Source organism: Pholcus phalangioides, unplaced genomic scaffold, assembly GCF_987345545.1.
Source record: "Pholcus phalangioides strain wild (caught in Gottingen) unplaced genomic scaffold, Ppha-v1.0 ptg000009l_1, whole genome shotgun sequence".
Taxonomy (NCBI): Eukaryota; Metazoa; Arthropoda; class Arachnida; order Araneae; family Pholcidae; genus Pholcus; species Pholcus phalangioides.
Window position 1 is genome coordinate 31,170,083 of NW_028301602.1, and position 72,089 is coordinate 31,242,171.

The 72,089-nt window shown below is 34.8% G+C and overlaps 2 protein-coding genes across 2 annotated transcripts in view; both read left to right on the forward strand.

Annotated features, from left to right (window-relative positions):
- The first annotated feature begins 25,919 nt into the window (after positions 1–25,919).
- Positions 25,920–52,063, forward strand: LOC149082804 (uncharacterized). The gene is made up of 3 exons (XM_089235966.1): positions 25,920–26,152; positions 31,764–32,296; positions 50,256–52,063. The coding sequence occupies exons 2-3, from the start codon at positions 31,773–31,775 to the stop codon at positions 51,112–51,114; spliced, it is 1,383 nt and encodes a 460-aa protein (XP_089092092.1). The 5' UTR covers positions 25,920–26,152; positions 31,764–31,772; the 3' UTR covers positions 51,115–52,063.
- Positions 52,064–72,003: 19,940 nt separating this feature from the next.
- LOC149082805 (uncharacterized) overlaps positions 72,004–72,089 on the forward strand; it is a 1,056-nt gene continuing 970 nt past the window's right edge. Inside the window, exon 1 of the mRNA XM_089235967.1 lies at positions 72,004–72,089. This exon is cut by the window's right edge and continues 970 nt beyond it. The gene's annotated coding sequence lies outside the window, so the exon portion shown is untranslated.

A 72,089-nucleotide genomic window follows, 5' to 3' on the forward strand; every position in this document is an offset into this window, starting at 1 on the left:
ACTGGATTTCAGTTGCCATCAGACGACCTCATTATCCGATTCCCAAAATCAAGAAGACTAAGAAAAAATAAATCACTGAGAAGTGATTTTTATCTTTAGTCACAGATTTCATCGAGTCTGAAATATATATTGCCTTTTTTTTGCCTTTTGACATATATTTGACATCGAGGAGCTCTAACTACCCGATGTTGGACAACTCATCGATTCCGTCCGATAACATCAAATTTCTCTCGATTGAGGACTAGGACCTAGAGAAGAACCTCTTCTCGAGTTTTTGCAAAAGGGCAAAAGTTAAAAAACGTACGCACACCGACATCGCTTCCTCTCTCACGTAGACTGGGAATTGACCTAATCAAAGTTCTTTGAGCTTATTCGCACGAAAAATTCAAATCGAAAGATCGGATCAAGAAGAGGCTTCAAAAGACCGAAATCATGAGGCACTATAAAGCATGCATGCTCACCTTATGACCCGCTGTCCAGATATGGCACCCGGAGTCATCTGATGTGGCCCGCGATCTCTGACCTAATTTTGTAAAAATAAACTTAGCACATTTCTTTTCGATTTAAGTCACCTACGGCACAGTTCCAGATCACTTAAGTGACCTGCGGTTGTGATGATCATTTATATAGTCCACAGAACATTTATACAACACGTAAGTGACCCGTGGCATATTTAAAAATCACTCAAGTGACCTTCGGCTCACTCACAGATCACTTAAGGGACCTACGACACAGTTTTAAATCAGTTCACCTCTTCAAATCCGAGCCAAAACTAACCATTAAAAAATTATTTTTCCAAAGATTTACTGGGATCATTTCAATTAGGTACCATTACGAATATCTCAAGTCATCACTTGAAAAATAAAATCATTAAAACCATTTTAAGCCATCAAAAACCTCTAAAAATATCATTCGCCCCCTCTGGCGGCGAAGAGAATATGACTCCCGGTACACAGCTGCACATCACTTAAGGTCCGCAGCTCATCCCTAATCGGACCGCGGCACATGACGAAATCACTTGTCGGATCCGCGTTACATTCCCAGATCACTCAAGTGACCCGCGGCTCTGTTCCAGATCACTTAAGTGGCCCACGACCACTTTTCAAACGAATGAAGTGGCCTGCTATTAGAGATTGAGCAATCTTGCACTAAAGGAAAAAAGTAAGAGGAATATGGGAATCACTAAAAAATCTTCATCATGAACTCCATAAAGATTAATATAAAATCCAGGCTGATATTTTCAAACATTATTCATGATAGGTGTCATTGACGTTATTTATCTGACAGCCATTGAAATGTGACGTTTTACGTTTTTTGAGCTGTGCGGTATTAAACGATTTTACCGCGTAAATATAGGACATCGTCAAGATTTTTTAGGACCTTAAAAAACATTAGAACTATGGCAACGAGCATACAGGGTGTCCAAGTTTGATCTTTGCCTCATCAGCCGTTCGTCGTAGAGGAATGGCTCCAATTTAAAAAGTGCTCAAAATGTGTTAAGATTCTCTCTGAAACAGCTTTGAACGTACAGTGTGTTAAAAAATAAAAAATCTAATTTTTATATGGACATCCTGTTCTGAAGAACCCATTAGAAAAAGTTGTCGTTCTGTCTCTTCTGAGACCAACGAAAAAAATTCCACGTTTCCAAGTGCAATATTCGGTGAGGTATTTGAATTCAAAATTCGGAAAAAAATGTCGGAAAAGAACAGCATAAACTAACGGACAATGCATCTTTCCTTCTTTTTTATGCTGCTCCTTCCCAACTTTTCTCAGATTTCTGAGACGAATATCTCTGCGGATATTGCACTTCGAAGCATAGAATTGTTTTGTTGGCCTCGGGAGAGACGGGACAGCAACTTTTTAATTAGATTTTTTCAGGACAGGGTGTCCATAAAAAAATTAACTTTTTTTTTTTCATTTTGTGACACGCTGTATTTTTACTCTCAAAACTGGTGCAGAGGGATTTCTGAACACATTTTGAGTATTTTCTAAACTGGAACCATTCCTCTACGTCGAAAGGTTTATGAGATAAAGGCTGAATTAGGACTTATAGGACTACTGGTGCTCAACTCTTTTACGAGAGTACGGTGAATTTTATTTGTTCGAAAACGGGAGTCACGTGCTATTTTACAAGCAATCAGCCCCGAGTGATCTGGAACTTAGCCGCGGTGATCTACAAATGTGTAGTGGGTCACGCAAGTGATCTAGAATTGTGCAGAGCCGGGCGTTCATGTGCTCTGGAACTGAGCCGTAAGTCACTCAAGTGAGCTGAAAATGAGCCACGGATCACTTGTGTGCTCCGGAACTGTGCCGTTGTCAATCAAGTGATTTGTAAATATAGATCGCGGGTCACTCAATCGATCTGGAAATGTGCCGCAAGTCGCGTGAGTGTTCTGTAAATGTTCCGCAAACTGCTTGAGGGAGAGCGTGTAAATGTGCCGCGGGATGATTAAGTGCTCTGGAACTGTGCTGCGGGTCACTCAAATAATCCGGGAATGCACTATAAGCCACTTGATTAATCTGTAAATGCCCCATAAGCCACTTGAGTAATCTATAAATGTGCCGTGGGTTGCTCATGTGTCCTGGAACTGTGCCGCGGTGATCTTTAAATTTGTTGCTAGTCACTTTAGGGAACTGGGAATGTACCGCGGGACAATTAAGTGATTCCAAAAAGGTGCCGTTCATTTTTACAAAATTAGGATAGAGATCGGAAGATACGTCGGATGACTCCGAGGACCACATTTGGCCCGCGGGCCATAGGTGGAGCATGTATACTGTATAACAGCCAATGGTTAGGAAGACCTTGAATAAATTTCGTGGAATTCCAGCATCGATACATCATTCAACTTCTAAATTAGGGGAACAACAAACACAATGCCATGGCACTGATATCAAGCCATCTAATGATGACGCCGACAGATACGATTGCTAATTATCGAGATACAATTAAGTCGCAATTGCATGATGATCATCGGTAATAGTTCAAAGTATAAACTGTAAAAGAAACAAGACATTACTTGTAATCTCTTTTGTTTGATGCAAACAATACTTATACCATGATAGACCTAATTAATATTTCCATAGAGTGTCCATGCTCATTTGATGATTGATTAACCGCGCATCAGATATCGGCCTGGATCGACCTTGTATTCTTCGGCAGATTGCTGCTTGAGAGAGTAGCTTGTAAGTTACACTTACCTACTTTTTTCGACATAATAATGGACATTCGGTTCTAAACAATGCAGTTCTTATCAACAAGATGAACAAGATCTCCCGGGGAGCTCGAACGACAAGCATGTGATTATATCAGTACCAATATTCAGGATCTTTTTTTTTTCCTTTACTATTTCTAGATATTGTCAAATGTTTATGGAAATTTCACATTAATAAACTCTGGTTTACACATTCAGATGCATAATTTCAATTCAAAGATATACACGAATTCAAACAAAGTTTTAGACATTTAATCATATATTAATTCAATATCATCGAAATAATAAAAAATAAACACTACTTCAATGAAGAATAGTTTACATAACTTTGATAATAAAACATAGAGAGATAGAGTTGACATAACTTCAATCAAAAAAGTTGATGTATAGTATTCATCTTCAATCAAAAATATTTGCATAACTTCGATCGAAAACAGTTTACACGGCTTCAGTCGAAAACACTTGATATAACTTCAATCAAAAATAATTTTCATTACATGCTTCAATCTAAGTAGTTAACATAACTTTGATAAAAACAGAGATGGGGGAGGGGGCAGTTTACGTAACTTAATCAAAAAAAGTTGACGTATCAATCAAAAATAGTTTATATAACTTCAATCAAAAATAGTTTATATATCTTCAATCAAAAATAGTTTATATAACTTCAATCAAAAATAGTTTATATAACTTACAATATTACTATACAATCAGAATCATTTTCATATAACTTCAATCAGAAACATTCTCATATAACTTCAATCAGAACCATTTTGATATAACTTCAATCAGAACCATTTTGATATAACTTCAATCAGAACCATTTTCATATAACTTCAATCAGAACCATTTTCATATAACTTCAATCAGAACCATTTTCATATAACTTCAATCAGAACCATTTTCATATAACTTCAATCAGAACCATTTTCATATAACTTCAATCAGAACCATTTTCATATAACTTCAATCAGAACCATTTTCATATAACTTCAATTATAAATAAATTCTACCTCAATCAAAAATTGTTTAGATTACTTCATTTTACAAAATTTCAATCAAACATTATGTACAGAGAATTTCACGATCAAAAATAAAGTACATAATAAAAAGAAAAAATTTTACATACGAAAGAGTCTTTAAGTAGGATGATATATATCACTCTCCGCTATCCATACGAAGTTTTCTAACAAAAATTTGTCTGATGCCAAGATGAATTTAGGAAAGAAAGAAAATTCAACTACCCTTTCTGGGGAATTGAACCCACGTCCTTCAAAACTCGATCCACCACACTTTGTCCTCCTCGTTCGATTCCCCGCAGTAGCAGTTGAATTTTCTTTCTTTCCTAAAATTCATCTTCGCATCAGCCAGCTGTTAAAAACCTTCGTATGGATAACGGGGAGTGACATCATCCTTAAAAGGTTTACATAATTTAAATCAAAGATTTACATAATTTAAAGCAAAGATTTACATAATTTAAAGCAAAGATTTACATAATTTAAAGCAAAGATTTACATAATTTAAAGCAAAGATTTTCATAATTTAAATCAATTATTTAAATAATTTCTTCCCAATCAAAGATTATAATGCATAAAATATAAATATTCTTTTGTTGATCGAATCATAAATCCTTGTGACTTAATCGTTACATGTGAGGTTTATAACGATTTCTTTCGTCGGGTCGGTGCAGAGAGCTCAATCGTTTCATAATTAATATGATAAGAATTACGTATAATTAGTCTTAACAAAAATAATACGAGTTCATATTTAATGATATACAAGTTACTTGTGATTTAAATAAGTCCCATCCGTTATATAAAACGGATATCACTCAGAAATGCATACTTGACATTGAAATATATTTGGAAATATTACTTGTTTGTCTATGGTGGCGTTTTTATCATTTCTGAATAGTATCAAATCGGACATGTGACCAAAAGAAAGAAAACAGTCAATCAAATGATACGACAAACACACAAACACCAGCACTTGAGAAGAAAAAAAAAGAACAGATGGCGATGAGTGAAAAAAATAATAATGATGTTCAAAAAAAACAGTTTCTTCTTATTTTTCTTCAAAAACTTTCTTTGACGTGTTTTATGGACTTGTTTAGTTTTTCTTTTATTGAATTTTCTCTTTCTTTTCCCAAAATAATGCCTAAACTTGAACCCGAAACAATCTCTCTTTTTCTTCTTCTGGCCGTTTCCAGTGAAAAACTCATTCACACACACACACACACACATAAAAACAAATTTAAACCTTCAGTTTCATTGGGTTTGGAATCGATTTTCATATTCGTCAGGCCATTTGCGAGTTCTTTTGTCGAATATTATACAGTGAAGAAGTTATACAAGGTGTCCTGAAAGTCCTAATTCGGCCTTTATCTCATCAACTGTTCGTCGTAGAGGTATGGTTCTAGTTTCAAATATGCTCGAAATGTTTTCAAGAATCAGTCTGCACCAGTTTCGAGGAAATACTACTACTACTAAACCACACATGTATCTCGTCCATATTCATTTGCGGAACCTCTAACGAATTGGTACATGCGGGAATGTGTGTGTACGTGTAGTGAAACCTGACGTAAAGTTTGTTTCTGCGTAATGCTTGTTATGTGCAGTGCTGCCATCTGTCACCAGTTTTTCTAACTATGAGTGAAGTGTAATGATTGAATAATTAATCGTTGTAGGGCTGTTGCTCTCTGTGGCGAGACTTTTTAATGGGGAGATCGGCTCGCATTTGCGCCTCGAAGTTGGGAACCGCAGGAAACCAACTTCAGTCGACCACCACCATGGCGACGCCGTGGGGTTCAAACCCGGATTCTCGCGATGCGAGTCCGTCATTATGACCACTCGACCACCACATCGGCTCGAGGAAATACTGCGTATCATAAAACAAAAAAAATCTAAATTTGTATACGTTCCCCCCTCCACCTTGTCCTCTAACTTTTAATTTAAAAAGTTGCTGCTCTGTCTTTCTTTCCTGAGGCCAACAAAAAAAAAATTCCACTTTTCATTCACTTAAATATTTGAATTCAAAAATCTCAGAAAAGTTGGAAAAAAACAGCGCAAATGAGAGAAAGCAGCCTTGTCCGTTAGTTCATTCTGTTTTTTTCCAACTCCCCCCGCCCCCCATTTTTTAATTCAAATATGTCAGCGAATATCACACTTAAAATCAAGGAATTATTTTGTTAGTCTCAGAAGAGACAGAGCAACTACTATCTTATTGGTAATTAGAGCACAGGAAGACCGTAAAAAATTTTAGATTTTTTTTATTTCATGATACACTCTATTTTCACTTTTTAAAATGATACAGAGTGATTCTCGATCACGTTTTGAGCATTTTTTAAATTACAATCATACCTCTACGACGAACGGTTGATGAGTGATAAAGTCCGAATTAAAACTTAGAGGACACCCTGCACATGTACTCACAGTTCTGTAAGTCAAGAAATAATGACTTTTACATAAATATGGAGTTATTAAAAGCCAAAACTAATCTTCTATCTTCATCACGATCGCAATCTGGATTATTAGTATTGAAATTGTCCCCAGTGTCAGCCAGAGGTGCAGTAAGATATCTGAAGATCAAATTATGCGTGAAACATTCTGCAGTAATTGGTTTTTCACATCAATTACCACATAAGTGCTTTCGAGAACCGGTAAGGATCCCTCAGACGAAAATTACCGCAGAAGGTTTGGGAACATAGATTGCCCTGTCCTAGACACAATCGAAAATAAAAGAGATCAGCGTCTGGGACAAGGATACTTATGAACATTCTCATAGACTGAACAGAGATATTTTTATACAATTATCATATAAAACAGGGCAGAAGCGTAGCGAGGAAGTTGGGTATGGGGGGCGGGGGGTGATATGCTCGTGCCTTTCCTCCAGAACATTCACAAATTATTATTTTAAAAAAAAAAAGACGAATATATCAAAAAATGAACTACATTTATGCACTATTTCAATCTATTTCTGTTGATTTAAAATGTTTCTTGCAGGTTAATAATTATTTTTTCTGAAGAGATTGATTGTCCTCTCTCTCCAAATTCGGTGTAGTGGCCAAGAATATATGGTATAACTTTCACAGAATATATGGTGAAGATACATACAATATATGGTAAATGTATCTCATATAAGGTACTAGGTAAAGCAGAGCGATAATTACCAGCTAAAACAATAGAGAAATGGCAAATAATGTAAATAAGGTAACAGCATTTAAAAATTTATTTAAATGGAATTGTACATGTTTAAAAAGAAATACGATAAACATGTTGGGGTAAATCGAGACGCCATCCATACTTAGAACTAGACAGTTATAAGTATTCTTTATGGGCATTGTATAATATTTCATTTTGTATATATACATATTTTTTGTAATTTGGTTGTATTTAAATTGTATTTGGGTTGCTGTATTTTTGTAATGTATGACATCCATACTTGTTATGGGCATCTTTTTCTCAGCCACCTCGTTGGGCATTTTGCCTGTTCCCTTCGGGGAACCCCTTATGGCGAACTACGTTTGCCGGGCCGGGGATTTTTAAGTAATTGATAGCAGTTAAGAGACAAGAAAAAAAATTATTGTTTTCCTCGTTTATGAATTTATCGCCTCGTGAATTTAGTAACGACCTGATTCACACCAATGGATTAAGTAATTAAATAACCTAATACGTTTTCTCTCTGGAATTGAATTAGCTCTTATTACAAGTTCGTGTGCATCACTTTTGATGAATGGAATTGCGGAGGAAATAGATCTCTCTGAATATAAGTGGGTAATTCCTCCCCCCCCGCCCCCCACACCTTCCCTCCTTCGGTTTTTCATTGCTGACCACAGCAGACAGCTTGGCAATCACGTTGCAAACATTGGGATAATTTTTTTTTCTTTTCATTCAGCCGCTTTTTCTGTCTTTTATGCTCCAGGCACCGACTACTTCCCAAACCAAAGAGGTCAAAAAGATGCGGTGGAATTTTTAGCCCACGGACAGTCGTGAGCCCATAGAAGAAGAAAAATTATATATAGAGAGAGAGAGGGGAAAAAAATATATATTACACAGAGTATCACTATGTTGCATACCATAGGAACCGTTTGTATTTTTCCTCATAGACCCATTTTACGGTGTATCAGAATTCCAGTGGCGTACCCCACCTGCAAGACCCTTTAGACGTGCCTCCGAGTCAGTGCTAAATGAACGTGAGTTGGTATTTTATATAAAAGAGAAGCTTTTTTTTTTCTCTCGAGGAAAGCTAGACGAGGGTGTCAAAGGAAAGCACAGAATTAAGATCTGATTTTGCAAGTTCGTGGACAATAATATCCAGTAGGCTTACTGAGTCAATATCAGCATACTAAGATGCAGTCTATGCAAATAAAGTGTTATAACTGTGGTACTTTACCAAAGTAAAAGGGTAAAGAATTATGTTATCATCTCAATCACTGTAGGACATTAGGCATTTTGGGCATTCAGTTATTCGGGTTGCATGGGAGAGTAATGAAAAATTTATGTAAGTGACATTATGTAGAATGATTTAATTTATCGTTGTTGCATTTACAGGATTGTTAGTTCTGATTACAAACCACATGTACGAGCAAACTCGTTATAACGGCGTTGAAGATTCCGCGAAATTTGGTCTTTATAACCAAGGTTGATTGATTTCAAGATATTTTAAAAATTAGAACTATAATCAGATGAATTCAACTATATTTGATGAATAAAAATACTGGAAAATAGGTATCATATACGTACGAGAAACCTTCATGCCGCCAATTCAAAATGTCGCGAGTTGCGGCGGAATCACAAAATATTGCTGTTTAATCATCCTTAACAAAAAATAAAGTGCTACAGCACGCCTGCAGTGATTTAAAATATCGTCACCTTCATGCCAGAAACATGGATGTATGAATTTTCATTTTTTTTTTTTTTTATGTGCATATCAGCTGGTTGGATCCCTTATTTTGCTAATAAGTTTTATAAATTTTGTCAGAAACACGAAAACCCTATTGAAACGCATATTAGAAAGCATTGTACGGAAATGACACTCATAGAGTAAACATACAAACGTCATTTCCGCCGTTTTGGAAATTTGCACATACATGCTTCTGGCATGGGGAAGGGGGGGGGGCGATGTATTTCACGGGAGAAAAATTAACATTTTGAAATATGTGAGATGAATAAAAGCACCTCATAAATTTTTAAATATTTTAAAATTAAAAATATCGAAGGAATTGAGGTGCATTGAATGCGGTTTACACAAAAAATTTATTCTCACAAAAGGGGCATTCTTTGGTAGACAAAAGCAGAAAATCAGTTCAATCTTTTAGTGAAAGGGAACGCGACACGAAAGCAAATCACTGTGAATATGCAAATCAGAGTTCCATAAAATGCAAGGTTTACGATCCGCAGCTCTCATTTCCGAATTTCACTGTCACGGGTGCTCACATAATGTTTTCATTGTAATGTTGACATCGATGTATAAAACACTATTGGTGAAGTTGTTTTACTTCAGCCTTGAGTGGCTATCTGAAGCTATACGAAAGTTTCGGACAAAGAAGAGATTGAAGAAAAAGTGTAGATCCAAGCCCTCCTGCCGAACTCGTTTCCCTAACCCTATATCGACAAAAGTTTGAACTAATTTAAAATTTTTTTTTCTGCAGCAAACGGAAAATTCCCTTTGTGTGAATATCTTTTTAGTGAAATTAAGGGAAAATACGGGAATGTCCCTTATATGGATCATGTCAAAGAGCAGCGTCAGACGGGTTTTTTTTTCAATGTTAGGCATGAATCAAACAACAGACAAATATTGCTTCATTATGAGGAGCTCTGATTCAGGGAATTTCTTGGAAAAACGCTATAAAAACGTCTAAAAAGTGTCGTTATATCCGAGATGGTTACATTTTCATCTACATTATAAGCAAGGTTTATCAACCTTATTCTCTATCGGAGTCAATCCAGACTGTCAATTATTGAACTTAAAGCTGAACCGTCGTTACAACCGAGGTCGTTATAACCGAGTTTGACTGTAGATGATCCAATTTGGTTCTTAAATATCCAAAGATAAACGTAGAAAATGTACCTCATAAATCTTATGTATTTCCACACATGTTTCCTCGTATACATGATGAGTGTCCCCATAAGTTTTTTGACCAAAGCGACAGTTACACATTACCATTCGATTTGGTACCCGACACCTGTTAGAAGAGGAAGTTCTTGCCTGATATCTGTCAAACCTGCCAACATGTTAGAGATCATCCATCATTCAAGAAAAAGACCATTCCTATTCAATAGTAAAGCAGTTCAAGACCATTTCAACTCTAACTTCCGTCTAATACACATACGAATTACTTTTCTTATACTGCGGTAGAAGAAACTTTCGAGATTTTTCCTTTTTTTTCTTGGGAATGTTTGTCTTTTTTTAACCTGTAGGATTACAAATTAATCAGTAAGACGTCTGGAATTTCAGACGCTACCATGAATCATTGAGGAAAAACCTGAACCAAAATGTCTTCCCAATGAAGGAGCATGAGTGATGCGTCTCGAGCAGCGTCTATATTATATCTTCAGTAGATATATTGTTGAGTTCCTTTTACCTCGATTCCACATGAAGTTTGATCAATCTCCAGACATGGGAGTTGTGTAATCCGTGATAATTTGTATTTTGAAAAAAAAAATGGTGTAGACAAGTGGGAGGGTTTACCCAAACAACCCTCAATCTAACCCGAGACGAACCTTTTCATACGGAATCGCGATTGATGGATACCTTCAAAGAGGTCCGAAAATGGGGTCCCCCCCTTCTTAGGAACTATTTCCAAACTACTCGTCTGAAGAGTAATTTTACCGCTTTTCTGAGGCCTTACCAAGGGATCCTTCTACCTGAAGAAAAATTGTATTTCTTTTAATAACACATAAGTGTTGGGAATATTGCCCGACGTACGCAGAAGTTTAATTAATCTCTCGTTGCCGTAAGTATGTCATGGAAATTCTCATTCGTGTAAAGAATTTATAGTCTGTATGGAACGTTAGGAGTGGCCTCCTGGAAAATGTTCACGAATATTTCGGGGTTGTGAAGAACACAAACTAGTCTTATAAAAATCACTACTACTTTTTTTTTCGGAAAAAATTTGAGACATTATTATTATTATTATTATTAATGTACAAGGAGGAGTACTTGAAACTCCTGCGAAGTACGATGTGCAATCCTAGTGGGCATATCCAAAAGAACGCAGGACTCGTAAGCATTTCTAAAGTAGGTAACGCAAACTTTTCCCACACATTTCTAGGAATACGCATGTCTTCTGCGCAAGCCTTCGACATATTTATACATGTACACAAGCTTCGAACACATTTATATACAAATGTAAGCCTCCGACACATTTATATACAAATGTAAGCCTCCGACACATTTATATACAAATGTAAGCCTCAGACATATTTATATACAAATGTAAGCCTCCGACACATTTATATACAAATGTAAGCCTCTGACACATTTATATACAAATGTAAGCCTCAGACATATTTATATACAAATGTAAGCCTCCGACACATTTATATACAAATGTAAGCCTCCGACACATTTATATACAAATGCAAGCCTCCGACACATTTCTACACAAATGTAAGCCTCTGACACATTTCTATAATACGCAAGCCTCCGACACATTTCTATAATACGCAAGCCTCCGACACATTTCTATAATACGCAAGCCTCCGACACATTTCTATAATACGCAAGCCTCCGACACATTTCTATAATACGCAAGCCTCCGACACATTTCTACACAAGTAAGCCTTCGACACATTTCTATAATACGCAAGCCTCCGACACATTTCTATAATACGCAAGCCTCCGACACATTTCTACACAAGTAAGCCTTCGACACATTTCTATAATACGCAAGTCTCCGACACATTTCTACACAAGTAAGCCTCCAGCACATTTCTACACAAATGTAAGCCTCCAGCACATTTCTACACAAATGTAAGCCTCCAGCACATTTCTACACAAATGTAAGCCTCCAGCACATTTCTACACAAATGTAAGCCTCCGACACATTTCTATAATACGCAAGCCTCCGACACATTTCCAAAAATTTTAAATGTCTTCACTGCCATTCTACAAATAGGCTATCTTCCGTATTTGTAATATATATATTATAGAAACATTTCTATACACTCAAACCCTGACGCATTTCTTTACACAAGCAAAAACCTGTAACGTATTTCTAGCCATATGCAAGCCTCCGTCGCTTTTCTAGCCGTATGAAAGCCTCCGTCGCCTTTCTAGCCATACCTCCAACCTCTCTTTCTTTCTTTAAACCCGAACACGGCCCAGGCTCCATCGGCTTTAGCCAACCTCTATACGCAAACCTCTGTCGCATTTCTAGGCATACGGTAGCTTCTGGCGCATTTTTACATACACACACGCGTCCGACGTATTTATGAAGGTATGCAACCCTCCTACACATTTCCAGACATTCACAAGCCTTCACTGAAGTCCTAGAAATATGTATACAAGCTTCCAGCGACGTTTATAGAAGTATGCAATCCTACACATTCCTAGACATTCAAAAACCTTTACTAAATTTCTAGAAATGTACAAGCCTCTGACGCATTTCTAAAAGTATGCAAGCATTCTACGCATTCCTAAAAGTATGCAAGTATTCTACGCATTCCTAAAAGTATGCAAGCATTCTACGCATTCCTAAAAGTATGCAAGCATTCTACGCATTCCTAAAAGTATGCAAGCATTCTACGCATTCCTAAAAGTATGCAAGCATTCTACGCATTCCTAAAAGTATGCAAGCATTCTACGCATTCCTAGAAGTATGCAAGCCTTCTAGACATTTCTAGACAAAGCCTTCACTGAATTTCTCGAAATATATAAAAGCATCCGACGCATTTCTAGACATACGCAAATCTCCGACGCATTTTTAGAAAAACTCAGGCACCACGTACTCTCAGCTGCGTTTGAAAAATACACTAAAAACATGTTACATGCAGCTCTTTCTATTCATTTAAATGGTCATTTACATCAACGTCAATCTCAGAATTACATAACGACCGTATTTAATTCTTATACACAATTATACAAGCAAAATAAATACTTTCACAAGCACGATATTATATAGAAATTATAACACCAATGAAGACACTAATTCTGAGAGTAATATTGTATATGCGAGCATATAAATCCGAAAGTACGTCTTCAAGCGTTACATCCGGGTTTCGCTAGATAATATTCTTTATTATAAATAAATAAGGACGAGATAAAAAGAGAGAGAGAGAGAAAAAATGAAAGGAGTCATTACTATACAAATTAGGACTAATTATCACTTATTATATAACTCGATGCGTTGCGTGCAAGATCTCGTTTTCATCTCCAAGAAGCTCGCTTGCGCACATGCTCTCGGGCACTTTGAAGTAAAAAAGGGGAGAGATATATTACACAACACACACACACACACAGTTAGCTCAGAATCTAGTTTCATTATGGAATAGCAAAAAAAAGGCTGTTTATTACATAAAATGGAGAAGAAAAGAATGTTCTTTTCTTACTTGGAACTTATACAGGATATTCCGTGACACCTTACAGTAAAAAGAAAGAGGAGAAAATAGCGGTTTTTATGCTGCATTTTTATGATAGCAATAAACACGATTTGAATAAACGAGTTCTAAGCACCCCAAGGTTTTTATTCTGATATGTTCCATATTATTATTTGAATATCACAATAGCATCTTGCTGAGAAATATAAATTCGAACAAAACTGAAATATTTATTTTTCGTTGTTCTTCTTTACTGAAACATTTCTATGAAATTCTATGAATATGGTCTATTTTCACAAATTTTTAATGCGTTTATATTATACACGTCAAAAATTTAAGTCTAAAATAAATGTTTTAAAATAATATTGAGTAAAATGGTAAAAAAATCGAAATAACGTATGTTGACGATGGTTGGAAAGATCCGGCATTCACAATTTTTCGGGAGTTCCGAAGAGTTATGCATTGAGAATGGAATTAATTCTACGCAATTAAATGGCATAGATAGCGTACTTCGAAGTATGTTTTAGTATGGCCATCCAACGCCATATTAAAACATTTTTCAGGTATACTAGCTTTTTCACCCTGTTTTTTTTATCCATAAAATATTTTTAGCGTCAAAGTTTATACTCGGTATACAGATGTCGCAGTTTTTCCGTTATTTCTATCAGAATGTACTATTGCCACCAGTAGCCGCGATGATGGAAACTGAAAGTTGCCATATGTCTCGTATATATGTGACTCGAGCCGTTATGAGCTGCGTTCTGTGTTCATTAATTATTTGAGGGGGGAGGGTGCTCAAACAGCCTCAGTCCCCATGTTCCGGAGCCTATGACAACTGGTGGTATCACTTCGCTTATTTGATTCCTCTAATGCCTCTTCTAATGTGTGTTCTTTTGGTCGTAAGAGCTTTCGGACTTTAATTTCAACATGTTTGTATTGATTGGTACGTTGACTTAATTATGGATTTGTGTATAGTTATTTCAGTGGGAATATATTTAAATTGGAATTAGTACAAACAATGCCCGTAGTCCAATCAATTCACGAAATAACCGGCCACTTTCTGGAATACCCAGACTTCTGACACACATTTATCTCACCATATATATATATATATACACGCATACAAACTGAAACTCCAGTGCAGCGCCGTCTTTACTCATGGAGATAAAAAAGCATAGCCTGGGACCTCTTGATGTATAAGTCTCACGATAACCTTCCATAAAAATAAATTATTGTCCGCCCCCAAGGCCTATGATGCTGTTAAAATGTTCTTGCAGGTGTGCGTACTATTTGATGTAATACGGTTCTTATCCATGTAAATACGCATTGAATAAGTTGAGATGCATCTGGTATTTATACATTATATTCCCTTTAATGATGAAACTTCACCAGGAGGATTTAATTGTATCCGATTTTTTTCATTTGTTTCTTTTGTGATTTAATCATTTGTTTTATCTACATATTTATTTATTTGTTTACAGTATTTTTCTGCATATAATATTTATTTTATTATTTTTTTTCCAAGCCGTTGCTTCTATTTTGGGTTGCTGAATTTTTAAATTCGACATCCATTTTATCGTTTTTTGTCTTCTTTTTTCAGCCACCTCGTTTTCCTGTCGATGGCCTTTAGATTTGTATTTATAATCCGGGATATGATGCGTTAAAAACATCTGAATTCGTCAATGTACGTTGTATGTCTGTGTCTTATCTGCAGCTTTTTTTTCTTTGAAAATAAGTTTTTCTGAGGATTAGTCCTGAAATTGTTGTTTTGTTTTTTTTAAATATTTATGACGTATAGATGTGAGTAGAAGTGTCGACGTAAAAAATGTCGATACTTCTACATGCATCTACAGAAAAATCACGAAAGCGTTGCTGTGAGTAACTTCCATTCCTTAAAGATTTTATTATTGGTGAATGAAAGTTGCATATGTGGATTGTATAGAGGAAAATAGAGTATTTATTACCAATTAAAAAACATCAGCTTTTTTTGATTAAAGTCATCATGTAATTACTGTCAAAGAAATACTGACTCTTCATAAACAGTATACATATGTACACTGTTATTTTGGTCTTACTCATGTACATAAGGATAAGACCAAATGAGCTCAATGATCCTGAAAAATAATTCATTATTAATATAAATCAAAGAAAAGAAAATAATCACCAAAAAAGAATCTGAATGAGAATAAAATACATCCAATCAAATGCAAAAAAATCCACAATAACATCCTTCAAAGTTTCTTTCATTCAAAAAAATTTCTTAATTAGAGATCCATCACTTCCCTTTCCAAACAAACTTAACATAAACCCAGCTTTAATCCTCAGTACAAAGCCCACCACAAACTTTAATATATTACAATAAGAAACTACCTGAATTGAAATAATGAACTCATTATCTAAATTACATACCAACCAGGTTAACCTCAGAAACCATGATTTGTTTCATTTAAATTATTTTGGTTTTTTTTTCTTCTGCAATATATTTACAAGCTAAAATAGAAAAATAATTATCATATTAAAAAATACAATATAAGAATGACTTTATATTCGTGAAACGTTGCCGAATGAAGAAGGATGAATGCAAAAAGGTCACCGCAACATCCGGGAGATGATCGCTTAAGTTAACTGAATTCATTATTCAAAGACTGGCCACTCATAACAAAGTCAGCAAAGGGGAGTGTGTGTTTGTAAAGAACAGAAAATTATGAATGGCTCATTCAGTCGTTCATTCATTCATTTATCTAGTCTGGTCCTGGTGGTTTTTGTTCTTTTCTTTAATAATATACATATACCAAAAGTTTGACTAATAACGCAAGAATTAAAGCCCGGACTCGGAAAGGTGGGACTTCATTTACGAGTGTCTTGCCGAAGATCCAATCCCACCCACTTGGGTTCAACTCATGTCACTGACCCATATTTTCTTGTTTAACTTTACGTTTATTGCTCGCCATCATCGTGGGAAAAAAATAACTTTTTTCTTATTTCTGAATAATAAAAATCTATCAGCCAAACATAATTTCTAAGTTATTATCTATTCTTGAGGTCTTCTCTCTTCTTTTCAGTGGTTATTTGCTCTTTTTCTTTATACGCATCTCGTAGGTTTAACAACCTGATTAAATAATTACGACCATTCAGACTTTTCTTTTATTATCATTACTTTGACGTAAGAACTTTGTTATTAAGTATTAACTTTAAGTATTAAGTTAAGTAACATTGGGGAGGCTTAAAATGTTTGTTTCTTTCTTTGTTTTGATCTATTAAAAGATGAAAGTTGCATAGATACGATTGATATTATGGCGGGTTCGTGAAAATTCTATAAATTTGGTATTTATAGATTTTAAAATGCACCATTGTGATTACTTGTCTCACAATTACTTGAAAATAATATTATACAATTTAAAGTTTACAGTTAATTTCAAATTTTAAGTATTTGAAAGACAATGAAAACAGAAGGAAAAAGTTTATTAGAAGCGTATGTAAAAATATTATGAAAAAATAACCGAAATTTTGGAGTATAAAAAATTTGATTTGCATAAAACTATATTAAGTTTTTCAGAAAAAACTATGAAATGAGTTACCCCTATTTTCCAGCGCATAATCCGTGGATTTTATAAATAAAAATAACATTAGAATGTCTTTGTATGGATTATATGCTCCTGCTTCTTATCTGCAGCTCTTTATTCCCTGAGAAATTCGAACAAAAATTTTGAAAAATTAATTTGCGAAAAATAATTCTCAAAAGTTTTATACATGATGTACAGATACCTGTAGAAAAAATCGATTTTTTTTTTATTAAAATTAATTCACGCAAATAACTCTTTTAAATTCCTGAAGATTTAGTTATTGATGAATGGAATTTTCATTCGCAAAAAATTTTCAAATTGCAAAATTCGCAACTGCAGATTATACGAAAGAGAGAAATTGTGGTATTTATATTTTTTATTGACCTCCTATGGTTCAATCCCATAAAAAAGTATTGAAAAAAAAAATTCTTACAAAAACGGATGCAAATCGGTGTTGTAACCATATTTCCATATTTTAGTTGAAACAATGCTTCAGCACAGCAATTTCATTAATTACAGTGTATTTTTATTAATTTAAATGGTTAATTAAAAGTAAAATATACAGTTTGCCTTGATTTTAATTATATCTATAAACAGATGAAATCGTGCATAACAAAGTTGGATAGTTGTTACTTTGAATTTTATTTCCCCTTCTCGAAATTCGGTGCACGAATTCGAGAAGGAATACGGAACACGTAAAATTTGCATACGTAAACGTATGCAAACGTATGCACACGTATGCACACGTAAAAAACAGCTACCGAAAAATAGCATCGACAAGGAATCAACTCTTTCTAGATATGAAAAGTATTCGACTTATATTGCCGTATTTTTACTGAAATGACACTGAAAAAGATATTTGTTCTAAAATACTAAAGAAATTCAGAAAAGAAATTGGGGGTTTTTGTGAAAAAATAATCGAAAATCTTGAATATAAAAAATTTGATTATAAATAAGAAATATATTCAGTACTCTTTCAGAAAAAAACTACGAAATGAGTTACCTATTTCCTAGTGCATAGTCCGTGGAATAATCCAATGAACTTTTTTTCATGACCATGTATTTGCCACGTATTCAAATATACATGGAACCGGGAGGGTTGAAATTGAATTTTCAAAAAATTAATCAAAAATAATAATAATAAATAATAAAAAAAATAAGTAGGTTATTCATAAATTACCGTATTTTCTATTCTATACGTAGCGGAGCTAACGTTCGCAAAAAATAATTATGTAGGCTTATAGCACCTAATATTATTATTATTATTATTATTATTATTATTATTATTATTATTATTATTATTATTATTATTATTATTATTATTATTATTATTATTATTATTATTATTATTGAAAAACACGATCTCTCCCAAGAAATTTACTATGGGGAATTTTCGTATCAAATTCAGTTACCATCTGATAAAGTTGTATTTTAACTGTCGAAATCTGTTCTGAGCCTTTAAAAAAAGCATTCACTAACAAATATTTTTTTCAATACTAGGAAGAGTAATCACGTGAAAACAAAAAATTTTGTATTGGAAACATGCAGCACTTACCGTATATTTTAACACGGGGAACCCTTTTTTGAAAAAAAATTTGGTCCCAAATGTGGAGGGGTTCTTATAGATGAATAGTATTATAGATATAGTATACAATATAGTACACAAATTACTCAATGTCTTGTAATTTACGATGAGAGTGGCTTTGATGATGATAATTGGCTAGTTCATGTAGCTGATAGGGATGTATCAATTAGAGTGATGAGGAATTTAATGGTTTCTCCGATAATAGAAATATAAATTCCCCATTAAAATATTAATAAAAAATAATTTTTTTTCTTAAAATAAAATATATCTTTGATGAAAACTTTTTTCCAAATTTTAAGCCTAGAAAAATCAGGGAGTTCCCTTATTCACGATACACGTTAAAATGCAATAGTTCTTTTCGATATTATTCGGCTTTTCGTCCATAATCTGAGGATAATCTAATGAAGAAAATTCAATGCAAATTCGATCAAGAATCTAGTCGAAAAAAATTATTTTACGAAGATTATATCACTGTATACGAAGAAAAGTAATGTTAAATATTATTTACACTAAACTGGAATGCGGCTTCTACAAAATACAAAAATAAATTCATATTTTGCGGGTTTCTCTCTTTGAGCGCCCCTCGAAGCATTCTATTCTTATGTTAAGATGCCTGTTTCTTTCCCATCTATACCAAGTTATTACTGCAGTATTTTTAATATTATAAAATTGTCATTGTTGTCACGAACTCACAAGAAATAAGATTATGTAGTGAGAGAGAAGTTCAAAATCTTTTTTTTTTTTTTTGCTTTTTCTATTGTTTCTTTTTGATACGTTTCATACAAAAACACTTCAATAATTTTTTCGAACGTTTTCAGATCTCTAGGATTACAAAAGATTTGATGGATATAAATGGCGTGTGAAATATTCAAATCTTCTCAGCGAAAACGAATTCAATAATAATCGTATTATACTATTTACTTATGAGAAGAAGAAAAAAAGGAAAAAGGAGCTTAAAAAATGAAGAAAAACAATGCATTCGAGCGGTTCAATGCCTGAACGACCACGTACTTTCTTTCAGATTCTAACCTGATTATATCTTCACAACATTCATTCATAAACTTTATAATTAAGTTGGTAATCAATTAATTGGACATGCGTTAATCATGAATAAATGTTATCATCAAGATCAATATTTTAAAGAGCATTATGACTTTCTCGGGAGCAGAAGAATCATGTCATATCTACATTTGTGTGAAACAATTAAATTACTGTCAATTTTGATTCTTATTCTCGTGAAAAAGTATGATAAACAGTTTTTTATCTGAAAGTATTGTGGAGACGATCGTATAATAATTATGTTGATTGACATTTTGCTTTTTCTAAAACGTAAATGGCATTATTTAAAATGATGGTTAAACGTATTCGAGAAACCAATTGTCTATCGTATGTGTCATTGTTTTTCAGCAGAAATAGGATATAGGAAGGTGCATCCACATCGAAAGTGCGCGTATGCAGACTTTTGAACTCAGGGAGACCGTACGGAAAAAAGTTTTGCCCTGATTCACTGATTCATACTCAGCGATATCCTAGCAGAAGGGTCTAATAAAGAATCAGAGCACCGAGTCACACATGATTGCCATCAAATCATTGAATATATTTATAAATATTCTGTGAATTTTTATCTTTTTTTTTTACCTCAGTATCTTATTTTACTTTAATACCAGCTTTTCGATTGGGGGTTTCACAGCAAAAAGATATTTTTCAAGAGCTCAAAACAAACCCCAAAAATTTTATACACAAAACTCTCCGCACTGCATATTATACTACTATACAGATTCAATTTATAAACTTCAATAATTGTCAGAGCAGTTCACGAGTACTTTTTTATGGCTAGTGGAGAATAGAACCAAAAAATGAGGTCAAAAATATCTAACATTAAAATTTCACGTTAGGATTTTTACATACTTATTATTAATATACCATATTCATTAAAATACTCTTTCATGACATACAATCGGAGGCCAAGTTTCCAACGAATCAATAAGGCTTCTCTCGAATGCGGATACAACTCATTTCTAAAAAGAAAAAAAAAATCATTAGACAATAATAAATCAAAATCCGACACATAGAGGTAAATCATTAAAAAAAAGTGAATTTTTGAATAATTTGGCACATGTAAGTAAGTCATTGAGAGAAGAAGGAACACCCTTTCCCCTAATATACATAATGATGGAATTCGGAATTTAAATTATGATTGATGTGGAGTTTTCTCTCTCTCTCTCTCTCTTTCTTTCCTGAGAAGGAAACATTTTTCTTAGCTTCATTTCGCATGAAACCCACAACTCATTGATCCCAATTCTGTTTTTCTCGACCGGGACAGATATTATAGGAAACACTACAGAGTCGTGTGTTTTCCACACGCGCGCGCGCGCGGTTCCTGATATTTCTTCCAGTAAATCTTCGTGTCACTTTCCTCCAAGACGATTGATTCCTTGATCGAAATCGCATGCGATGCGACGCTGATAAGATTCGCATGTTTTGGCATTTGTCAGCCGAGTGTGAATGACAGACTATGTCACGCCATGGAAAAAAACCTTTTTATTTATTACGGCAATACTTTCACTTATTATTTTCTCTTTTTTCCATTGAATCCCACCCTCTCCTATCCGTCGTCATCCAAGAATATGTAATTTCCTGAATCTCTATTTTTACGTCGGTTTTACATGGAATTTTTCTGTATGTATGACTTGAAATAAACCACCAGACGGATAAAATAATCAAATAAAACTGATCATTCATCTAGGTGATTGATCTCACTGAAATTTCCGTGTCAGCGACTCTGATCTATGAGCTATTAAATGCGAGGAAATCTATAATATGTTTATGTATTTTTCGTTTGTGATGGGAAATTTATTTTATAACCGAAGATATATCATGTTGAATTCCGCATATCCATTGTATAGCCTACAACCGTGGAATCCTTCAACCGCTAGTCCACGGACCGGTGCTGGTCCGTGGGAATTTCCTACCGGTCCGCGAAAAATTTCGCTGAATACATGTAGCCATTACATAATTTTATATTAATACCCTATTTATATTGGTTTTTATTTTGTTCAGCCATAAGCAGGTCTACGAATTATTTTTCCCATCTATTTATTTTTTCGCAAGTCCGCAAATCATTTTTTCTATTTTCTCATTTTGCCGGTCCTCAAATTACTTATATATATATATATATATATATATATATATTGCTGTTTATTAATTTTTCAATTTTTTTGTCCGTAAATTACGTTTACTATTTAGTTTTTCCTCCCATTTATTCATTTTCGATATTTTTGCCGATCCCCAAACAACTTCTGTTTCATTTATTTTTCTCCTATTCATTCATTTTTGATCTGAAACCAATTCTACTATTTTTTTTCTATTCATTAATTTTTTGCCGGTCCTCAAATTATTTCTGTTATTCATTTTTTTGTTCTACTTAATTTAATTTTGCTGCTCCACAAATTAATATTGCTCTATTTATTTTTTCGCCTCTTTATTTTTTGCTGGTCCGTGAATTACTTCTACTATTTATATTTTGTCCTATTTATTAATTTATTTTTGGTCGTCCGTAAATTATATATATTTACCTACAATTATTTCTACTATCTTTACCTACAATATCCTCAAACAATACCTACAATGTCTCTAAACAATGACCACAATGTTTTTAAGCAATACATGCGATGTCTATAAACAATACCGGTAATTGCCTACAATAACTTTAAAACAATGACGTTTCACAATAATGTATTAAAACAATGACTTTTTACAATAATGTATTAAAACAATGACTTTTCACAATAATGTATTAGAACAATGACTTTTCACAATAATGTATTAAAACAATGACTTTTTACAATAATGTATTAAAACAATGACTTTTCACAATAATGTATTAAAACAATGACTTTTCACAATAATGTATTAGAACAATGACTTTTCACAATAATGTATTGAAACAATGACTTTTCACACAATAATGTATTAAAACAATCACTTCACACTAATGTATTAAAACAATCACTTCACACTAATGTATTAAAACAATCACTTCACACTAATGTATTAAAACAATCACTTCACACTAATGTATTCAAAAAATCACTTCACACTAATGTATTCAAACAATCACTTCACAATAATGTGAACTTCACATAATTTATCATTATGTATTCAAACAATCACTTCACAATAATGTGAACTTCACATAATTTATCATTATGTATTCAAACAATGATTTCACGATATCCTTTTCAAACAATGATTTCACGATATCCTTTTCAAACAATGATTTCACGATATCCTTTTCAAACAATGATTTCACGATATCCTTTTCAAACAATGATTTCACGATATCCTTTTCAAACAATGATTTCACGATATCCTTTTCAAACAATGATTTCACGATATCCTTTTAAAACAATGATTTCACGATATCCTTTTCAAACAATGATTTCACGACATTGCTTTTAAACAACGTTTCCCCCAATAATGTATTCAAACAATGCTTTTCCCAATAATATCTTCAAACAATGCTTTCCCCAATAATGTATTCAAACAATGCTTTCCCCAATAATATCTTCAAACAATGCCTTTACAAAAATATCTTCAAACAATGCCTTTACAAAAATATCTTCAAACAATGCCTCTGCCACAATATCTTCACCAATTCCTCTGCAACAATATCTTCAAACAGCACTTCTGCAACAATATCTTCAACAATGATTCTGCAATAATATCTTCAACCAATATTTCTGCAACAATATCTTCACCAATGCCTCTGCAGCAATATCTTCAAACAATACTTCTTCAGCAATATCTTCAAACAATACTTCTGCAACAATATCTTCAAACAATACTTCTGCAACAATGTCTTTGCAACAAGGTATTTAAACAATGCCTCTGCAACAATATCTTAAAACAACGCCTCTTCAACAAGATATTTAAACAATGCCTCCGCAACAATGTTTTTAACAATGCTTTCCCACTGAGGTCTGTCAGCAATGTCTGCTCATCAATTTTTTGTGCATTGCATAGGCAAGAATATCTTTGAGCAAAGTCTCCATGACGAGCTCTTTAAACAGTCTTTTCTATAAGGATTGTCTTTGAAGAACACCTCCTCAAGGGCGTCTTCTGACAAAGCTATAGCAACAAGATGTCTAGACAACGTTCTCACAATAACGCCTAGCAATCAATAACAGTAATTTTGAATACATTTTCTTCTCACAAAAAAAAAATTCTCTTGAATACTTGAAAGAGTAAACGTAATCGCAATAACAAGAGCACACTCTTCAAACTGAATTTTTCCACTATAATTTTACTGTTGGAAATGGCAGGATAAATAATCTTAAACCTTTTTTGCAAATCTATCATTTTTGGTAGTGGCGTCTTTCGAATTTCGTTAACTATCCTTATACTGTGCATGTATATATTACGGTAAATGGGATAAATTCTGTTATTATGGTAATAATTGATCAGAATGGCTGGGTATTATAAATAATAACTGATAAAAAATTTGGTTGTTATGCATAACAACCCATTTATCGCATTTACCATATTTAACATATTTAATAGAAATTCCTTAAAAAATTTTTGAAGTTCCGAATTATGACCAGAAATAAGAAAAATATAATAGTTTTTTTAATCAAAATTCACACAGTTTAGTCACTATGCTTCTCTTCGAATATCTTTAATATCAATGTTTTGGTTCAATGACGCTAAACTATGTAGTCATTTAAAATCAAACTTATTCTTACTTATTCTTATTAATTCCACAACAGTCAATTCATTCAACAATAATAATATCATTTCAATGATCATTTCAGAGAAGTTCGCTATTTTTATTTGTATATTTTAAGACGTGTAAGGACCCTTGAAGCCAATTTTTCAAAAATGACTAAAAAATATTTATTTCAATTGCAAATCAAATGCAAAAAAAAATTTGCGTCAATTGGTTAATTTGTTCTTTCAAAATAAAAGAAAGAAGTAATGAATTATAGTGTAAATATATACAAGAGAAAACACCTCTGCGATTTTCGATTTGCGATTAAAGCGATTTTCTCAGATTTCAGTGTTTGAGCTCATCCGTAAGATTACAAAAAAAATACTGCACCAAAAATTCTGAAATTTTTTTCCCGATATGTTTATTCGATATGTGTTAGTTAAATGAACCTCCGATTTATGTTGAATCCAAAATGTTGAATTCTTATTTTTGAAATTTATATATTTTTTTTCAAAATTTAAAAATTCATAAAATTCTAACAAGTGGTCAGATATCCAAGTTCTAGGTTCATTTTTTACTAACACATGTTGTATAAATATTCCGATCAATAAGTTTGAGAGAACAAATTAATAGATCGACACGAAATTTTTTTGCATTTGATTTGCAATTAAATGAAATATTATTTTTAAAGTCATTTTTGAAAAATTGACTCCAGGGGTCATGACACCCTTATATGATATATATCAAAACTTATGTCCCGAAGTTTAATCCCAGCTGCCAAAAGAAGTTACCAAATCGGTATAATATGAAGTCAAGTCTACAAAAACCATTATAATAACTTATTTAATAACTTTATAATTTTGGTGGGATATGCAGTCATTTTAACATAAATGAGGCAAATAATATCAAAAAATAAATAATTTATTACATGAATAAACTAATCGAATTATTGAAATATTTTCATCATTTTCAATAAAAAAAATTACAGATCCTTTCTCCCAGTTCTTCCGCCTTCACTTTCTCAAGAACGTATCCATCGACCAAACTCTTCTTTTTTTTTTTCTTATAGTCCATCATCAAAGGATCGTTGAGGAGATTCCCAAGCAAAGCATGACCAAAAAAAACTTTTTCCGCATCGTCCAATAATGGGGACTCCACCTGTGGTAAAAGGAAAAAAAAAAAAAAAGCACGTGGCTACAAGGGATGCAACAAAACCTCCCGAGAAGAGAAAAACCTGTGTTCAAAAAAAAAAAAGAAATAAGAAAAGAAATAGAGCCCGTTCCATAAGATGGCGCTCTCCTGAGTTGTTTCTTCAAATAAGGTTGACAGCCGAAAAGATTTAGGTCAAAACTCGTCCAAGTATTTAAAAGGTGTCCTTCTTTCCTATCCTCTCAGATACACAACATACTAACGTTCTGCTCTAATCTCACTCTAACAGGATAAAGCTTGTTATTATCACTGTTTTTTTTTTCTTTGTTCGATCTCATCGCATTTTTGATATATGTTTTAATTTTCCTTGTTATGTGTAGTTCCAACGGAAAATATCGGTAAGTCCATCAAGTTTCATTATTCACTCTGATAGAACTTATAATTTAATATGTTTTTTTAAACCGATAGAGAAGTTCACATGCACATTTTCTCGAATAAACTTTGAAGTACAAATTTTCTAAACGAATTTCATTGAATTTTTCGAATTTAACAAGAGTCTTGTAATTTAATTGACGACTTTTAAAGGATTCATATTCCTGATATGAATTTTTTTTTTTGGCATGTTGAAAAACTTTTCTCCATTTAAATGATATCAGGTTTTTCTTATATGATTTCTTCTTGAATTTTAGGAATAATATAATTTTTTATTGCAATGTATTGAGTTTTGTTTTAATTATTTGTGAGAGTAGTCGTATAAATTGTATTTTAAATTAAAATGCAGGTTTAGAGTGTGCGGTTTCCTACCGGTGTGATGAGAGAGAGAGAGGTATAACCTAAATTTAAACTACCACTAAATTTTTTGACGGACTACTGAAGTTTATTAGAATTTCCAATTAATTATTTCATGATAGAACAGTTATGAACCACGATCCAGTTATATAAACATCAGTTTAACCTACTGTAGGAGTTAAATATCTTCAAAATAGTTTTTACTATTTTTAATAACTAATCAAAAGTTTAAATTGACAAAATATAAAACTGAACTTAGGGACTTCTGCTTGAACGCCGACGATATATAACTTGTAAAATACGTGTACACATTATTTTAAATGTACAGCAGGATATTGGCAATATATAAGATCAAATGTAAGATCGATGTGAGAATATAAAGTTTGAAAACCACTGAAATGAATCTCTATTTTGAAAAAGAAAATTTTCAGAGAATTCATAAGAGGAAAACGTGAAAATAATCATTTACCGCAGTCCATACCGAAAAACTCGTTTCATATGAAATATTTTTATGGAGAAAAAATTTTGAATGTATGTAAATTACCGAAACGATAACGAAAACTTTTGCGGTGAAACGTTTATTTAGTAAAAATATTCCTTGTACCCTATTTCTTATATAGAAAATCCACTGTATAGTACGTGGAAAAGTATCAGCTCATTAAAATGCAAATTAAAAGGATTCGCACTCATATCATTTATCATTAGTATCAGTTCTTCGTATTTCGTGTAAATGAAAACAATTCAAATATTGCTCTTTTGATCAAAAATTAATTTTATCACTTAAACTTGCGTAAACTAAGTTTTTCTTTTCAACTGCAGTGCTTATTCCGAGAAAAAATATGGGTCGAAAAATAATAATTAATTATAAATCCCTATTAAAGTGATAGATACCAAGTTTCATAGATTTGTATATGATGTCACTTATGTGTATGGTAGGAAAAAATTAATAGACAAGCTTTAAAATTAGTCAAGGACATTCTTTCTATCCGGACCCATATACGAGTGAAATATTCTCTAAATTTATTTACAGCTCAGGTTATTACGAATCAAAGAAAACTAAACTGCATAATTGTGAAAATATGTCATCTATCTACAACTAGATATATATACAGTAATTCCTCATACATTTTATTTCATTCTTTTATCTCAACGAGAAGAATAGTATATTCGAGCATACTAACATGATTGACTACTTTCGATCGCCGGTGATTATTGATTTGAAACTTGATAACGAACGCATAGATCATGGATCACGAAGAGAAAAATACAAAAATATCATCTTTCGATTTCTATCAGCTTGACGATTCCTTTTCAGTAGCGATAATCTGCAACGATATTGTTTTCACAGTAACTGCTTATCATCATAATCACTAGGAATCATCTTCTTTTGAAATTTTTTTTTTCTTTTGTATCGCTTTGTGCCGAGGATTGAGACATTACGTATTCAATTTTCTCCAATCAATTGGATTTTTTTTTCTACTATTTTCTGACCTATCGAACACTATTATATGGGGAAAAAAATGAAAACGCATCCCCATTATCAGATGAAAGAACTCTCAATAGCATTATTCGTATTGATAACGTGTTCGTGTTCTAGTCATCGAATAGCGTTATATACAATGTTATTGTCTGGATAATTTTTTCAATCTTTTTCGTGCTACTTTGATTCCAATACCTATAGGAGAAAATAATACAGAAAGTTATTATTCCATATTGGCAGTGCCCATAAAATAGAGATATAAATTACAAATAAAAATGCAAAATTTGAATATTTAAAAAAAATATAATATATACATATAATTTGAATATAATTCCCATAAAATCAAATAATATTTATTATTTTTAATTATCTGTCATCAGCGAGTTCTTTTTATGATGTCTCAATTGCGCACAATGCGTAATTTCAACTCAAAATTCGAATAAGAAAACTGAAATTTTTAAAATATTTTAAGATGGAATATATATATTTTCCCATTTGGTATTCAACTAAAATATCATTTCAATTTCTGGTAAAAAAAGAAAAATTTTTAAATTGATTACTTGGGTTGAAAGAATTTAGTTTCGATTTCTTAAGCAATTCCTAATTCAAAAAAGTGAACGAAAAATCAATGGAGTTCTAGCAAATAATGTATTTTTATTACCAAAAATTATTTCGGAACTGCATCACATGTTTTCGGACTTGTATGGAACCTCTTTCGTTGCTCCCTGAAAACGGCACCCATAAGCACCGAAGCAACTGTGAGGGATAAAAGATTCATTGCTATATTTTTTAGTGATACGATTTTCTTGTAATTTTTTATTTATATCTTTGCTTTGATTGTTTTTGTCGTTTTTAAACCAATTCATTTTATAAATATAATTTTACACTCCATATATTTTTAAAAATGCATTATTATTTTATTCAAAAATTTTCCCTGAAATTTATTAAATTTTTCAAAGTGCAGGTTAATCATAAATGAAAATGACCAGATTTTAAAAATTCATATTTGCAAAACTATTACACATTATGTAATCTGGAGGGAGGCAAACTACGGCTCGCCACAAATTTCAAAATAATAGTATAGAATGACAATGTGAAACTGCGAAATGTATGTAATGAAATTGCTTAGAGATTTGATATCTGTCGTGTTAAGAAAAGTTCAGACATCGAATATTTATAAATTAAAAAAAAACTTGAAATATTCTTCTTGATTTTCATGTATCACTGATTTATAATATGCGTAATAGTTTTGAAAATATAAACTTTCAAAATCCAATCAATCATTCTTATTTATGCTAGCCTGTGTATTTACCAGCATAAGTTTGAGAGTTTTACAGTTAATAAAGATAATTCTGGTTAATGAAATAAAATATTTCAATTTTTATCCTAGAGTTCATAATAAGCCTATAGGCCAGAGTTTTTCAACATTTTGTGCAGTTGCAGCTGCTCAAAAATCAGCTCATGACCTTCTTGGGTTTCCTAGTTGTGGACATGTGCCTCTCTGTGCTCTATTCCTATAAAAAATAGTATACTTAAAAAAACAATGACCAAACATACTTGTATATTTCAGGTATTTTTAATGTTCTTTCTTTGTATATACTTCTCAGTAGACATGTTTGATCAAGGTCATTTCACACTTGTTAAAAAAAATGACGAAAGAAACAAACAGAAACTATCTTTCCTTTCTGTTTTCGTACATTTTACTTCGTGTGAATGCGTTTCATACAAGCATATCCATGATGATGAGTTTTGACGGGAATCTCTATAAAAGAAGCAACATTTGTGCATGACTTGAGATATGGAACAACACCTTCGCGAAGGAAATTGCTGTTCTTTCTTTACTCACCTTTTCTTATTTTTTTTCATTTCGTAATTTTTTTTTCTCTTTTTATAATAAGACTTAATCTTTCAGACGTCCCTATAGGGCAATAATAATAAGGAGAAGAACGTTATTAAGTAAGGTTATTTTTGCTCCGATCACCCACATACGAAAGACGATTCGGTAAATCTTCGATCGGTTCGGATCGACGAGCCAAGGAATCTCATTTTCTATTTAGATCTTTCGGCATCTTTTATGTTGTAATGCGTTTAAAAAACAGATTAGTACGGGCTTGTTTTTACGGCTCATCTTGATGAAAAATATTGCGTATCTGCATATATTTACGAGTTACGTTGATCTATTTTTTTTTTTTTTTTAAACCATGATCTTTTTCACCATTTCGCCATGAAATTTACTGCTAGTTCCGTATTCGAAACTTAGTTCCGGTCACTGAGACGAGAATGTGAGAAACGTATCTCGAGTGCAAGCTTCGTGAGTCACGACTAATTACTTTTTGATTCATCTATGAGTTGTCCTGAAATGACGGTTTTTTTCAAACAAATATCAGAAAAACGCCATGCGTTGGAAAAATAATTCTGACAGCAGATATGTGATACGGCCCACTAAATTGTCAGCACAAAATCCAACTGCTGTATAATTACCATGCAGCATTGAGAGAATCACGTGAGATTTTGGTTTATGCAGGCATGGTGGAAAGCCACTTATCGTAGCGCCGGAATTGCCAATTTCCTACAGGAAAGTTTTGATAATCGCGTCCTTGCTGAGAGCCAATAGGATTAGGGTATTCTAAAGAAACGACTAGTGAAGATCAAATGAAGGAGAAACATGACACAGGTGAATAAACGGCCCACAGTGAACTATGAAGGAAAAATAACACATTTGTGAATGAATATGTATAATATTCAAGTGATATATGGTGGGGAAAATTGTGGCTACATATAAAATCAAGTAGAATTACCCGTAGTACTTCTACAAGAGTGAGGCTGGCTTGAATCTAGCCCGGGAGTCCTGATATCTACCCTATTTCTGAAATTTTTTAACACTGTAAATTTACTCAGAAATCAATTTAATAAATTAAAAGAAGCCTTAGTGCTAGAGAGAGGGTTGGTTTTGACTGAGGAACCACAGAAATAAGATATGGTCTGAAGGGGTTTCCTGGACCGGTTTACAAATAGTTTACAAACGCTGCTCTGAACACCCCTTAGACAGTTCCGTCTTAACGCATTTTCCCACCTGTGCACGTCCCATGGGGCCTTAAGATGAGGAGATCTGGTTAAGATATTCGAAATTAAGCATGTGAACTGGTAGACAGGCGTTTCTAGTCAGATACTGCGCCTTAGAAAAATCAATTCTCCTGGGGGTCAATGATGCTCGCAAAACGGCCCTACCCCCTAGAAAAAGAATAGAATAGTCACCTTGTTTGCCTGATTTTATTTCTTAAGGTTTCTTTCTTTGGTAAAACTTGAAGGATGCTTTGTACCAAAAAAGAAACAAATCGCAAACACTTATGAAACTTGAAAAATTATCATTTCTCAATACGTGTAGCCATTCCAGTTGCCAATTTACACAAAATGCCAACTCCGTTCTGTGATAGCATGTTATTACGCCTGATGGTTTTTGTTAGTGTTCCGACATAATTTTCATTATACATTAATAGCAAATTTTCGGAGACAACACCATCTATCAAAGAGAATTTGTACTAACGATAGGACGGCCACGAATTTTGTGTACTTTCCCATTAATACGTTGCCAGAATTACTTTCTCGTTTTGAAGCGTTGTTTTACAGTGTTTTTTAAATGCTGCCAATTCTTTTAGGAACACCCTGTATATTCGATGTGTATATGTAGTTTATAGATGATATAAATGACAGTTTGAATTGAAATATTTCTCAATTTGCAGGACAAGAGCATGAAGAGGTTTTTCTCAATCTTGTCCGTTGCCTTTATGGCGATGGCAGCGGAAGGGACGAACTATCACCACAGGGAACCCATCATCAAAGTGGTCCACAAAGAAGTTCCAGTATTTCATAAAATCGCCGTGCCGAAGCCCTACCCGGTACCGAAGTATATCCCGATACCGAAAGCCGTACACGTGCCACATCCCGTGCCGGTTCCTTTCAAGGTCCCGGTCGTGAAAACCATTCCGAAGATCGTAAACGTCCCGAAAGCTATACCCGTGCCGAAGATCGTACCGGTACCGAAAGCGGTACCCATCGGTGTTCCTTTCCCGGTGCTGAAGACTGAACCGGTGCCTATCTACAAACCCGTGCCAGTACCAAAACCCGTACCAGTACCGATACCGGTTAAAGTGCCTAAGTACATCCCTGTGCCGGTGCACAAAGTCATCAAAGTACCAAAGCCTTTCCATTACCCCGTCAAAGTACCTGTGTACAAGCAAATCATCGTCAAGAAGAAGATTGAAGTACCCGTGCCGTAAGTAGCATTTTTTTTGTTTTTGATATTTTTATTCAAGTGTAAAATGCTTTATGTGCATTGAACAGTGGCCATTATTGCATTTCAACTATCCATGACAAGGACGGCTCCAAACAACCTCCTCTTCCCTTCGGGACCTTTTTTGGTTCCCCTTGTCTACGTTTCCTTCGTCGAGAAAGGTTTTTTCGCCCTTCCAACTCGGATTTCTATTTCTCCTAGAGCGTTGCGCCGTGCGGCCGCATGGGTCGCACAGCCCAATAGCCACCCCTGATTCCCGCACATGTTATACGTCCACTGTGAGAACGAGAATATACATTTTGTGAAACGGTACTCAATCCTCTCACTCGGCAAACACGTGTATTTTCTAAATCCGATATTTCTCAGTGAAACATTTTCATATCTTCCCTTACTTTGCAACCGCAGAAAATATAAAAGTGTCTTCATAAGCAAAAGGTATATCATTTTACAGGGGAATTAGTGATTTCCGTTATGCCGGTTAAAGAAGTAATACACTTAATTTTATTCCTAACTATTAATACTTAAATTATTTAAGGTTTCTGAAAATTTTTTTAAGAAAATTCAAAATTCTAATAAAGCTGAGAATCTGTTGTAAAAATTATTACAGTATTTTTTGGTTTATCCGCTGACGCTCTAACGTTTTTAAAACGTAAGTTTTGGGACAAGTGATGCTTACGTCAATCAATATTAACTAGCATAGTTTCCTACGTGTAATCCGCAGATGCAGATTTCGCTACTTTCAAAAAAATTTTTATTGCATAACTCTCAGCCACATCTGCGTATAATCCAGAATGCAAATATCTTTCATCAATAATGAAATATTAAAGAATGGAAAAGGTAATGTTATAGTGATGATTTTGTGGGAGGGGCGAGGGATGATATGATATTTGATTCGTATTTAGAAAGTTACACAAGGTGTTCTGTTAATGGACCAACAAACTCAGAGGGTTGTTAGTGGGCATCAAGAGGAACAAAAATTGCAATGAACGTGGTGTCGCAAACCACGTTTTAGAGGGTGAAAATCGCGAAAAACGCATGCATGCTCTGAGTCCACAGGAGACGAAAGGTCGATGTCAGTTTATCGCTCTGACGTAAGCAGCGTCATGCGAAATGACGCTGTACTGATGGATAGGATCACTCGCTGCGGACGACGTAAATTGGCACTATTGTGGTGGTAAGCATACCTGGTATCTTCGAGCGCGTCCGGGAGTTGTTTTTACGTCGTTGTAGACTGCAATTACGTCAGTGGCCGTCACTTCCAACAAATCTTGTAATAATTAATCAAATCTTGTAATAATTAATCAAATAAGTCTTTTTGGAGTTGTTATTGCACCTTTTGTCGTTCCAGCGTAACATCAAAACCCTCATGCGATTTTCACCCTCTCAACTTGGTTTGCGAAACCATGTTCCATTGCAATTTTTTTTCCTCTTTATATCTACTAACAATCCTCTGAGTTTGTCGGTTCATTAACAGAATACCCCGTATATATTTTTACAAACTTATTTTCCTTAATATTCATTTCCATTCCGACCTGTTAGAAAAAGCTACAGGTAATACTGCGGCATATAACCCATACTAAGAGATTCTTAGCGTTTTTAACCCTTTATACCCGACAATATAAAAAGTGGAACAATAAGAAAGTATAATAAGTTAAAATAAAAGTATACACATGTAATAATAGTAATAATAATAAATAGTTATCTAGTAAATTATTTGGTAGGCCATTTTAATTCTAATTAAAATATAAAAAAATGTTTTGAAGCAATTAGTTAGTTCAAAACAAATTATCTAATCTGGTACTTTAAATACCATCAGGATATAAAGGGTAAAAATGTGCAAATTCATAGATTATACTCAAGAAAATACGGTATATGTTGTAATTTCTAGAGAGAACAAGCTACTTGACTTTCACGTATTTAAACGCCGAGGCATGCGGATTTTCATATATATGTATATGTATGAGATAAAAATTTCTTAGGATATCTTCTCAAAAGTCCGCTTGGAACTTTATGGAAAATTATGAATAGTCATACTATCAAAAAAGAAGCATTTTTGCCTTCGAAGTGACTAATCTCAGATTTTATCAGGATATTTTTCTCGGTTGCGGCGCTCCATCAGATGTTATCACGCAATTTTTCGCAAGTGCAGCGATTACCATAATGCGAAGTTTCTACAGGAAATTGTGATTATTAAATTTCGTTTCAACTATGCAGAATTCATTTCGATCATTTAGCAAGCATTTTCCAACAAATATTTACATACTACTACACAGTAATTATAAGAAGGTTGATTTTTGTATCCAGTAGAGCTGCGGCACCAAAGTTCGATAATTGTTTTTAGACTGCGGTGCTCGCGATAAAAATACGATATTTAGAATACTTCAGTCTTTTGTTATGGATTGGTAATAAATTTATATGATAAAAATAATAAATTCTTTAAAAAAGAAAAGACTAAAAACACTGGATAAATCATATTTATTTATAGCCATATGATTGGCAGATTGGCCGTTATATCTTGAGTAGTTGAAAAGCTCAGTTATAACACATTGAATAATACAAAAAAAAGAAAAATGTTCAGAATTAGCGCAGAACGATGAGACGTGCTCAGAGAGCATCATTAAGTGTGTAAGCGTCCATCAAGACTCAGCTGTTGATGATGATGTACTCTAACAAAACGAGTCAAGATCAAGCAAGTCTCGTATGTAGTTAGTGGTAGGATGAGTTCTTCTTTTCTTGAGAAGCTTACCAGATCTTATGACCTCTTTGCTTTTAAATGCAAGGGAAAAAAGTTGGTCAGACAGCTGCAAGAAGTGGAACGGCTCAAGCAAAGAAAAATGTCTTCAAAGATGCGAGTGAGAGAGAGAGAGAGACGAAAATTGGAAAACGCTATTAATAAAGCTGGAAAACAAAATAGAAATAGAGAAATTTTCGTCCATAGTTTTACGTATGTTTTTGTACGTGATTCAATATATGTACTTGTCTGAGATCGATAAGAATATAAATAGAACAAAACACAAAAAAGGGAAAGACCAGAAATAGTCTCTTAAAAAAAAATTCAGTGAAAACTATTGAGGCATGGAATCAATGAATCATGTGTTTTTTGTTAACATTTCATCAATATGTTTTCTTTCCTCGACCTAAAAAGAATGATTTTCTTGAGATCATTTTAAGAAAATATGAGTCTCCCATTTTGAAACGTACCCTTTTCATTTCGTCTTTTTGCTCATTTATTTCATGTTGATGATTAGCGAAAATAGAGCTGTATCCATGATGTGAAAATGACCGACTGAATGGAAATTTTTTAATTATATCATAAGAATGATACATAGGTATTTTCTAGAATTGATAAGTGGAATCTCCTATGTATTAATGAATTATAGGCAGCTGTAAAATACTCGTGTTATAAGAATAATGAACAGCTTTTACTGATAATGTAATTGAGTTATTTCGAATAAAACATTCGAGAGAAAAAAAAATTAAGATGAAAAATATGTTCATATTTAAAATAATGAACAATCAAGATAAATAGAAATACAAAATTAAAATGTGTTTGTTATAAAGTATAAATTTAGAATATAATTATAATATATCAAAACATAAAAATTTTGATTAATTATATAAATTGGAAAAGATAGAAATATGATAAAAGAGCAGGAAATTAGAAGAAATCGAAATTAAAAGTCAAATAAGAAATAAATAAATTAAAATACTAATTAAATCTGAAGAAGTGAAAATTTGAAGTAAAATTATAAAATTGGAAGAATCAAAAATTTGAAACGAAATTATAAAAGTTTAAAATTTTGTAGGTAGAAAATAGAATTTTTTCAAAAGATAATGTAAAATGTGTGTGTGAATGAAATATAGAAATTCTCTCTCTCTCTAAATGTTTTAAAGTAGGAAGAAATGAAAATTGAATATTAAATTACATAATTAGAAAGATTAAAAATTGTAAATGAAATTTGGAAGAAATGTAAATTTAATAATATAAATTGGAATAAATGGAAATGTAAAATAATATAAAGTAGAAGAAATACAAATTTAAAATAATGTAAACTCGAAGGAATGGAAATTTAAAATAACATACAGTATGGATAATTTTTATATATAGTAGAAAAAAATTGAAATTTGATATAAAATTACTAGAAATATGAATTTAAGTTTGGAATGTAAAAGTGAAATAATATATATGGGCTTTCACGGTTGATTTGAAAATTGATTTAGGGATAAAAAAAAATACTTTTGTTCCAGAGAAGTTTTTATTTCTAAACGTTTTCTCCACATCTGCGACAGCATCTCCAATGGAAACAGACACGTAGTCGAACATCGCTCATATCTTAACAGCTTAAAATATAGACACACACACTTACAAACCATATAAGTACTGAATTCCTCTTTCGAGAGCCCAATATGAAAAGAAATGCGAACTGATAAAATACATTTTAATCCAATAATACGTGGTGTGATTTATAACGGTGTGTAATCCTTGGTTGACATTAATCCATATTCATATTCAAAATGTACATCATATTTTGATGCATAGAAATATCTTTCCATTTCTTTGCGGTCCAGATAAAACTTTCGAATGAGCCAAATTGATCCACACAGGCCCGTAATTTGTGCACCAACGTTCGAACGGCCGACATTTCTCTCGTCTCCACTGAAGATGTTATGCTGATAACAAAATTCCTCTGCGGCAGATCTCTTTATCTCGCGACAAAAAATGTCTCGATTATACCATGTTAATATCACCAATTTGTCCAAATCAGAGAACTATTCCAAAATTCATGAAGAAGACATGCTTCAAGGTAAAAACAAATCACATCCGTATTCAACTCTTTTGCCTCGGAATTGTTCTGAAATATTTGTTTAAATAACAGAGACGAAACACGAAAATTATGTAAATTATACAAAACGAGTTATTTGAATGTCGATCAGACCGTGACGTTAGAACATAACTTGAACAATTCTTCGCTCGTTGAACATCAAAAGTTTATAATGTATATGTAAAAAAAATTGTTAAACCTAAGATTAAGGTCGGCATATCCGCATAAAGAACAAAATCTGAAATACATAAATCTCGTGTAAATTCTTAGAAAAAAAATCTAAATTTATGCATTTCAAAAAAATATTAAAAAATATAGAGTTTTAAGTAGGTAAATACGTAGTTTTATATTCATATTATATGCGCTAAAGGAATGCTTATTTCTCATTAACATAACTGGAATCTAAATGAATATCCTGATTTCGGAAAAATCATATGAAATTATTAATTTTGTTACAAGACGTATAAATATTGCATTTTAAATGCATTTTTATATCGTGTATGCAGTATAATTTTTAATAAATGGTTTTAAAACATTTTAATGATTTTCATATCATCATTGTCAATGGAACATCAGTCCTAAGACTGGTTCGCCCCCATGTTGAGCTGCCACCACTCATTTCTGTCTTGGGCTTTGTTCTTTACATGAAAGTATACATATATGAAAGTATGTAAATATACGTATATGACGTAGATAGTTTTAATTTAAAACAATATCATCGTATTTGGTGTCATTTTAATATTTGTATTTTAAATGTTCGAGGTGTTTTAAAATAATTATAGTATTTCAATTTTTTTTTTTTTTTTTTGTAATTATATTACTCTACATTTATGTTATGCGCATTCGGTGCTCACTGAATTACGACCATCTCTCCCAACTGCAGTGAATAGCTGCAGGGTCATTTTAACAGCATCGTAGGCCCCCGGGAAAAGTGGTTCTGAGGCTCCCTACCTGGTTAGGAATAACAGCCTACCAATTCACAAACTTATTCTCGAAGATTTTATCTCAGATCTTGTTATTGTGGAGGCCCCTTACGCTCATGAGGTTCCGTGTCCTGCCTGGGTGGACCCATGCGTCAAGACGGGTCTGGATGACTGCAGCTGCGGCCTAGGCTCTAGGTTATTTGGCTACTCAAGTTGCTGGCAGCCGTTCCAGAATAAGCATATAGCTGATAGTTAGTACACGTAAAAATGTGAGTCGATAAGGAATTGGCGTCAGTCCAAAGAAGGACATGATTGCGGGTTCTCAACACAGGTTTCATCACTAACCAATATTCACGTCTCCACATCCTTGCGCGGAGCTCTTAAGCTCGGATTTTCGGCAGACCACTCATATCCACATTCTCCGGTAAATTTATAGTGTAAAAACATTAAAAATATACAGGGTAGATGATACTCAGAGATCCAGACCGGAACTTTGTCAACCTTCTCTTTGTGGAGGCTATGACTAAGCAGCATTTTCTACTACTTAATTGTATATGCACCTCGTAAGCATTTCTCTGAGGAACTTTCAATGAATGGCACGTTGGGATGAGTTTTGTATGTATTCTGTACCCCCCCCCCTAACATGAAATTGGTTTCTGAATAATGTCTGTACGATGTCTAATTAGCGCTGCCATCAGTCTTTCGAATTCTGAAGCAAACAGCTTTGCAGTTTATTTTTGCCTGTTCCTATTATGCGTGTAGTTTTGAATGTTTCAGGCCTGATTGCTCTCTGTGAGGAGACTTTTTAATTGCAGCATTCGCTGGGTACTTCCGTCCTTGTGTGGTGATACACAAACTTGTAAATGAATGGTACAGTCACGCAGAGATGCAGAACTGCAAAGGCGCACGGAAGATGGCAGAAAACACGGCTCATATGACATGACAAACCAAAATTATAGCAACACGATAGCGGAATCTCAATGTCCACACCAGCTCGATGGTACGCAGGATGCTTCGTGCAAAGATTGAACAACAGACTGAAGGAAATACACTGAAGTGCCAAAAGTCATAGGAAACTTTTTAATATCGTGTGGGACCTCTTTTTACCCGGCGAAGTGCAGCAATATTAAGAGGTATCCCATGGCTATTGGCACTTCAGTGTAATTGGCCAGTGGATTTTAACCAGGGGTTCGTGGAAAGGTTTCAGAAGTTTCGTGAGGTTGAGTGCGAAAAAAAATTAATTTATTGTTCTTACATTATTATATGCTGAACATAAAATAAAAGGTTAAGAACCCCCTATAATACACAGAACTCAGACGGTTGCAATCTGAAGAAGAGGTTGGACGCTCGGGGTTAAAAGCTGATCGGAGGATTCAGCTGATAATGCTTTTTCTACGGTGGTTCCTGTGACAATATTCATAATTTTAATTCGTTTAAGGGTTGAACCAACGAAGCCGCAAATCAGTGAACACTCGGTGTATTGGTGTACTTTGTAGCGTCCTTTCTATACCTTTATTATGCAGATAAGCTTCACTAGTAGCCTCATGAAACTAACATGGTTTCCATCGATCATTTCTGAGAAATAAGAGTATATTGGAAACGTCCCAATTGCACTACCATAATGTAACATTTCTAAAAGAGATTAAAAAAACCATATTAATAACCAGTCTGAGTTGTCGTCCTCAATGTCGTTAACGAGTTAAATAGCGTCTCGACGTGTCTGCAGTCTAATTACTATTATCATAATATTATCATTTTATGTCATCCGCGAAATGTTACTTATTAACTGATTAAGAAGGTATAGCGTATATGCAAAAAAAGAGAACTTATATATAATAACAAGAAAGTTTCAAAAAGAGTTTTCTTTACTTCAGTAAACAAAAATAAAAAGGAACAAGGCTATCGATTATTTCTGCTTCATCTTTTAGGTATTGATGTCACGATGGTGATGATTCCCAGAAATTGTCGTTATGAGGCATCAGATTATTAAAAGCATGTCAGATGATGTCATCGATAAATAATATCTCGGTTTTACCTCAAAGATCTAATATAAGATATTCGGTGACACCAAATAGTCATTAAGAAACAATCGCTCTTATTTGATTGATAATTTCGGATACCGTGAATTGGTGGTTATTGAGTACATTGATGGCTAATGATACTCATACGAATCGCGTTAATTTTAGATTGAAACTTTGTATAAATGATAAATGGCTCTACGGTTCCGGGTTAGACTCTAGTTATATGCTATGTCTTCTTTCTACTTTCGGATCAGAACTCTGAACTGACCACAAGCATCATTTGGTCCCATTATAGGCAGAGGATTTCAGAATAGATAGGTTTCCAACTGATGATTCGTGGGGTTACGTTCACTGAGCGACCGTGCTCTGAGCGATTAAGGAAAAAACGTGCTTTGTGTGACCAAGATAGATATCGTCACGCTCTGAGCGACCAAACCCTTTCCTAGGGTGAGTTGTTTTGTAGGTAGGTAGATAGAACCACTCATAACCCCGGACTGATGCAAAGCAACTTACTTCCGTTACCTCAAAAGAGGCCGGATTGTGTCGGAAAAATTAGCAAAGATTAATGGTAGTGGCCCCCCTTGCTCGCAAGTATCGAATTACTCGCGTCGTTCTCCCTATGGAGACAGCCATCAAGTCTATGTACCGTACAAGTCATTAGACTAAAATGTATAGCTGAGCCCAATGACCAGGGAGAAAAATTGCACGTGCACGTAAGGGCTGGAGACCGCAGCTTGGGATTTCAAAAGAAGTGAGAAGACTTGTGGGGCAAGAAAGAAGATGAGTTTAGCATGTTGAGGTGAAAGATTCAAATGATCTAAATACACAATGCATGCAAAATATACACAACGCCTCCACTGTGGCGGGAAACGAGGAAACAAAGCCTCCGTCCACAGAGTTGTTTTGTATAAAACATTCCAGATTTTGCAATAACAATCCCTATTTCCGAAAAAAGATTTGATGAATATGAAGTATATCACATCTAATACACAAAACCGAACATCGTATTATCTAATTATTTTGTTTCTTTCAAAAAAAATTTATATGAAATATAATGTTGTCAAAAACCAGACATATCGATTTCTTTGCTTCCAAAACAAGCTGAACTCGACGAGGACGGAATTCAGAAAAAGTGCTTGAAGAGGAAAAAAATTAAGTATATTTCAAAAAAAATATTGGTAAGTCACCAACGAAAAAGGCAAATATACGAAAAATACAACCCCCCCCCCCCTAATGCATTTCGACACACAATGGATGCTGTCTTCAGATGAAAAAAAAATTAACCAATAATCACCCACTTGGGTTGGATAACAAATCTTAACTCTCGTGCTCGGCGGAAAAAATATACGTCTGTTCATTTCAAACGTCGTGGTCAGAATGAAACTGCGAGCTTGCATGTAAGACTAATGCAGCGTCCTGATTGGATGCTACCCGACTGGTCTATTCGAATTTTGTTAGAATTCCCGCTCGTAATGAATCTAAGCCATGGTATTGCGTTCGGTGGTGTTAATTTATTGTCGTTTACTAGTGTATTTTTAAAGGCCCGAATAATATGTTCCTTTTCATAGAAATCTAAATCAGCTGTGGACTTTTTGAAAAACTCTCGCTTCCTGAAATTTAAATCTGTGGCCTTCCGACCAACAGTGACTGTTGAGGATCCAACCCAAGCGGGATCCTCGATCAGCGTGTGATTAGTGGTTAAAAATATTTTTTTTTTCCTCTGAAGACGACACTTATGACAACCTGGTTCAGTAAAATCTCTATCGTGCGGCCTACCTGGAAGTGGGGTTTAGCAGATTTATAGAGAGATAGGCTACTACTTAACCGTACATGCACATCATAAACATCCTTCTTGGGGATTTCTACCAATCGGTACAGGTCGGAACATGTGTGTTCTGCAATGTGTGTCTCTAACGCATTTATATTTTCAGAATAAAGCGTGTTTCACGTTCTAGTGGCGCTGCCATCTGCCTTCCATATTTCAAAGTTAAAATAGCAAACGTGGAATTTTCGTGTTTACGTGAATAGAGATAGACTTAAACCAGTACAAAAACCAATTACGGGAGAATTGCTGGGTGCTTTTTAGGCAAATATTGCATAAATAAATATGATTTTAAAATTAACCGGATACAGTCAGCCCCCGCTTAATCGGATATCAACGATTCCAGAGCACACAATATCCGATTATGAGGGAAACAATTCAATTGTCATTTTACAAGGTTAGAATAAAAACTGATGAAAGACCAAGATTGGTGAAGATTCTCGAATAAATCAGACATCAAAAATGAAATGAAAATTATATTCAATTATAATGATCAATGATCACGGTACCTAAGATTTTTACTTTTCATTAGGAGAGTTAGCGTCCCCTATTGGCTCAACATAGAACAAAAGTAAAATTATATATTTTAAACAAAATACATGAATTATAATGTAATAATATACATGAAAAATGTAATAAAATACGTATATATATATAAAAATTAAATAAGTCAAATATATATATAAAAATTATATATTTCATTAGTTTAATAAAAAAAATTGTGCATAGTGGTTGATGTGTATTAGCAGTTGACGTGTGAAGCGTAATATTCGATTAAGCGGGGCAAAAGTCATTGAAATTGTCATATTAAGCGGGGAACATTGTCTCTATGGAAGAAATTTTGGTGCTGGAGGATTTTGTCCGTTTAAGCGGGGCGGGCCGTGTATCACCAGTGAAGAAATTATGTTTATTGCCTGGTACACCAAATGAATGACTATACATAAGCGGTCCTCAACACGTAGCACTCTTGCAGCATGTCACCTATAACACTTTTCTTTAGTGATAGGAATGACGAACAAATTCCGAAGTAGTTGTTTTTGACTGACCACTAAGTATGGACATTTGTGAGGGCAGTCATCGTGAAAACCTCCCCCACTCATTTAAAGAGTCTCGCTACAGAGAGCAACAGGCCTACAACGGTACAATTATTCAATCATTGCACTCTACTCATAGTTAGAAAAAATGGTGATAGATGGCAGCATTACACAAAACAAACATTACACAATAACAAACTTCACCTTAGGTTCGCAACTTGTGCACGCACATTCCAACGCGTACCAATTCGTTAGAAATTCCAAAGAGGAATGTGGACGGGGTGCATGTGTGGTTTACTAGTAGTAGTAGTAGTAGTGAGAAACAAACACATGTGCTTCAAGACACTTAAATGTTAGGAATCACTATCATCGACGTAAGCTCCTGTTTGGCGTGGTGGTGAGATACTCGTCTGCCACCCACCGTGAATGTTGCTTTCATGGGCCCAGGTTCAAACCCGAAGGAGAATATAGATATTTTCCCTAACGAGCTTAAGGGGTCATCGATAGATGGCGCCTTCGCCTTCATTTCTACCCCATCTCATTCTTTCTTTATAACGTGGCCTCGCCTATTCCCAAGGGATCACCATGATCCGTCCAGGGAATATAATGACAGTAAATTGCAATATAGCGATATGGCCAAAGTTAGCGTTTAGTGAAAAATATCAGTACTATACACGCATAGAGTAGTAAAATTGTTAAGGGTTGATTTTAGAGAAAGATCTGATTTAAAGAAGGTTGGTTAAAGAGAGGTTCAACTGTATTTGAGAAATATTCACGTTTGGATTCCATTGTGCCGTCTTGTAACCATCAAGGGTTCCTCACGCGATAAAACACTAGACCTCTGATCTGAAGAACAAATCTTCGAAAACAAGAATAAGAAAGTGCCAGTTTTTCTCTCCCATAAAGAATTATCGATTTGATCTTCCAATCGTTGGCCTATTTCGCTTTTTGCTTTGCTTTCTATATTCAGCTTCAAAATATAGAATAAGAGCAGCAAGAAAAAGAAAGGCAAGCACACACAAACCACCCATCTACTCATGTATAATGTTCGGTTGAATGAAATTCACGTTTTCAAACACAAGGAGAAAAAAAAAAGTACAGATCCTTATATTTTTGAACTTTACCGCTCTAGTCACGCCTATGCTACAAATCACAGGGCCCTTGAATTACCGAGGCCTTAAAGAATTCGTGAGCTACGCCGCCCGGTGAGAGAAAATAAAAAGAAAAAAAGTCTTTTCTTTTCTCTCTCCGTAGAGCAATTTTTTAGTGCATCGAACACAATATGATTAATGGAAAACAAAACAAGAGAGACGGCCATCATTTTTGTCTCGGTGGAATATAAAAAAAAACATAGTTTTTGGAGAGGTCCATGTGCTGTTCAAATCATGTTAATACATCGATTTCATTTTTTTTTTTCTTTGTTCGGCTCGTACATGCACGAGTCCTTTTTGTTCTAGTATTCTAATTTTATGCCACTCTTGTTTTTAAGTTTCTTGTATTGTCTTCGATGTTATTTTGAGTGACCGTAGTTCGAATGATCTACTTTTGTTTTTGTTTTCCTGTTGCGATCTGAATACTAATTATTCGTACGTACGCGCGTACGTGTAGTTCTGAGCATTCTTCGGATCGTTCTAGACTATAGACACTTTCAATGCTCTGCTCGCGAGCACCACGGAGCCTACTGAAGACCCAAAAACGTTCGATTACTAAAAGTGATTTTGTACTCATAGGGACTCGTGGACACTACGATTAAACACCTCTCCAAGGAATGAAATTACATTTTAATTTGAGTGTGCGGGAAAGATGTTATACGAGTGCTTTTCATTTATTGATGGGGTTATAGATGATGCTCGAGACTTGGAAAATGTTAAAGACCCATCCTTTACAGTATAGGCTCATTGATATGCGTTTCCATACGAGAATAAATTTCTTTGGTTGTCCAGTATTAAGCTAAAACGCTTTCGCACTTCTGTATTCAATTCATTCTTGAAAACTTCATCATTCTTGACTGGTAATTTCACTGATAGAAAACAGTGAACATGAATATTTTAATCGTGACGGGACTGGACCAACCAACTTGTCACAAGTATGACAAGTACAATATCCAGCTGATATTGTGCTTGTCACCTGATTGGTAGGAAGAGTATGTATGTCATCAATTGCATTAGTCAGTTATCTGATCATATTTCTCACGGTTAGTTAATCCTTGAAAATTAGGCATCAATGAAAATGGTAGGCCATCTGAGATGTCGGTTGTTGCAACTGATTGAAGACTAGAACCGGATTCCATCGCTAAAAATTTTCATCATTTTAAAAAATTAATTTTTTTATAATTTATTCTTTTAGAATATGCTCATTTTTTATTAATTTTCCAATCAATATTTCCTCTTAATGAAATTCAAATCACTTTTTTTTAATAATTTTTCTCCCTGAATATCGATATTAAATTATAGTATTTTCGAGTAGAAAGAGTCAGTACGATAGAATTTAATTTTTATCCCTTAAAATATTTTCTCGTACCAACAGAAGTGCACGCAATCCTTGCAAAGAAACACTAATCTAGGCATATCTAACGTATATAGTCGGCACATCTACAAATATATCTAAATAATCTCACCGAGTGTTTTACGAAAAGTGTACTACAGGAATATAGAATACTAAAATTTTCAAAAGATAGTAGAAAAAGATGGAAATTTTCAACTTCTGGTATAGCAGACCTACCTCCGTAAAATAATAATTAGGGAAATATAAAAATTTTTAAAAAAATTATACGACCCCCCAAGTCAAAAGAAAAAGATGTCGATTGGTAAAATGTGTGCCTCTCTTGATTGTAACGGCAGAAATTATCCCATAGAATTCGAATTAAACAAAACTATCGAGTAAAATTCAATATTTTTGCCATTTCTCAAGTGCTAAAATATCCGAGTCTCAAAAATTTCAAGAAATTGAAAAAACGCGAGAAGTTACAAAAAAAATCAGAAGTTTTTCAACCATAGAGATCTTAATAAATTATCTTTCGATTGTTATTTGGGTGAATTTCCCTAGTTATATAATTGAGAGAAGGTCGCGAATTTCGCATAGAATATTTTTCATTTTACAACCCTCTAAGATTTTTTCCTTGTACCAACAGATGTACACGCACTCTTGTTGAAGAACCACTGATCTTGGAACCGATCGTCGTGCTAGAAATGTTTCTAATAATCTCTCTACCGGGTGTTTCAAAGAAAGTGTCCGAAAGGAATAAAAGTTCTAGAACTGGTTCTAATTGAAGTAAAATTTTAAAAATATCTGAAAAAGAGGGAAATCTGACTGCGAGAAAACCGAGGTGATCTCCGTAAAATAGTAATAAACAGTGATATATGTAAAAGATTTCTAAACTAAAAAATAGAATTAACCTATTTCTGTTGTACAGAAAGAAATTAACCCGTAAGTTTTTTGAATGAAAATTCTTTGAGATTATCTAATCTATCGAAATTATTTATTCTTGCCACTTTTCACGCGTACTGAAATAACATAGAAAATTTCACGACATCGATAAAACATGAAAAATACAGGATTATATAACAGAAGATATCTTAATGAATTTTCTTTCAAATATTACTGAATAATTTTTTTTCAGTTGTAATTTAGAGAAACTTATGTTACCAAGAAGGCCGTAAAACATTTTTAATTTTTAAAATTCGTTTGATTACTTATCAGTTTATGGGAGTGAACTATCAAAGCTCAGTTCTATTTTTTCTGATATTTATCCCATTTTGTTTCATTTTTATAACCACAACTATATAATTTTTATTCATTTAGGACACTCTTAGTGGAACATCCTACGTAATCTTTATACTTGTATATATCTATTTATCTCTATGTATAAACTAATTAAAGATGTGAGTCTTCGAGTCAAACAGCAGGGAAAATATCAAATTATAGTGATACTTCGGCTAACAAACACCGCTTATGAATTTTCCGGCTAACGAAGACTTTTTCGTAATTTTTCTGCTTCTTCTAGTTAATACAGATTCAGCTAACGAATATTTCCGATGTTATGAATACACGCACTAACATAAAATATCCACGTCGTGAGCTGAATTTTCGCACCAATAATCATCAGAATTACTGTCACTTGAGCCCCATTAACTCATGTTCACCTCATAAAATCTTTCTAGATGTACCTACATTTCTGTTTCTGAAGTTTTTTGAATCATTTCATTTGAAATGAAAGATCCAGCTAACAGAAAATGCATCGAAAAAAAAAGAGCCAAAGTTTTCATAGCGTGTTTTCTTTCACTGTAAGAAGACTAAGCATCAAACTGGACAATCTAGATAGTCTAGAAATCATCTCTACATGTATCAGACACAGAAATGAGCGCTGAGCAAAACACCAACTTCAGTAGACTAAGTTGGTGTAAGTTGTGTACAATAGTGTAAAATAAAAAGATCATCTTTCATCTTCCTGTGGATTCTCATTTATCCGATTTTGAAGCTTTTCATTTTAGCTTTCAATCAGTTTTTGCCTTTCTTATAGCGTTCCATGTTGTTTTAAAAAACTTATCCCTAAATTTTGGGCCGAACCTGGAACGAATCAAACGATTTTCTATAGAAGACAACGGGAAATCACGTTTCGACTTGATTGCTTAACGTGATTCCAGAACGAATCATCTTCTTTAGCCGAGGTACCATTGTAATTTCCGACGATGAATCACAACCTTTACACGTTAAGTCGATAAAGCGTTTAACAGTCCTAGATTATGTCAAGTGTAGAATCGGAATCAGATAATTACAGAATTCTAAATTTCAAAAAATTAGTTTCACAGATTACTTGAACTGAAAATGTTTTCCTACGAACCTCATTCAGACAACTTCCATCATGTAATTTTTTTTATCCTAATATATAGAAGCAAAAACGAAGACATTGAATAAACAAAATGCAAATATTTAGCCGAAAAACTAGTAATCATTATGGTAGGAATCCATATTAAAATAGATATTTGTTATGATCTCTTCTCTACCTCACTAATTCTGTTCCCTTTTCAATGGCATAATGAGTAAGTACATAATATATACCTACTACTATATTTCCTTTGATAATAAGCGCGCGCGCTCGTACGCGATCTGAATAAAAAGACTGGCGTGTCCTCCTTCCACTTTTTAAGGTTGTGGCAGGGTTGGTTCAACTCTGACTCTGACCTTGTCCTTCAAAAAGAAGAGAATACCTTGATGAAGCCCTTGGTGACACACTTCTTTCGCATGTTTTTCCTCTGTGTGTGTGTGTGTGTGTCAGATTCCTGCTGAGCCTCAAAGGAAAGGTGCCACTTGATATCTTACAGAAACGAGGGAGAAGCTACTACTAGTTTAGGATCAGTTTCGCATTAAGTATTCAACAAAAGTTGTTTCATGCTGCACGACCACGCGCTTTGCTTTGCTAGTTCCGTTACGAACGACCCCGCACGTTAAAAGGAACAAAAACATTATCTAAGACATCAACAGATAAAGAGGGAAATAGCAATTATGACATAAACCAGTGATTTGAATCAACGATATGTTTGCCCACGTTGATCTTGGCTTCATCATGTGCACAAGAATTCTTTGAACATTGTAATCAGAAAACAGTCTTAAGCTGACAATGAAATCTCGGTTTAATGGTAAAAATTCGATCCAACAATAAGAATTCAGTGCAATGATACTAAATTCAGTCTAACAATGAAAATTCGGTGTAGCAATGAAAATCCGATGTAACAATGAAAATCCGCTGTAACCATGAAAATCCGCTGTAACAATAAAAATCCAATTTAACAATAAAAACTCAGTTGTTAAAACTACACAAAATTCAGTCCAACAAAAAAAAATCATTGTGAAAATTAAAATTCAGGGTCACAATCAAAATTCAGAGTAGCAATGAAAACTCAATGCAAAAATGAAAACTAAGTTCAAAAAAAAGAAGATTTTTGAATTGAATTCAAAATTCAATACAACAGCGAAGAGAGTCTAAGAGTGAAAACCCAGTTCGACAATGCAAAATTCAGTTCAACAATGATAAGTGGGTATGACAACAAAAACTCAGTTTAACAGTACGGAATTCAGTATAGCAATGGGAATTCAGGATAATAATGGCAACCTCATTTTCATAATGAAAGCTTAGTATAACAATACAAAATGGCAACTAATAATGGCAACTGATAATAAAAACTTGATCTAACAATATAAAATTCAGTTCAAAAATGAAAATGAATCTAACAATAAAGCTCTGTTTAACAATACAAAATTTAATTTGACAATGAAAACTCAGCTAAATTAAGTGCGGCAATAGAAATTCACTGTAACAATGAAAGTTCAGCGTATCAATCAAAACTTAATGCAGCAATGAAAACCCAATGTATTTATGAAAATTCAGTTGGATAATGTAAACTTTGTAGAATGCTGCAAAATAAAATGTATAACAATGATAACTCAGTCTAACAATATAGAATTACACTGTATGGACACTATACTCGTTGATACTCTCCCCATTGATTGGCAGTGAAGACAAACGTATTCATAATCAAAGGATTTGAAAAAATTTGCATCTGAAAAAAATATAAAACTGATCTGACCAAATTTAGCATACATACGAAACAGGGGCCGACATGAACGATAGGCTACTTTAAAAGTTCGCCAGAGCTGGGCAAACGCCCAAACTGGGAAAAAAATCTTTTGGGCATTAATGGTTCGTGGGCCGCAACAATGACTTTCAGAATGTTTACTTTGAGTTAACGTGGTTCGCAAACAATGCGTTTCAAACATGCTCATCCCTTTACAATGGTTTGTCATTTCTTTAATGCTTCCAGTAGGCCAATATTGAGAAAACCCGTGCAGCGAAATAAAAATCGCTTCACGGCCACTGAAATGAATTTTCGTCGATTGTCAATAAGGGACCCATTTACCAATTTTAGAACATACATTGCCAGACTGCAACTGGGGGAGCTGTAGGGTTTGGTGCCCCGGCACCGGACTGGAGGGGAGCGCCGAATTCAACCTTGGAATGTTTCTTCTACATTACATGAGGGTGCAAAAATGTGTACTTGCCCGTACATTCCGATGAGAATTTCAACATGTAAAATTTAAAAGGGAAAGTCACACGGGCTATTACGTTAGATTTTACTGAAGGTCTAGATTTTTGTCCGCGTTTAGTGTACGTCGGTAACATCTAGGAGAAAAGGAGAAAATTTCCATGTGTGGTCATTGTGTTTTTAATTTTATTTGTTTGTTTGTTTTGGTTTTATTCATGTACACACTCCGTGAACATTACGTGGTATTTACTCTTTCTTTTTCCCCCATCTCATTTCAGGGTTTACATCAAGAAGCCATCTTACGGCGGCCAGAGTGGCGAAGGATGGACAGATGACGGTGGCCACGGTGGAGGTTATGGCGGTGGAGGAGGAGGCGGCGGAGGAGGTTACGGTGGTGGAGGAGGAAGCGGAGGAGGTTACGGTGGTGGAGGAGGAGGCGGAGGAGGTTACGGTGGTGGAGGTGGATACGGCGGTGGCAAAGGATCTAGTGGTGGATTCCAAGGCTGGGAATCTAACAGCCAAACATCGGGTGGTGCTGGCGACTATGGTAGTGACTCCGGTGGCCACGATTCCTATGGAGCAGGTGGAGACCAAGGCGGCTGGGAAGATGGCGGGGGCGGCGCTGGTGGAGGATACAGTCAAGGTGGAGAAAAAGGTGATGACGGAGGATGGAATGGTGGTTATGGAGGCGGAGGAGGAGGAGGAGGTGGAGGCGGCGGATACGGAGGTGGCGCCGGTGGTGGTTACGGCGGCGGTGCAGGAGGTGGATACGGCGGTGGAGGTGGTTACAGCGTAGGAGCTTCCAGCGGTGGATATGGCGGACTGGCTTCCAGCGGGGGATACGGCGGCGGAGCTTCTAGCGGTGGATATGGAGGCGGAGGTTCCAGCGGCGGATACGGCGGTGGCACTGGAATCGGATACGGCGGGGGCGGTGGATACGGCATCCAGAGCGGGTACGGTGATGCCGGAGGTGCAGGTGACCATGGTGCCTGGGAGAGCTCTTACATTAGTTCCGGCAAAGGAGGCAATATTGGAAGCGCAGTCTGGCCATCATCAAGCTTAGGAAACTCCAAAGGTGGCGGATGGCCTAGCAGTGGATTTTCTGCCAGTAACTATAAGGGAAGTGGTTACGCATGAGATTGAAGTTTGAGTGTAAGTAGTCTTATATAAAACCAAGAGCTGATTCCACATATTTTATCGAAGAGAAAATTTCAAGAAAGATTAATTGATTGACGTTATGTTCTTCAGCGAAGACTGGTGCGTAAAATTAGTGGATGAAGAAAAAGTTACAAGTTATATCCCAAAGAGGCATTCCGGACAATTCTGATTCTTTTCATCGCAATCCAAATATTTCACTGAGAAAAATCGATAAAATAAAATTACTTATATCAAGATATCGCCAATGGAATCGCATAGATACAAAAACGACCGTGTCGGTCCCGACGCTATTCCGCTCGTTAATCCAGAAGAACCAAAGTCTTAGACATCACTTGTAGTTACATGTTTGAGGATTCAAACTCATTCACCTAAAGAGAAAAGCCGAAAGTCTTCCATAGCAATATCGGTATGATCCCTGGACGAACATATCGTGTCAAACAAGCGGGGAAATCCAGCTAATGTGATTTTTCTACTCCATTGGCAAGAGCTGATGGACGTTACGAATAGCCTCTCGAATTCGATTTACGTGAAATTGCGTCCATAAAAATTGTTTCCTTATCGAGTTTTCAACGAATCAAAATCTATCACGGAATTGACTTTTATTTCCCTTCTCTTACTGCTGGCAGTCTCCTGTTGTGTCCTGTGTTTACTACATTTTTTACGTGTCCGTTTGTGATGTTATATTTCCCCTCAAGTAGAGTTTGGTGTATATTTAATTTGATTTTGAAATCTTTCTTGATCCGAGAAGGTAATATTCCCTGGTCAAGATTTTTTTTGCCAATTTATGTTTCTAACTTTCGTTTTTTTTATTCATTCCTTTTTTTTTTCCTTCTCACGTCTGTGTATGACAGTGTCTTTTTTTAGTTTTGATGTACATTGGAAAATTTGAATATTTTTCCGTGCGATACAATAAAGTACTGCAAAACAACGTTTGTGAGAATCACTCTTTTTGTGCATAACTATAAAAACAGTGTTACACAACTCTCTCTCTCTCTCTCTCTCTCTCTCTCTCAAAGTTTATACTAAACTTTACTTCTGTTGACACTGTATATGGAGGAAGTTTAACAAAATCATAATTAACAGGTCTTGTCCGGTATAGGACAGCTCAAAATGAGAAGTGAAAACTTGATAGGCCTGCAGCTTCCTGGAATAATTACTCCTCCTCAGTCAGCCACTCATTAAAATCAAAACAATGAAATTAAAAATAATTGTGATCAAATTGCGAAGATCAGTTTTTTTCCCAGAGAGAAATTAAAAATGAGTCAGTTTATAGCAAAAATTAAGAATTTTATTCACATTTTAATCAACTTCCCCTGATTTAAAATAGTACTCTTAATAAAAGTTAAGAACATAATTTTTTTCAATTTCCTCTTTAACTCTTTAATCTGCATTGACGAGATATCTCACCTTTCTGAAGGCTAATTATTTTAACATCGACAATCCCGTATAATTTGTAAAGTTGATTCCCCAACAGAACACTTTTCCCTATACCCCTTAGTTGGCACCTGCTGAAATCATTCTTAGTTGCTTAAAGATGCGGCATTTCATATGGAGTTCAGTGATTTCAGCTCTGCCGCTTAAAGGGCTAAGCCTTTCTCTGTCCATGTCCCACCAAGTGTCTCACCAAAAATGGGTTCTGCGTGCGCCTCTGATTATATGTGTTGGTGACAAGGACCAATGGTTTTTAATTCTTGAAGGGGCCCCTTGAATATTTTGAGGTGGCCATGGATGAAAATTAATAAAAACATTAGCCACACGGCAGGAGACTAACGATGCTACAGAGAGCTGGTTTTTTATTTTATCAATGTGAATAAATGGAACAGGTAAAGCTTGATTTGCACCTTTTTACCGAGCTCGTGAAGTCATATGGTGCATTTCTTCCGAAGACAAGACCTTGCAATCCCGACAGTACAGATCCTACGAGTTGAAACGAGTACGAAACTACGAGGCGATAGTCAGCCGATATTAGATATAGTTCCAGTATTTAATTTTCCGCAAGCCAGAGGTGGACAAAACTTTTGCCCGACATGCCCGGGAAATATAAAATTTTTCACCGGGCATGTATTTTTATTACCATAGCATATGAAATATTGATTCAAGCATGTGAAATTTTGGTTATTTGTCCAACCCTGCGACAGACGTCACCATGTTTAAAAAGAGATTCTAGTCCTTAGAGCGGCACCAGAAAGTACATTAGCCCGACAACTTGAGTGCCTCAGCGTTATGTTTACTGAGGACCATCGCAAGGAACAATCCTAACTGATTTTCCCTTAAGAGATGTGCTCCCTCTGTGTCGTAAGCCCCTCCCCCCCCCCCTCTCCCACCTCCCAAAACAAATAACAGAAAAGTTAAATCTGTAGGATAGACACAGTGAACGGAACATAGACATTATTTTCATAAAACAAATTTTTGAACTATGAATTCACTCAGATATCAGTTTAATATGTAAAAACGTTCCGCTTCTAAATTTAAGGATCCAATTAAGTTAAGGGTAACATGAAGAAGAATATAGTAGGAAGGAGCAAAACCACCATAAAACACTCGAGTAAGACTAATAAAACCAAAGAAAAATAAGCAAACTTCAATTTCGAGAGAGATTTAGATTTTGATCAGATTTTACTTATACAATGGAGCCTCTCGATAACGGAAACCCCATGCAACAGACACTAACGGAGATTTTCCGCTAATAGGTAGTTGAAATAAATGGAAGTCCTATTCCATGGAGTTTAAAATGCTGTCCGCGAACAGAAGGTGTGTAATTGAGGATTGAAACCCCCCCCCCCCCCGTATTACTAATTTCAGAAAGAACCATCAACCACACCCGATGCCGATAATTTCACACTGGCACAAATCGCTCATTTTAGCGTGGAGCTACGTACAAATATCTCCTTGACCTTTTCATCTCATGCATAACCAACAGCTTGGTTTCAGTGATTAGGCCCAGGTCAAGTGCATTTCGTCCATGCCAGAATTTTTTTTTCTACTGAAGAAGTGATAGATAATGTTCCCACGTTTCGTATCGTCTGACACTGTAGGAAATCGACTTAAGACGATGGACCGAGATTTTACCCAGTTTGTGAGATGAAGAAACACACACATTTTGAAATAGAAATAAACTATCTATCCATAATAAATCCTCGAATACTTTCCAGCCTGACATTTTGGTATTTGACATTCCGAAATGCACAAACATGGTTCTTCAGTTTATATCGAACGACATCATGTAGCACTATACATAATACTTGAACTAAACTTGCAGGTAATAGTAAAGACATCGTGAATGCCACACAAAAATATTTTTGCTGGGTGAATGAATGACCCTAAAATGAATGAATTTGTCTCCTGACGTGATCGTCCAAGGATACTACAGATTTCTCATACACCCAAATTTCCACGAACAGCCAGGAGATAAATCCTGAAGTGTAGCACCCCTCTTCCAACCTAAGATACGTAATGAGCTGTACATTCAGGAATACGCGAAAAATAATCAGCAATGGCAGCATAAATAAGTAAAGCATTAAAAAATGCAACAAAACTGTTTTTCAGTGGATTAGCATAAATTTTTGAGTGGCATGGCACAATATGCAATGACGGTATACAAGTCTCCTACGCATTTCTAGGGATACGCAAGCCTCATGAGCATATCTAAGAGATCAGCAAATCTTCTTACGTTTTTGATTATTTTTTTTTCTTCGGCGAAAGGACCAACTATTTACATTTTACAGGTCCCGACACCCAATAAAAATAAGTACGAGGTAAACAAATGTCCCGCATTTCAAAGAATACACACACACCTACATATTTCGAGGAGTAAGCCGGTATCTCATAGCATTGAGAACCCGTGCGCATATCTAGTGATCAGCAAGTCTCTTATTGATTAAAGGGGAGTAGGAATGCCTTCTACGCATTTCTAGGTGTTGGAAAGTTTCTTGCTCAGTTCTGGTAATGTATAAACTTCCTACGCGTTCCAAGTGGTACGCATACAACATGCGTATTTTCAGAGATAAGCAAATCTCCTTCACGTGTTTAGGGATAAGCGAATCCCCTACGTATTTTTGGGCTAAGTAAATCTCATACGCGTTTCCGGTGGCGCATTACTTACCGCGTTATATGAACACCGTGCTTCCTACACATGCCAACGAATGCGCAAGCGTTTACGATCATCCGGTGTAATGTTTTACAATGGTCGGCAGAACAGTAGAATCTGTTCGATACGGGATACTTTAGTCAGTTTTACCTTAGGTTTGAAATTCATTTTTATCACATGTTTTTAGTCCCAAACAAATAAATAAGTAAGAGAAATAACAACTTGTTACAAGCAGTAGCTGCAATTCATTGGAGCATGTCATGTAATGTACCGCATCATGGACCGTTATAATGATATGACCGATAAGTTTTAATACCTGCCTAAGCGCACGTCAATAAATTGGGAAACGGTGCTGTTTCTCGTTTGTTTGTTCTTTTTTTTCACGGTATATTTAACGTCGCCGTCGTGCCACAGAATCTTTTCGATTGGGCAATATTTTCATTGAGAAGAGTGGTGTGGGTCAATCTATCCCTCTCTCTCCTGAAGGCATTACTTTAAAGTGGTCTGAAATTATTGTCCTTACATGATCGATGTTGGGTGGTCCTAAGAAAATGACCAGGATGTGTGTAACAACTACAGAAGCATTTTCTAAAACGGAAATAAAATAGATGATGGCGGAAATATTTGGACTTGATATTATAGGTCTTTTGGGTGAATTTTTATTCACATAAAATAGTGGAAATTAGTTGATACGAATTTATTACAACAAAGATTTTCCATGGACATAATTTTTTTCAGCCACCTCGTTCGGCAATTTGCCTGTTGTGGCTTTTGTATAATAAATAAGATGTGGCACTCTCTCCTTCCATTTACTAGAACTACTACTTCATCAAACACCAACTCTGGCCATATCGCTATATTGCAATTTACTGCCATTAATGAGATGGATTGAAAATGAAGGCGCTGTCTATCGGTGGTCACCTCAAGTTCGTTAGGGAAAATATCTTATCGCTATCCACCCTCGAATTCGAACCCAGGACCGTGGCAGAAACCTTCACGAGGGTAGACGAGCATCTTATCACCACGCCACTCGGGCGCATTTACATGAACTGGTCCAGGGCTTTTCATTTTTTAGGGGTGCCCTCGTAGTATATTTACAGCAAGGGTACCCAACTTTTTGGGGAATGAGGGCCACTTCAATGGTTTGGAAACGACTCACGGGCCACTTAAGTGATCTGTTAATGTGCTGCTACCACGGGTCACTTAAGAATTCCGGAACTGTGCCGAAAGTCACTCGAGTGATCAGTACACATTCAGCGGGTCCCCAAAGGATATTCAGCGGGCTCTTAAGTGATTTGGAACTGCACCGCGGGTCACTTAAGTGATCTGTAGGTACGTAGTATCTCTAAAGTAATCAGGGAATGTGATGCGGGCCACTTAAGTGTTATGGAACCACATCGTGGGGTCATTTAAGTGATCTGTAAAAAAAAATGTGCCGCTGATTTCATTTTTAAAAAATTGAGTTGGGGATCGCGGGACACATCAGGTGACTCTGAGGGACACATTTGGTCTGCGAGCAGTGGGTTGAGCATGTATGATTTACAGTCTAAAAAACTGAAAATAATAGCGTTGATCTCTCGGGGTCTACAACCAGAGATCTATCGGCATTCACCATGTGGGGCCCATGTAAATAACACTAATAATTACACTAATAATACTTGAATGTTATGTCGTCATAACATTCCCGCTCCCTTCACGGAAAACGGACATTATATCCGAAGGTCGTTAGACCGAACATTTAAAAAAAATAGCGGCTTATAAGACAATCCGTATTTTATGACGGTATAAAATGTTGTATTCTTCAATTTGTTATAATGTAAACAGTTGCAGCGAAAATGTATCAGGTTTGAAAATAATGATAAAATCGTAATAAATAAATTAATAACATGCTAGCACCCCTATACGTACCGAATTCCTCTCCGATATCGAAGGTCGGCAAATACAGTTTTGGCACACAAAAAAAACATGGATTTTGCTTATTTCTTTACAAAAAAAGGAGGCAGGACAGAGCTGAAATTTGTACTGGGTCGAATGGTCTTTGTAGGACAATATATTGGATTAAAAATAACATGAGATAAATAGGAAAAGCTTCGGGACTTGGCGTACTGATACGGTTAAAATGACGCATGGTCGTTATAACGGGCGTAGACTGTACTACGTGCTCAAATAGTTTCAATTATCTGTGTACATCAAAAGCGAAACTTGCCCACTGATGAAACTATTTTATTCACGTGATTGATGAAATCGTGTGAATCAGAGCAACATTTCAAAGCATATAAGTGAGTATAAATAAATTGAAAAATTCATTAATTCCGGTTGAATTCTATATCAATTACAAACAGAGTGTTAGCGTCATGCCAACGTGTAAATTTGGAATCTGGTGTTGTCCACTCGTTTCACGGAAAACGGGCGTTATATTGGGAGGTCGTCAGACCGAACGTTTAAAAAAATAAATCCGTATTTTAGGACGGTATAAAATGTTATAATGTAATATATAATTTGAAAATGCATCGAGTTAGAAAGTAATGATAAAATCGTAATATATAAATTAATAGCATGAATCGCGGTACGTACCGGATTCTTCTATATCGGAGGTCAACAAGCACAATTTTGGCAAAGAAAAAAACATGGATTTTGCTTGGAAAGCTAATTTTGTTGTCCTTCCCATTAATATAGCGTCCTTTTTATAACGGCACCCGTCAGGCCACAGTAATCCCCAAGGTGGATTTTTTTATTTTGGAATTCATATTTCTTGAGTCATTAAACGGCACCAAACTGGCTAAAACAAATTATCTCCAGCTTTTAGCCCAAAATATTATCATCTTTAGGCTCCACGTCTTAAGTGAATATTTTTTACGTATCCCCCTATCTTTTAGCATGGTGGCAAACTGTGCTCTAATGGAAAATATCTCATTAAAAATATTATTTAACCATTTAATTACCGTATATACTCGTGTATAAGCCGACTCGTATATAAGCCGACCCCCCCCCCCCCCTCCTTCAGGACCACCAAAACCGCAATAAATTGAAAACCCGTGTATAAGCCGACTCCAAAGAATCCGTGCATTTCAGAGAAAAAAAAATCTTATATTCTCATGCAAAATTAATAGCTTGTGGATATTTACAATAGAAAATGATTCAAACTTTTTAATCCGTTTCTTCTGAGTCTCCAAGCTCATCGTAATCCATCAGATCATCACAGGGGGTGCGGCATCTTCGTTTTTATCCTCATCGTCATTGTCACTTTCAAAGAGGACATCATCTTCAGTTCCGTCCATCGCATTGCTGATGCAACACTTTTTGAAGGATCGGATGATAATTTCGGAGGAAGCAGAGTTCCACGCCTCCTGTACCCTTTGGCACACTAGGCCAATGTCAGGTTTCTTCAAGGCACCACTTTTTGTAGTTTCTTTATAATCGGAACTCATCCATTCGATCCACAAATTCCTCAAATAGTCTTTCAAAGACTTGTTATGCTCACATCTAAAGGCTGTACAATCGACGTTAGCCCACCTGATATCAAAGCCAATGATGTTTTCAATTTCTTTGCCTCGGTTCTGTGGGATTTGAACATATACCATACCGATAATGCCGGTTTCCCGAACTCCCTTACAAAAATGACTACTGATTTCGGGGGGTCAATATTTTTCTATCAAAAACTAACCCGAGTATAAGCCGACCCCCCTACTTGAGGAATGAATTTTTCCACAAAAAAACTCGGCTTATACACGAGTATATACGGTATTTAAAATTCGTTACACATATTTTTTATTGTATACGCCAACTGATGCCAGTGCGAAATTTCACGTATCTCCAGTACCTAATTTTTTACAAATTTTCAAAAAATTATATTTTTAACACCATTAAAAATTTTTCATATTAACAGTTTATTAAAATATCACTCTATCAATGTAATTGAATAAACATTGATTCAAAATGAAGAAAACTGTTAAATTTTTAAAATGATGAAGAAAACTGAGATTTCATTGACTCGATACATTATTTAAAACTAAATTTTAAATTTTAAAATATTTTTTTTTTGTAACACAACTATTTATGAATGGATTCAAAATTATATTGATGTCACAGGACTAAAGAAATAAAGAAAATTGTTGAGTTCATGAAAAATTTTAGTCCATTCATAAGTATTATGTTAATATAATCAAAAAAGTCATTTAAAAATTTAAAGTTCAATTTTGAACATGATTGAGTCAATGAAAGCTGTTTCCTTCATCATTTTAGAAATTTAACAATTTTCTTTATTTTGAACAAATGGTTTTTTTACCAATTACATTGGTAGCATGCCATTTTATCATGCGCGAAAGTTATTAAAATTATTTTTTTGTGAAAATTTGGGAAAAATTAAGTATTACGGATTTGTAAAATTTCGACATATACAATCAAACATATGCGTACCGAATTTCAAATAAGTCAATGGCTGAGTGATAATTTTTGTTGATATTTCCACTAGAGCACAATTTTTCACCATGTTAAAAGATAGAGGGGACCCCATTGTAAATATTCACTTGAGACGTGGAACCACAAGATGGTATTATTTTGGGCTAAAATTTGGAGACAATTTGTTCAAGCCAGTTTAGCACCGTTTGATGATTCAGGAAATACGAATTTCAAAAAGAAAAAAAATCGCGTTTTTCGCTCCACCCTACTGGTCACGTAAAGCCAATGCTAATAAATTATTGATTCTGAAATGCCGCGAACGCAAAAAGTTTTTGAATCATAGGAAGAAAATCTCTCTTCATAAATAAAATAAACGATGAGTAAGTAGTGCCATCTGTTGAGAGACTCTCGAACAACAAACTTATTTATGAGTTAACGAAGAGAAAAAAAAAATACGGTCATGTGTGCACTATTTTTCATTTTTCTCGTTCATCCATACCATTTACGAATACAAATTAATGAATTTGCATATTTATCGAATGCATTTGTTACAATATTGAGCTTAAGAAATAGTTAAAAACACTCGGACAAAAAGAAAAATCAGATTTGAAAAAAAAAATCCATAAAAATATACATACATGAAAAAATAATCAATATTTTCATCGTATGTTTATAAATGTTTCGAATTAAATTAAATTTTATACTCCATGAATATATTTTAATACTCTATTATAATATTTATGTATATTAATGTATAATTCATTAATTAATTAAAGTTATAAATGAAAAAAAAACTACAATTGGGAAAAGATAGAGGAAATTATTAACTATTACGAACAAGTCTTTGTTCTTCAGGTACTTTTCTCAGGAAACTAAATAAAAGTTAAATTATGGTACGGTATGGAAAGGTAGAACTATATATGAAAAGTCAAACACATAATTTTCATGATTACCTATAAAATTTACAGAAAAAAAAATCGCTATTCAAAAATGATTAATTAAAATTTCATGATTAAATATTAATAAAAACAGTTAATAACTGTTTCTAATTCGTCTACATAAAAGAATAATTGAAACTCAATATTTAATTTTAAATAATTCTAGATCTGTCGTTAGTGCTGGACCCTAGGAAAATACAAGCGTTATTTTAGGGTTTTATGATGTTGTAAGTGAATAAAAGATGTCATACAGTGTTTAATAAGATATTAAACAAGATATTAGACAGTGGATAATTATCCTTTAAATTTAGTTCCTGCAAAATCTTAACAAGCCCCACTTTCCCAAATAGACATGAGGCCAAGATAGTAATACCAAACTTGTAATATAATACTATAATTACTGCTAATTATTTAGTAACCGTATTCATATTTAAATTTATAATTCAACTGAAAAATTGTAAAAAAAAATTCCATATATTCCTAAGTTCCCATATTTAGCCATTATAATATACATACAGAAATAATTAATTGAATTCCACAACTATCATCTTCCCCGTGTAAGGGAGTTATCCTATTCAGTCTCATGCAAATCATCGCCGTTCCCTTTTTTAGGTCCATTCATAATTTCTAGTCACAAAAAAAGACATTGCTCAAAGGGAGAAAAAAGAAACCAAATATCCATTGACGGAAGGTCAATGGGGATCAATAGAGTTTATTGAATTTTCTACGAATTTTTTCAATGGTTCTTCTTCAATAAGAGGATAAAGTTCACGGGGGTTAAAAGCGCTTGAAACTCTTAAGAACCTGATTTATAACTTCACGACGGGTCGAGAAAAACTTCCTTTCAGTATTTTTTAAGACTTTTTCTCAAGTTCCAAATGCGATTTTCTACAAGATCTCTCTCCAAAGGATGTCGCGACTTTCACGATGGCGTATTCTCTCGTTCTACTCTCTTTTTCTTTTTTACGTTCTTTTTCCGACTTCTCTGCATTTCACGAAGTCATCACTCTTGCTGGTGTGAATACAGTATAATATTTACTTTATTCGATTCGTCAGTAGGACATTGTCGAGGTCAACGACATCCATGGGAGGAGGACACAACCGACTATACCACAAAACGTCTTCTCTTCAGCGCGATCCACAGTCTTTAGCTGCTGATATTAAGGTCGCCGAGGTGAATCCGCTCGAACTAGAGGTGGAGGCTTGTCCCCGAAATAATAATAAGAAAATAAATAAGAAATTTTTGAAGAAAAAAAAGTTATACGTGTCCTGCTGGTGTTGCCGCTCGGAAGAAACTAATTCTCCGAGAACGAGAGAGAAGAGAAAAACACACACACACCACACCGATGTCTCATTTGCTTAATTGTGGAGACGAAAAGAAGGTAAAAGCTGAGCTAAAGAAATACATCCGGGTGAACGCCCCAATGAATAGGAATACTTTTAAGAAACATGAAAACAATATCACGTAATGTTATAACTGTGTTATAAACCCGTCCCGTTATCATATTATACATTTTTTCTTTTTTCTTTTTTCGTGTAATTTATTCTTACAAACTTACGAACACGTTCCAATGACTACTTGTGGTTATGATGGATAGATGTAATTTCGCAATGTTTATAACGTCAGATTATTTTATTCAACGCAACATGCTTTTTTTATCATTGTAATTGATGAAATAGACGCAACGGAGGGTGAAGTAATAAATTGGGACTTATTTTTCAGACGCTCTTTTGTTTTATTGTTTATTTTTTGCATTTATTTTTTACTCAACGAGATAATTTTATCGGATTCAAATTCATGAATTTGGAATGTGATAATTTGAATTCATAAAATAAAAATCGTTAAGCATATAAATTTCCTTTTTCTGCGTATCAGCTATTCGCGAATATGAATTTAACCCATTTTTGACCGCTCCTCCAATTCATGACCAAATTGCACGATATGGTAACTGGTTACTTGAATAACATATCTGAGAAGTTTAAAAAAACTGGATATTAATTCAGGATGTTTTTCTTTGTAATTAATGTAAATGTCCAATTAATTAACTTTATAATTAATATAAATTAATTACTTCATTTGATTTAAGTAATTGGTAATTGTGATTTTTTAAAATAAAGGAAATTTGAGATTAAGGTTTTTTTTTTCAATTTTTAAAAAAAAATTATTTCTGTTCATGATCACGGAAAAATAGAAGTTCCAGATCTAAATTCAGGTTAAAATTTCCAAAAACTTCATTTTGAAGTCGTAAAAAGATTAAATTCTTTGTAAACAAATTTTAAAAAATACTATGCTACTCTCTCCTTAGACCTATCAATTTTCATACATGTTAATTTCAGATAAAAATTTGTATGGAAACTAATTGAAGAAATTTTTAAAAAAAAAGGGTTGGCAGATGCAACGTTGGTCAAAAACGATTATTTTTTTCAAGTTGGAAGTTTTTGTTGCAGTTATATCCTACATTATGTTATTGCATTCTTTGAATTCTTAGAAATGTAAATCCAAAAAAAACCACTAATTTCATTCTTTCGATTTCTGTCGTGGTAACTTCATTAATTTTCTTGGAAACAGTAAAATTTGTCTGAGAATCTCTCATCCATAAACCAGCCTTACATGGACCCTCTAAGACAGCAAATATAAAAACAAATGTTTTATGTCATAAATACACAATAATATATTATTATTATCATTTAATAGTGTTTCTGGTATCTACAGAGTGCATAGCAAACGGGAAGCGTATGACATTTTACTGGCGAACCGTTGATACTAGAGGCATTACACCCAATTAGAAAAGTATCCAAATTACGTGTAATACTCGGGTATGTCATTAATTTTTCAAGGGGTTGTACAGTTACTAAATTAAAGAATAAACTTTTTTGACACAGTCTCCGTACGCCCCAAAACCCAATAAAAAAGTTGTTGCCTTGTTTTTTCTGATGCCAACAAAAAAAATATTGACGGTTCTAAGTTCAATATTCACTGAGATATTCGAATTCGAAAAATCGAAGAGATTTGGGGGGGTGGGAAACAGCGTTTAATGCAGATAAAAAAGTTTTTCCACATTTAGAATTTTTTTCCCCAAATTTCCTCCGTTTTTCGAATTAGAATATTTGCAGTAAATATTGAACTAAGAAATGTGAATTTTTTTTTTTTCATCTGGAGAGACAGGGCAACAACTCTGTCTAACTAGATTTTGGGGCACACGGGGACTGTAGGGATAAATAATCATTTTAGTGTTTTACTTAGTGTTTATTGGGGTCAAAAATTAATTAAATCTACTGTGGTTCAGGAAAAAAAGAGATCCGAAAGGAATGTGTTTCTCCAGAGAAGTTTTATTGTATTTCCCTGACTTTGAAACAGGGTCCATGACCCCGCCCCCCTGCCGAAGAGATTTAAGAGTTCGTGAGCTTGGATGATATAACGATTAACTATAATGTGCCGAATATTATTCTGTGAAGGAATATTTGGCCTGTATATTACAAACAAAGAGGGTCCCTGGGCTTCGTTTTATCGGTGCAAAGGGAACACAAAAGGTTAAGAACCCCTGCTTTAGAGGAATTAGTAAATCGAGTGAATCCTAGATTGTAGAATCGCATTGTTTAGATTCCTAATGGCGTAAATTAAAAATACAATGCGACACATCAACTCTACTCAGTGACATTGGTGTCATGAGAACTTTCTTATACCTATCCTTAATCATCTTAGCTGAGGGAAGAAAAAGGGACCTCCTTTTTTCGCGGGTGGGTCAATTAACATAGTGACCGGTCACCGGCACTATATCCACACGTGTCCCGACAATTCCAACCTGTCCGTCAAGTTCGCAAGTCATTCGACAAGGCCCCATCTTCTCACGCGCTTTAGGACTTATGTCATTTAGGTGAGAAGGAACTGAACAAATTCCGTTTGATAATGTTTCGTCTTCCTGTGCATATGCTGTGCCATAGGAGATGACCTACTCCGAAACTTTTTTTTTTCCAAATTCAAGTGAAACCCGTCGTTTCGGCGGTGATTCCTCTGATGATCTGACAGTATTTCCAGTGGAAGTGAATCCTCTTCCCCCCCCCCCTCCTTAGAGTAGTTTAGAATCATGAACACACACACACACACAATATCAGAGGCGTAATTAAGCGATCGTCTCTAGAAGGAGATCTCAAACTTAGTCGAGAGGCCCTAACTGAGGTATACTCGGGAAAAAAACTTCACTGGTTGGTGTCGTTCGTGGTCTCGGCCTTTACCTGAATACTCTCCATCTGTTCTCATCTATTACAACGGAACGCGGTGCTGAAAAAATTGTGTCAAATCAATCTCTCGAGAAATATTTTCCTTTTGAAGTCTAAAGGTCACACAAGGGGAATGTCTCCCATCGCGAACTCACCTTGAAATTAACTCACTTTAGACTTTCAAGGGAACGTTCGTTAAGTAACGTTGACAACCCTGATGAATCTGTTTTAGATTACCTAGAAGGTCACGAGAGGTTTCTCTCACACACATGTTATATACTCTTCCGTGTATACGCAGGGCCTGACTTGGACTGATGCGAAGAGTTCAGTCCCGCCGAGCCGCAAAATATTAGGCGGCCGTAAAACGTAATTAAATTACATTAGCTACGTGTATGTCATTGCGAATTTATCACTTCATTGATGAGGTGCTAATATTTTTTTATCAATTATTTATATTATAAACAGTGAGGCAGGAGTGATCGGAGACCCGATCTTTTCTTCAATCTCTTCTGTTTCCGAAATGTTCGTAAAGCTTCAGGTGACGATTCGTGATTGAGGTAAAACAACTTCACCAATAGTGCTTTAACAACCAATGCCAACATTACCGCTACGTAAGTATCGGTAACACGAAAAATTCAGAAATGAGCTATTAATCGTACACCCTGCATTTTTTTTACAGGACTCTGATTTGCATATTTGTAGTGATTTGCGTTAGTGCAGCGCCTTCTATCGATGAAACTTGAACTGAATTTTTTTTTTTTTTTTTTTTTGTACCAAAAAAAAATTCCCCGTTCATGAGAATAACTTTTTCTCAAACTGCATTCCTTCGATTCTTATGAATTTGTCTATTATCGAGAGATCTCACTGTATGTCTTATGAGAAAGTTTACGTCTTGTGTCTAAGTAACAAATACAAGGAAATCTTCCTTGGTCAGATGCTCTTAACCGGGGATCCCCGGACCCCTTGGAGATCCTTGAAGAAGTATCAAGAAGTCCGTAAGCTTGGTTGGGATAATAAATAACTGTTTTCCCATTATTATGTCCTGAATATTATTCTATCGTAGCCTTTATCTTACTGGCGCAAAGGGTTCGTGGAACAAAACAGGTTAAGAACCCCTGCCGTTAATGGTTATTTTCTATTAAATTTATACATTGCGATTTTTTTTTTGAAACATTTGATTCCCGGGGCCCCTCAACCGTATTGCCACGTATAACATTGTTGGGGCTATGCATTCTGATTTTTTTGCAAAAATTGCAAAATTGTTTTGGTGCAGGACTGCTAAATGCTTAAGCGCGGAAAGAACAAAAAATTTTCATAAAAGTGGTATTTATGAAGATCCCATAAATCTCAATCCCCTTCAGACATCCGCGACCTATTGCTCGAGAGCACCGCGGTACTCTTTGAAGCGTCCAGTGGTTCTCGTTGTTCACGCCTGATTTCGTGGTAGCGACTTCATGATCAACACCCTATTTAAGCTGTCCCATTGAAAATTTGCATCAAAGAACTCAACATAATACTGGTCTTAAATTCTAGTAAAGCCAATGTCAAAGATGGTATGAGAGTGCTCTTCTTCCGATGCTGGACTTGACCTGTGCTCGCGATTCAGGGAAATTTTAGGACCACCTTATCTACATATGCTAGGTCACTGATTCATTTGAACTAGGAAACGATGGTAAGCCTTAATCTTTTGAGGAAATGAATGATAGCGGAATCTCAAATTTCCCACAACAATCGAGGCCATTAGTTGCTGAGTGGAAGATGGAAAAAACGTTTTTTTATGTTCAAGAGATATCCCCGTATTGTTCCGCGAGAACAATACACTGACCATTGTCTTGTGCCTATTGTTGTCATGAGAGGGCAGCACCACCGTTTTGGTCAAGTCAAGGACTGTAAACAAATGCTAGTACAATCGTACCTCGGCTAACGAAGATGATTCTTTCTTGATTCACGCTCGTTAGCCGAAATCTCCGTAAGCCGAAACGCAACTTCTCATAGATTCCTATGGAAAATCATTTGATTCGTTCAAGGTTTGGCCCAAGATTTTGAAGATATGGTTCATAGAAACACTGGAGGAGCACTGTAAGAAAAACTTAAATTGACCGAGGCTTTTAAATGAACAGCTTCAAAATTAGATTAGAATTGACAGGAAGATAAGGTACTGAAGACCAATCTATTTTAAACTATTAGGGGAGTGCGGAGTAATGCTGAACACTTGGGAAATCTCTAATTAATCAACTATTTGCAATAGTTCATTAAAAAAATTACTATACGTAGATACCCTGTTTCGTTACCTACTATAAAACCACAAAACATTTGACTTTATAGTTAAAGTTTTTATAGATATATTTTTTCTGTAAGAGCTTACACTGTTCCGAATTGCCCCGTGGTTTAGGGCATTACCGAACGGGCTCGGGACAATACCGAACTGGGTCAGCTAAGTAAAGAATGTGGGAGCAATAAGTAGAATGGACATAAATTACATCGTTTTTATTAAGTTAGTTAATTTAATTATTTAATTACTCAAATGGCATAATCAACTGTTCCTGTGAAAATATACAACTAAGGTGAACGTAAAGCTAGTAATATGTAATCGACGTGAATACTTTCATTATTCTAAAAATTTAAATAACATTTCTATATATGTTCATAAGAAATTGCAAAAATTGCAGCAACAGCAGAGCTGAAACTGGCTACGAACCTAGCGCTGCCTACAAAAATGCCAAATAAAATTTTCTGCAGTCTCTGCACTCTCAGTGCATCCACCTAGAATACAAACGGCAACTGAACCAGAGTTCATTGTTCTTACCGAATTCACCACACATAAGACAAGTGTCGTTTGAGTTAGACTCCTCTCTTGAAGTGCTAGGAGGTTCCACGAAGGTCGTTAGATCGACGTCGTCTAATTCGTCGCCATTATATGGTGACGAGTTAGACGACGTTTAACATTCTTTAATGGTTCATCAATATTATCTTCATCTTCCGATGATGATTCAAGAGATGTTTCTTCGGAATTTTTTGTTTTGAAGTCGTATTGGGGGTTTGGTTTCAGATACAGTTTTACTTGGGTTTGTGTTTTCTCCTGGTTCGGTCTTGTTAACCTTTGAATTAGAGTCTTCCTTAATTTGCTTTTTCCCATTATTCCGAGATTCTCTCGCGGTTTTAAGTTCTTCATTTGTAAGTTTCTTTAGTAATTTCATTTCTTCAATCTTTTCCTGTAGTTCTTTTATTTTGAGTCTTAATTCTTTTTTCTTTAGTTGCATCTTCGGGGCTTTTATATTTGGTGTACGTGTAAAAATCACTGAATGTTGCTGTCTTGAACGAGGTTTTACCACTTTTAAGTTAGGAGTGGGAGAAATTTGTTTAAATGGCGTTATTCCAGAAGCGGATGGTGTGGGAATTTACACATTCAATGGAGTTGATCCACCAACTTCAGGTTTTTGATTAAGTGCATTTACACTTGAACTTGGATTTTCCTCTTCAATCGAAATATCATCATATGCTGAAGTCCCTTCTTCTCCTTCTTGGATACCATCTTCTATGTTCGGTTACAGGGGATTCATAAAGTAGTATTAATAAGTCCTAATATATATATATATATATATAACCCATATTTCAGCGATAATAAAACAGCACTATTTACTTATTCACAAAAATATCCCATAACAGACCATTAAGAACAATACTGAACACCAGCGGAGTGATTCCAAACCTGTGTTTCTCTTTTCATAAAATTTGTAAGAAGAAAAAATTGATTATAACATAATTCTTTCAGTTGATAAATTTAAAAAAAACTTTTATGGTGACCGATGTTGAAAAAATCAAAAACATTTGTGTAAAGAAAAACCGATTACACAGTAAAAGCAATCTTAACGGTCACTCCTCATATGCGGTCAGCCCTGTTTTACGGAAATATGAAAATTTCCCGATTAAAACTTATTTAAGTAATGATACTGTCATATTCGGTTACGGACACTATTTCCATTATTGGACTGCAACCCCTATACGGACACAAATAATTGTGCTTTTGTTTCAAACTATGCTCTATAAAGAGCAGTACAAGTTCAAATATTTTATCCACTTTTTGGCTACTTTTGAATGAAATTATGATTTGAAGGTTTTGCTAATGTTTGGAATTCCTGATTTAAGTTTAGAATATGAAACCACGTGTTACTGGTTGTGCTCATGTATTTTACGTTTTATATACGACTCCACGGTGTTTAATATAAGCAGCTGTAGTAAAATCGTCGCTCCCCTAGAGAAAAAATTGGCGTCATCCAATACAGTGATTTATGGAGGTATCTCAGCAGAAGATATTCTTCTAGAGATGATAATGTGAGATTGAAGATCATACCACCGAAATATTCGACATCGTTCAGAAATTAACAGTGTCAGAGTTATCTGAAGAAGAAGACGATATAGAAGTAGCATGTATGAAGCAAGAAAGAGTTTCAAAAGCTATTGGGATTTTGAAGTATTATTTTGGACGGTATACACAATAACTTTTTTAAAGTAAGAATATTGCGCACTGGACGGATTAAATATATTTTCCTGTAGACACAATGAGGGAATGGCACTGGATTTAGTAGGATTTAGTCTCGCAGCTGTGAAGGAGATTGCATTTTGAAGGAGTTGGAATACCCGACAAAACTCACCAAACATTGATTGATATCAATTTTTCCAAAAGATATAAATTCAGTATGCAAACTTTTTGTAACGTGATCCTCGTGTATTCCTAAGAGATCCGTAGGGATCAGTCCAGGGAATTTATTACTGGGGAACTTCTTTGTATAATACTGTATTTCATTTGTAATTTTAATTGAGGATCATTGCAATAATTATGTACTTTCATGACTTCAAACGCATCAGAATTTAGTTCAGTTTCAAATAATGAATCATTTAGTCATTGTTAATACTTTGTTTTAACCCCCCCCCCCCCCCGAGATACGGTCAAACCTCTTTTACGGATAAATATTTTTGTCCCTTGAGCATCCGCAAAACAGTGGTTTTACCCTATTTCAAGCTATGTAATTTTTTCTCATTTGATTGGTTCATTCGATCTGCACATCATTTGCATATTATATAGCTTACATCCGCTGCACGCTATTTGTGTCTGACCTGTGTTTCGTTTCTTTCACAGCTGATTTCGATGGTTTTTCCTCCAGCAACTAACTCATCAGACGGAATGTGAGTGGGATGTTGGTTGGTGGTTATCAGGTCACGTGACAGTTATCCCACGCATCAGATCTATTTTTCGATGAATGGTCATCTCATTTAGGATTCGTTTCGGTTTAATCCTTTGCTTTTTTTTCTTTTTTCCTTTGGTGCAGCGATTGAACCTCAATTTCAATATATATTTTCGGTAAGTTGTTGCTGTTGTTGGTGTTTTTTCCAGTTCGAACCAGGAAGTGTTGAAATGTAAAAGCCAGATGTTTTCGGACATTAAAAATTTTATAGCGAAATAGAAAAGCAGTATGTTATTGGTCATTCTGGCTTTTGAGATCGGAAACTAAATAATGTTTTGAAACATTTATCAACGAAACCAGCACAATCACCTAGCTCAGGGCTTTTCAACTCATGGTCCGCGGGCCAGATGTGGCCCTCCGAGCTTTTCGCTTTGGCCCACCGATTAATTTTTAGAAAATACCTACTTTTAACATAGAAAAAACGATTAAATTCCAAAAAAAAAAAGTGAAAGAGCTCTGGCCACTGACATCTGTACTGCTGTATTTAGAACTGGGAGATACTCCCTTCTTTCCAGATTCAAAATAGTAATGCTGTGTATTTGATACTTTAGACCCGTCAGGGTGAATAGCCAAGACCGTGAGTCAAAACGTTGAGGCTTACGTTATTTCATATAGGCTACATGTTACAAGAGGCCAAATTCGGAATCCAAGAGGTATACATAATTACAGAATTTACAGAAATCCTAAAAAACCGCCTTAATGAAAGAAATAATTTTAGAACAATCGAAAAAAAATAATTTCATGGTTATGAAAATTTGTAATTAATAAAAAAATTGTTACAGAATTACTGAAAGAAATATTTTCGGAATTATTGAGAATAATCTAATAATTTCAGAGGTGTCAAGAGTAATTTCAGAACTATTAAATGTAATATCTCATGAAAAAAATTGAGAATTTTAAATAAAAATAATTTTATAATTGATGAAAATTTGAAATTGATGAAAAAATAATAATTTAACGATCATCGGGACGAATTTCAGATTTAATAAAAGAAATATTTGATTTAAAAATACTTGATTAATTAATGCACGAAAGGAAGTTAAAGGCCGTTCAAGTACTTACTACGTCAGCAAATTTTTTGCCATTTTTGACCCCTTCCCCCCTCTTGTCGGCAAAATTTCGTCAGCTCTGCTCCCTACTTCGCATATTGGTGGGATCAGAGACGTACGCGGGGGAAGGAGGTACATAGAGGGGTGCTTCTGCCCCCCCCCCCCCCCGACAATCAAAAATTCATTTTTTATGCAAAAAATGTTTTAAAAAAATTAAATTTTCGGAAGAAAATACCTACATTTGTTATTATAATCAATTTCTGTTAATTTTCAATACTATTTGAAGGTAAAGAACTCAAAATTTCTTTCTAAGAAATTCATTGCGACCCACCGTTTAAGCCATGTATGTTAACCCCATGGAAGGAGGACCAAATGTGCCCCTGGGGGTTATCTGACGTGGACTCCCCCCCCCCCCCCCACCAAACCTAATTTTATAAAAATTAACTAAACGTCACATTTATAGATCGAGTAAGTGACCTATGGCACAATTCCAGAGCATTTAAATGGCTCGTGGCACATTTTAAGATCACTCAAGTAGGCCTGTTTCACATTCACGAATCACTCAAGTAACCCACGACACAGTTCTAGAACATTAGCGATCCGTGGCACGTTTAGAGATACATTGAATGACATGTGGCACAATTTTATAGCACTTAAGCGGCCCCCAGTGTGGTTCTACATCACTAAAATTACCCGCGGCACATTCCCAGATTACTTAATTGATCCGCGGCATATTTACGGGTCACTTGAGTGATTCGTGGCACAGTTCCAGAGCACTTAAGTAGCCCGTGTGGCGTCGCCGCCGACGTGTGGAAAAGAAAGCCACTTCCTCAGAGCGAGGATTAATGTACGCGCTCAAAGCGCCATCAGGTGATTATTCTAGTTATTGCGCAGTTCGTTTCTCGTCATGTATATAGGATATTGTGTGAAATAAAGTCCGTCCCTTGTGTAAGATATGTCTCTGTAACTACACGCAACCGATGCATCTCATAATTCCCGATAATGGTGACCTTGGAAAGTC

What these genes read in the sequence shown, in the direction of transcription:
- LOC149082804 (XM_089235966.1), top strand. Translation starts at nt 31,773, where the DNA reads ATGAAGAGGTTTTTCTCAATCTTGTCCGTTGCCTTTATGGCGATGGCA. An exon ending in AAGATTGAAGTACCCGTGCC is followed by an intron (nt 32,297 to 50,255) that starts GTAAGTAGCATT and finishes ATCTCATTTCAG; the next exon opens with GGTTTACATCAAGAAGCCAT.